Source organism: Castanea sativa, chromosome 12 (genome assembly GCF_040712315.1).
Source record: "Castanea sativa cultivar Marrone di Chiusa Pesio chromosome 12, ASM4071231v1".
In the NCBI taxonomy this organism is placed as follows: Eukaryota; Viridiplantae; Streptophyta; class Magnoliopsida; order Fagales; family Fagaceae; genus Castanea; species Castanea sativa.
Window position 1 is genome coordinate 37,387,119 of NC_134024.1, and position 72,089 is coordinate 37,459,207.

The window sequence follows — 72,089 nt, forward strand, 5'->3', positions numbered from 1 at the left end:
AAAAATAACTGTAATTTCCATCATGTGTGTTTGGGAAAGAGGATGGAAAAGTGAAAGAATTGATAGTAAATTGCTATTATACCATTATTATTATTATAAGTGGAATGATGAAAAATTGAGGTGGAAATTTTGTAATTTCCTTCTCAAGGCCATTTCCCTCACCGTTTTCATCCCAATTTGGAAAGAACTAAAAATAGATGGCCCTGGAGGAAAACTACATCCAACCCATTTCCTTTTCTTTTCCTTTTCCCTTCCCCCATTTTTCACCCCAACCAAACATTAAAACAAGGGGTTACAATATGGTAAAACTTAATCATTTAACTATTATTCTAATGCGGATTTGACCTAAGACCTCATGCATTGATATATCGTTGATTGTCCGGAAAGCTTAAGCAGTTAAAAAATTGTGAATTTAATCAATTAGCCATTATTCTAAAGCGGGTCTGAACCAAGACCACCTGTATTGATACCATGACTGATTATCTAAAAGTAAATGATGAATTTAATAATTTAGTACACCTGCATTGATATGATACCATGATATATTACTAATTCTAATTATCCCGAAAGCTTAAACTATAAGAAAATTGGGAATTTAATCATATAACCATTACTCCCTTATCCGAATTATAATCATAACGTCAAATTGTAAAAAGTGACGTGGAAATAAGCATTATCAAAAATAAAAGTAGACGATTGTCCTTTTTTTTTTTAACTCAAAAGCTTTATGAACATAAAAAAAAGTGATTGTTATATAAATGAAGGAGAGCGAAATGGAGTGTACTTTGGTGGTGTCGAGCCAGACCAAGTCGAGTGGGTTGAAGTCGAGAGGAGAGTAAGGGCAGTCGAGGATGGACCAAGCGCGGAGCTGCGTGGAAGCGAAGCCTGGGATTATGATACCGGAGAGTTTCGAGTAGTCGCCGGCGAAGTCTCCGCCGTCGACGGCTGAGCCGTGCTGGTTCACGGTGATGAGAGTGAGAAGGAGGACGATATTCAAGACTCTCATTTTGGGTTTTGCAATTGTTTTGTTTGAGAGAGAGAGAGAGAGAGAGAGAGAGAGAAAGATTGGTTTGTTATGAGTGATATGACTTTATGAGTAGTTATTACTTATGATGACTGCGAGGGAGAAGGAAATTTTGGTGCTTTCCAGTTTCCATCTTAGACTGGTCATGGGCTGCGTAATTGAAAGGTTCTGGTTAACGAGCGCGCTTAGACAATAGTTAATAAGCTATATTAGGAAAGATTTTAGCACAATTTTTATAGAAAATATAAAAGGTTATCATAAAATTTAATTGTTTTATCACTTTTTATAAAATATTTTTAAAGGTAGTTCCTAAATCACTACCTTCAGACATTTGTTAATATTTGTCGGTTATAAATAATAAAAATAAACTAGAAATGTTTTATTAATCATCATATGTTGAGTTTGTTTAGAATCTGCTTATTTTGTTGAAATTGAAAATTTTTTGCTGAAAATACTATAAATAAAGATAAAAGTTAGCTAAAATAGTACAATGAGATAAATAAATAATACAAAAAAATGCAGTAGGGTCATGAATAATAATAAAAATAAATTAAATAGTAAAATAAGCTGGCTTTTTAAGTTAGAGCAAAACACACACGTCAAGTTTGAAAAGATAGTCTTGAACATGTTTTGAGAAACTTCTTTGTTCAGTCTAATTGTGTGAAATTGAAATTTATTCGGGGACAAAGTTTGGTTTCAAATTGGTTTAGAGCTATCTTTTCAACTCTCGTGAGGATTTTTAAGATTTTTTTTTTTTATCTATTTAAAGAAACAAATACACACAAGAGATGGTTTCTCTAATTGTCCCATCATGGGTTAGAATAAACCTTTTCCTTCCCTTTGTTTGTTATAAGGGCATTTGCCAATCCAAGCATTTTATACTACATGAAAATTTGTGTACTTTCAAAAGCTTACATGACAACATTAGAAAAAAGTTAATAAAAATTCAAAATTATTCATTTTATATTATAACCAATAGAATATGATTTCTCTTTTTTTATTAAAAAAAATATAGATTTTGATCATTATGATATTTATTAATAGATGTTTTTTTTTAGAATACTAAATATTTTTAACACAACACATAGGAAGAGGAGAGAAGGTTTTAAAGGAACTTATTGTGGTATATATCCAAAAGGGCTTAACTCTTGAATATACAGCACAGGTTTTAAACCTCCTTAATTCACACTTATTTTTTAATATGGAATTAACCCACTATTTTTTCTTTTGAGAATATTAAATATTTTTAACACGCACACAAGAGAAGAGGGAAGAAGGTTTTAAAGAAACTTACAGTAGTGTATATCCAAAATAACATAACTCTTCAATATACAGAACATGCTTTAAACTTCTTTAAGTCACACTCATTTTTACTATTTTTTTTAGAATACTAAATATTTTTAACATACACACAAGAAGAGGAGAGAATATTTTAAAGAAACTTACAGTAGTGTATATTCAAAATGGCCTAACTCTTGAATACACAGCACAAATTTTAAACCTCTTTAATTCACACTTATTTTACAATGTGGGATTAACCCACTATTTTTTCTTTTGAGAATACTAAATATTTTTAACACACATATTGGAAGAGAGGAGAAAGTTTTAAAGAAATTTACAATGGTGTGTATCCAAAAGGGTCTAATTCTTAAATATATAGTATAGCCTTTAAGTCTCTTTAATTCATACTCATTTTTCAATGTGAGATTAACCCACTATTTTTTCTTTTGAGAATACTAAATATTTTTAACACACACAAGGAAGAGGGGAGAAGGTTTTATAAATTTGTTTATTTAAAGTGTATATATTTTAGTAAGATTGTACACGGTTTTATAGGAAATTCATATAGAATCTAAAGCTTAATTCACTCTATGTCTGTGTGTCTATATAAAATCTAAGTTGAATTCATCACCCAAAGCTTTTGTCGGTCTTATAAGTGTCTCATTTGATGGATTAATAAAGAAGGAAGTAGTTGTCTGAGCTAAATTTGAATTTTTCATTGCGCGATGTCCAACTCCTTTCAACTTCCCATCGTTGATAGTCTACAATTCAATGCAACACAATTCCAAGAACAATAATTAAATCAAAATGGTCAAGCAGAAAATTACCCTAAACTATGGGTTACTTGCATTTTGTACCATAAACTATGAAAACTTGTAATTTGTTTAGTGTACACGTAACACGTGTGAATGAAGTATCAGATTGAATAATAACGAGAAAAATGAGTAGTTAATATAACATAGTTGAACTCATATTTATTGGGCTTAGGACTTTTGGTTAAGTGTGTCTTTATATATTATATTAATTACTTAATTGGAGTCTCCCCAAGATATTTATCTCTCGCAACAAGTGGTATCAAAGCTCATAGTGATGTGTGGCAAATGGGGCAAGGTTATCAAGGTTTCTTTTGCAGTTGGAACAAGAACTGGGTATGTGTACTTGGAGCCATTTTGCAAATGGAGTAGGGATAGGCTCCTTTCACAAATGGAGAAGGAATGTTATCAAGGTTTCTTTTGCAGTTGGAACAAGAACTGGGTATGTGTACTTGGAGCCATTTTGCAAATGGAGTAGGGATAGGCTCCTTTCACAAATGGAGAAGGAATGCTATATTGCACCAAGCAAGTTCATAAACCCACACAAACGATCCTGAAAAAAGACAACAAAGGATATTCTCAATGGTGCTATGCGAGGTTCCCATGGATAAAAGACACAGGGGTTGACACGTGGAGTCCCATGAATGATGCACTAGTGAAGGAAAAAACTCATTAGGCAAAGGGGAGTGAGTAGGACTTGTTCATGTTCCATAGAGAAGTCTTGAAACCCACAGAGAGGTAGAGACTCACCCGTGAGAAAGGTTTTTGTTGGGTGTGCATGTGTAAGTGAAATCTCACATTGAATAATGATGAGAAAGATGAGTGGTTAATTTAATATAGTTGGACTCATACCCAATGACTTTAGATCTTTTGGGTTAAGTGTATCTTTAGATATTATATTAACTACTTAATTGGAGTCTCCCCAAGATGTTTTTCTCCCCAACATAATCACCACCCTAATTACACGACATAGCCTAATTGACAATTAAAATTAATGATCATGCTCCACCCTTTTGAATTGACAACTAGACATTGTCATAAAAGTATAAAGGGATATTAAGTGATTATACTTTTTCATGATAGCAAGGATCAAGGATCACACAATCGACAATAATCCAAACAAGGCGTATCTTAATTTATTACCAATTGGAAAATGCTCTTGAACTCCAAACATATGCCTTTCCACCAATTTTACTGATTATTAGTTCATGGTTCAAGTGATTAATTTAATGGTTTCATCAATAATATAAACAAGGCAGTAATCAAGCAATCACACCAAAACTCATGCAACTAGCACTACAAGTTGTTTATGGCATGAAAACCTAAAAATGTAAAAACCCTTCAAGGTTGCACCCAATTCACCAAATTCACTAAGAAGATATTTGCGATACAAAATAACTTAGAAAACCTTCATTATAAGTAATTGTTCTTGCATCTAAGCTCCCCGCTTCTACTAGCAATAGACTACACCAATTATTTATCTTCATAGCAATCCAATAATGCAGGTTAATTGCTAACTACAAATTCAATCTCTTGGATACTCTAGTGTTTGGATTAAACCTCCTTTCAAAGGTTTAGCAATATAGAGAGGTGGCGGTATTCAAGTTACAATGGTTTTTTTTCTCAAGGGTTACATAGTCTCTGCCTTCTTCTACTAATTTTAGGGTTTTTATTTTCGTTCATATGTGTGTCACAATAGAGGATGGGTTGGCTACAAAAATTATGTGGATAAACTCATTTTGAATTTCCTAGGCAAACTCACTCGATTGAATTTTTAGTGAGTTTTAGGTGAATTGTTATGTGTAAATGAATTTTGAATCATGACAACTTTGCTCAAAATCTCACCTAACATATTGATTCTTGCTTTAATGAAATTCCTGTCGTAGCACTTTGAACTCTTTCATTTGAATATAATCTTCAATAAAATTATGCAATTCACAATTTAAATAGAAACTCAAATACATGGAAATGTGCAATTACAACTAGAACTTTTGAATCAGAATTTTGCCAGCACTAACGCTCTGTTTGTTTCAACAATAATGTTTTCTAGAAAATGAGTTATTTTCTAAAAAGTATTTTCTATAAAACTATCTCATTTTTCAATGTTTGGTAGCAACTTTAAATGAGTTGAAAAACAACCTCCTAACTTCCCTTATTTAGCTTAATGTCAGATAGAGTTGTTTTCCAAAAAAAATTAATGGAAAACCATCTCTAAAAATAAGCCATACTTTTTATGTTGACCAAAGATAGTTTTCATTTGACTCATTTTTTTTAAGCTACCAAACACTGGAAAATAAGGAAAACTATCTTTACACAAGGTTTTCCATTGAAACAAACGGAGCGTAAATATCCTATGTTAGGCATGGTTCTGTGTGCTTGTATGATGGTATGTTGTATTGTAGTAGGCTATGGTAGTATTGGTAGTATAAGTAGTATAAGTGCATAAGTGTCTATATCAATAAGTGCAGTAAATGCATAAGTACCTATATCAGTAAGTGCAGTAAGTGCATAAGTGCCTATATCTGATGCATGTATATGACAGACTTGTAATGTATAGTGTAAATGAGGAATTGTGATGTCATGGGCTATACGAGTTAGTTAGTCAGTACAGGATAGTTAGAAGTTAGTTAGAGGATTGGGGGTCATTGATAGCTGGAAGTTGGTGTATAAAAGGAGAGGCTATTATATAATGAAAAGGCAATCAAATACAATCTTAAGCCAATTCTTTTTCCTTTCTCTTTCTTTGTTTTCCTTTCCCTCAATTCTTGGAGGCCCAGCTGACCTCGAATCTAGCTAAACTCAATAACCATTAAATCCAACCTCAACAATTGGCGTCAGAGCATCATTCCTGCACTGCGATGACTGAAACTCGAGCTGCAGCCATGAGTATGGTCAATGAGGTGCCATTGCTTCCCTTCGTACCACATCTAATCACCACAACAAAAACATCCAAGATATATAGAAAATTTCTGATCTCCACCACAATGATATCCAAGAAATACAGAAGATTCAAGGATTTCACACAAGAACTTTGAATGAGATGAATCAAAACATCAATGTCATTTTACAGAAGCTTAATTCTTTAGATGGGCATTAACATTCACCTAAGAGGAATGTACAAACAAATTCAAGTCCAAGCTCTTCAACCTTATCACTGGCTAAGCCTGTGAAATTGGATTTTCCATGATTCTTAGGTGATGACCCTGCTAGTTGGGTTTACAAGGCAAACCAATTTTTTGGGTATTATCAAACCCCAATTGCGGAAAAGCTCTTGATAGCTTCCTTCCACATGGAATTGAAGGCACTAATATGGTTTCCAGAAGCAGAGGAGGCTGGGGTATTCTTTGATCGGGAGTCTTTAGTGCAAGCTTTACACGTGAGGTTTGGATCAACTGCTTATGATGATCTAATGGAGGTATTAACAAGGCTGAGACAAACTACCACAGTGGCTTTGTATAAGGCAGAGTTTGAAGCAATATCAAATAGAATCAAGGGTCTTTCTCCATTGCACAAGTTAAGTTGTTTCCTGAGTGGTTTGAAGGATGAAATATGTCTGCCAGTGAGGATGCTTAATCCTCAATCCTTGAATGTAGCCTTTGGATTGGAAAAAATTCAAGAAGATATGTGATGAGTTGCAAAAGGAGTGCCATGTATCAACAAGATTCAGGTAAGAATTCTACCTTGGGTTTGCCTAAAACTAATGGCGTTGTAGAATCTAAGCCTAGGATACCTATTAAGAGAATAACCCCTTCGTAGATGGATGAAAGGAGGAAGAAGGGACTCTGTTACAATTGTGATGAGAAGTGGGGGCCTAGACATAAATGTAGGAGTGCTAAACTTTTTCTTTTAGAAGGAATTGAACTAATTCATGGTGAAAATTCTGGGGTAAAGATAATTGAATTAGAAGAAAAGGTGGAAGGTGAGGTAGTGCATAAAATTGATGGAAGTGTTTAGTCCAATCACAATGAAGATGTTGAGATTACTTTGTATGCTCTTACAGGTATCCCTACACCTGGAACAGTGAGGGTTAAGGGAAGAGTTAATGGTTAGGTTAGTAATCTTGATAGATACGGGTAGCACTCATAATTTTGTTGATGCATCATTGGTCAAAAGTCTGTAGTTAAGAATAGATGTCTCAAAAGTGTTGGAAGTCAAAGTAGCTAATGGTTCTATTGTGAAGACTCAAGGATTTCGTAGTGATGTGCCAATGATTGTCCAAGGAGTGGAGTTTTGCATCCATTTTCATGTTTTAGCACTAGGAGGGTGTGATGCAGTCTTATGCGCTCAGTGGCTAAGCACTTTGGGTGAAATCCAATGAAATTTTAAGCTCTTAACTATATGCTTTGAATATAGGAATCAGCAAGTCTTGTTGCAGGTTTAACTCCAGCTTCAAGGTCCTCTTTTGTGGATTGTAAGACATTCTTTAAGACTCCAATGAAGAGGGATTTGTTGTTACAAATTGCTGGTGTGGAAGTAGGTACATCAGAAGCTAGAATTCTTGCTAAAGTGGATTCCTTGCTGCAAGAGTTTAACTAAGTCTTTGAGACCCCTACTGATCTGCCTCCACTTAGGGATCATGAGCATTCAATTGTGCTTAAGGAGGGTGCTCAACCTGTATGCCAAAGACCTTATAGGTATCCTTTTTATCAAAAAAAGAAAAAGAAAAAGAAATAGAGAAGAGTTTGATGGAGTTGTTATCAGTGGGGTCAATCGGGAATAGTAGCAGTCCATTTGCTTCTTCTGTTTTGTTGGTTAGGAAAGTTGATGACTCATGGAGGATGTGTATTGATTATAGAGCATTAAACAACATCACTGTCAAGGACAAGTTCCCAATTCCCATCATTGATGAGTTGTTGATTACATGGGGTTGCTATTTTCTCCAAGCTTGACTTGAGGTCTGGGTATCACCAGATCAGAATGAAGGAGGAAGATATACCCAAGACTACCTTTAGGACACATGAGGGCCACTATGAGTTCTTGATGATGCCTTTTGGCTTAACCAATGCTCATTCTGTTAGAATGTGTGCCCTTAAATCCTATTGTATGATGCTATGTATGGCATTAATGTTGTGATTAATAACGTTGTTTTATTATTATCTAAGAATAATGATAATATGAATATTGAGACATTAATATAGATCATGGAACATTAGATTTGATCAAGCGATCAAGTCATTTGGTTTTGAACAAAATCTGGATAAACCATATGTGTACAAAAAACATCAAGGTAAATAGTAATGTTCCTAGTACTTTATGTTGATGATATTTCACTCATTGGAAATGATGTAGGGGTAATGTCATCAGTTTAGGTTTGGTTGTCAAACCAATTTGATATGACGGACTAGGGTGAAGCTAACTATATTCTAGGGATCAAGATTTGGCGAGATCGAAAGAATAGAATGTTAGGTTTGTCACAAGCTAGATATATAGATAAGGTTCTAGAACAGTTTAGCAAGCAAAACTCCAAGAAATAATTACTTCCTTTCAGACATAGAGTTTCTCTATTTGATGACTAAATGCCTAAGACTCTTGAGGAAGAAAACATGATGAGACAAGTTCCTTATGCTTTTGCAGTAGGAAGTCTCATGTATGCCATGTTTTGTACTAGGCCGGATATTTGTTATTCACTTGGCATAGTCAGCCGATATCAATTAAATCTAAGTCTTAAATATTGGCAAGTTGTAAAGTATATTCTCAAATATCTAAGGAGAACAAGAGATTATATGCTTGTTTATCATAGTGAGGATTTGTGTTGACACCTCATTTTGCAACCTGTATTTAACCTCACCTGGAGGGTAAAATGGTAATTTTACCTTGAAAATATGCATCTTGATTCTAGTCATTAGATCCTAATTTCATTTCACTAAAATAATCTTGATGTTGTAACGATCAAATCAACTGGTCATAAGCTCTAATCGGACCACCAGATTAAAAGTTATCATAAAATCAAGTTTTAATGACTGAAATGCACTATCACAAATTGAGTCCGACCATATGTGATTATGAACAATTGATTTCAATTGGTTATATATATAATCAATTTGAGATCAATGATGTGTCATAATTTGATTGGTTAAGACTACATTTTATGGTAGGGTTGTACACACCTAATTAACTAGATAATTAAACATTAATTATTCAACAAGTAATTTGTACAATTATCTTTTAATTAGAGTAAATTTGGAATCAATCAAGTCTGAAATGGGAATGATTGGAGCCATTTAATGTTAATTAGGAGCTGATTTGGGACCTATTGAAGTTAATTGTGTTGAAACTATTTTTTAACAAAAGACCTCTACTCATCATTTCATCAATATCTCTCAGACTATTTTGAATCTGTGAATGAGGTTAATTTTTTTTTTCAGAAACTAGACATCTGGGGATTCAATTTGAACACAAGAACGAGACAATTCTGATCAGAATTGAGTCAGATATAATTTTTTGAAATTGGCTCTACAGGCTGTTACAGCAACTACGGGACGTTCGAATTTTTGCTTGCTCCTCACTCCCACCAATTTTTACATTTAATGCTCCAAATTTCCTCCAAGGCTAAAATGAGGTCTAGGTTCACGATTCTTTGTCAACCCTCATTAATGGCCTTCCATTCATATTTCCTCCACCACTACTATATAAACCCCCCCTCTCCTTTATTCTAAGACACAAAAACCCCCTCTCTTCTCCTCTCTTGAGTTCTAGGAAGTGGAGTAGTCTTGCCATATTTTGGTCTTTTTGAGACTCAAGGTATTGAGTGAGACTCACTCTTCCTCTCCTAACTTTTCTTTTCCTCCACCTTTAGGACCTCTTTCAAGAGTCTCCTTATCCACCATATAGATCTTGCATGAAGGTATAATCCCTTTCCCTTATTGTTTTTTTGTGTTGCCATGATGAGAGTTTAAGATTAAAGCATGATAGCAATCATTAAAATTCCCTTGAATATGTTTGAACATTCTTAATTGTTCTTCACATGTTCTTGGTTGTTCATCACATGTTCATCACATGTTCATGCATAACACTAGTTTTAATCTTAAATTCACATAAAAAATATGAAAAACATGTTTGTTTAAAATTCTTTCAAATCCTTAAATCTAGGATATCACCATCCACACACATTCACTAGAATTTATTTTTCAAATCCAAATGCAATGCTTAATAAATTGAATTAGGGTTTATCACATTCACATACATTAAATTCAACATGCAAATTGATTGATAACATATTGGATGATATGATATGAATGTTGGCCACCATAGTCTAGAAGACCAGTTTCACCAGGCTAGGTGGGTGTCTAACACCTTCCCACCTTGTAACATACCCTCTGAACTTAGATCAAGGGTTAGTAGATCAAATGCTTATCCATGTAATTTTCAATTTTTAGATTGTAACTAGGAAACAAAGCCATGTACTTTATCTTAGATTGTATCTAGGATCAAAGCCATGTAATTTTCCTATGATCAATATAAATTCAATTGAAAATTAATAAAATGAGGAATTTTTCAATTTTGGTTTTCTTATTTTTCCAATAATTAAATAAGTGGCGACTCCATTGTAAAACCCTTGATCTAAAGGGGAAAATATAGCTAGTTGAACATCCATTTTGAGAGGCAATAACACGACTCCACCCATTCACGTGGTTTTGGCCCAACATTCTATAAAAACAAGCCGGGGGCACTATCTCTCACAATTTGATACCTATTAGTTACACAGATTCAGATTTTCAATCAGATCTTGATTTTAGAAAGTTCACTTTAGGTTATGTGTTCACCTTGGGAGGTGAAGCCATAAGTTGAAAGAGTGTTAAGTAATCTTGTATTGCCGACTCCACCATGGAAGCTGAATATGTTGCTACTTGTGAAGCGGCAAAGGAAGCTGTTTGGCTCAAGAAATTTCTTTCTGATCTTAGCGTTATGAGAATTGAGCAAGTTCCTATTACATTGTTCTGCGACAATAGTGGAGTGATTACACAATCCAAGGATCTAAGGAATTACAAGAAAGGAAAGCACATAGAAAGAAAGTACCACACCATTCGATACATTGTTGCTCGAGGAGGCGTAGTAGTAGCAAAGATTGATAGTGCAAAGAATTTAGTAGATCCCTTTACCAAAACTTTGCCCCAAAAGACTTTCGAGTCACATTTGGAGGAGATGGGAGTTAGATTAGTGCACAATAGTCTTTAGGAAAAGTGGGAGATTGTTAGGATGTGTGCCCTTAAATCTTATTGTATGATACTATGTATGACATTAAGTATAACATTAATGTTGTGATTAATAAAGTTGTTTTATTATTATCTAAGAATAATGGTAACATGAATATTGAGACATTATCATATAGTTCATGAGATGCATAGTATGTGATTTATGTGAAAAGTCACTAAAAATATAAATCACAAGTTCTTTATAAACTCAGAATTTTAGTTCGTTGTCGGTGATGAAATTGGGCATTTCATCTGCGAAGATTATAACATATCAACTAAGATGATTTGTCTTGATCAAGGAAATAAAGATTTCTAGTTGGTATGTTGATATGTTTTAAGAGTTAAGACATATTGAACTAGACTGCTATGAGATTTATTAATCTTCTAATGACTATCAAATGAATAATAAATCTCACGACTTCCATTTACATGAACTCTTAATCCTGAGAGAATAATGGACTTGATCATGAAATGTAAGTTGCTTTAATATATCAGGAGTGAGATCGAAAGTAACAATCAAAATCTAAGTATGTTGGGTAGCCACATTTAGTGTTGATGAAACATATATTCTCAAGATGGAATTCATAATCTCTTAACGGAGATATAAAATATTCCCTTGAGATAAGTTTAATGAGTTTGGTTATTTAGAGATTTAGGCTTAACCATTTTAGTAAGGAGTTACTAAAGTATATATTTATGGAATTGAATTTGATAAATATATGATAAATAACTTAAAGAATTAAATCGGGTACTCAAGGAATTAAGATGTAGTAATCTTCAAAGTGTCAGTTTACTTTCATGGCTTTGTATTACTACGAATATTGTATAAAGGGTTGCATGTACAATAAAGTCTTGGGGTATAATTTATAAATAAGGCCTAGAGTGCAACTATATTTATATAGTGGTATTAGATATAGTTAATAGTGACTATGGACTTGTCAAGAGTTGATAAAAAAGCCCAAGGCCCATTAGAGCTAGTGTCTTATTAGTCCCTTTTAGTCTCACTCCAAGCCACATACTTAAGCCCAATTGGAAAGGCCCAAAAGGCTAGCTCAATTAGATAATCAGTTAGATACAAAAGGAGAAACATACAGAATTAAGTAAGTGAGACACTATTGAAAAATGGTGTGTATGTGTGAGAGAAAGCCACTCTTTAATACTTCCTTGGAAACGAATTGAGAGACCACACTTCTTAGGCATTAGTGGAATTAGAGTGAAGATTAAAAGTGTTCCCAAGTTTTTCTAATCTTTGTTTTGAAATTCACTGCTTCAAGGTACGCTCTTTTGTTCTCTAATTTTGAAATTTACATGGTGCATGTTATTAATCGCGAATGAAGTAAATCCGTTAATTTTCCGATGTGTATATTTTGTATGAAATACAAATCATGTTTTTCCAACAATTGGTATCGGAGCTAGGTTTTAAATTTCGAATTGTATAACATGTTTTTGTGAGTTTTGGAATCAAGGATGATAGTTTCATGATGATAGAAAGTTACGCAATTGATTTTCTACATGGTTGGTTGAAATTATGTTTTGATGAAAACTGATATTGATGTTATGATGTTGTTTAAGTGTGATTCAAGTATGTTAAATTGAACTTTAAGGCTACAGCATCAATGAAATCTAGTTTTGATATCAATCTTTATATATTATGTTCATATGATGGTTGTTTGTTCATGAAAAACCATTGAAAACTGCCTTTGAAATTTTTTGGAAATTCGAAGTTCACGAGTTTCAATCGGTCGAAAATTTCTTTCGATTGATCGAGTGAAATAGGGGCCAATCTACTTGATTCGATTGTTATTTGATCGATCGAGCCAGACAGATTGTCAGGTTCGAATTTTTTAATTTTTTTGACCAATTGAGGGGCACATTCGATCGATTGAAAGAAGTAAATTTTGAATTTTTCTAAGTGTTTTCAAATGGATTAAGTGCAAGGTTATGTGTGATTGGATTACACATGATTCTAAATAAAAACATTTAATTTAAAATATTTAGTTGGAGAGAAATAGAGGGGTTGGATCTCACGGCCTCCATTGTTGGTTTATAGTAGTATGAAATATATAATTTTTCTTTACTTCGAGCTTAGCATTCCATGCGGAGAGTATTTATTTCATACTGCTACAAGATTGAACATCCTAATTTATAGTAGTTTGATCAAACACCTTGTCTTAACCTTGAGCTTTGCATTCCATACGGAGGGTGTTTTGAATCATGGTACTACAAGATAAACTTATTAAGGGAGATGAAATGTGGCTACAAATGGCTCTAGACAATGGTACACATTAGACTAAATATTATAGTATCTTCTATGTTGAGTTCTTACTATAATTATTTAGAGGGTAAAGGTATAACGACATATTATTAGTGTTTGATAAGAGTTATCATGATAGCACTAATAATGAGAATAATTCTCAATCAATTATAGTATTTAATATTCTAAATATGCTGAGGGATATTGAATATGAGATTGGGTTGTCGTTGCATATATATTATATTGTGATTTTATTAAGGTTCCATACTATATGTTTATATGCTAAATTGATAATGTTCAGTTTATTTATTATATTCATGTTTATTGTTTTCAGATTTAAATCATGGCATCATTTAGCCCACTTATTGCTATTCTTAATTAAAACAAACTGACTGGATCCAATTATGTTGACTAGAAAAGAAATTTGGACATTGCTTTTACTACTGAAGAGTACAAATATGTGCTTACTCAATCATGTCAAAAGTTTCATTCATTACATGCTCATCTTGAGGAAAAACAGCGATATGATCGTTGTCAGAAATCTAATGAGATGGCCAAGTGTTATATCGTAGCATCTATTTCAAATGTTTTATAGTATCAAATGCAGGATGTAGAGCTAGCTTTAGACATTATGCTAAGTCTGAAGAAGATGTTTAGTGAGCAAGGCAAGAAACTATGAGACAAATTTATAATACCAAAATAGTTGAGGGCATATCAGTTAGAGAGTATTGTCTTAAAATGATCTCTAATTTGAATACACTGGAAGTTTTAAGTGCTGATATTAATGGAGAATCCCAAGTGGATATGATACTCCAGTCACTACCAGAATCATTCAAGGAATTCGGATTTAATTATAATATGAACAAAAAGATTTATTTTTTGTCTGAATTGATGAATAAATTGGTAGCAACGGAAGGCATCTTCGTACTTCTAGTGTTAATGCTAACATGGCTGAAACTTCTATTTCTTAACCTAAGTCGAAAGGCAAGGGTAAGAAGAAGAAGAAGGACTTCACCAAGCAAGATGGTAAATAAATTTCCTTAGGAGTTGCCAACAAATTTCTTTAGGAGTTGCCAACAAAGAAAAGAAAACCAATGGAAAGTGTTTTCATTGTGGTGAGAAAGGACATTGGAAGAGGAATTGTCCAATTTTCAAAGCTGCTAAGAATAAGGGTATGAAAAGTTCATTTCTTCTTGAAATATATTTAGTACAAAATCCCATAGATTCTTGGTGTGTGGATTCAGGTGGTACTAATCATATCTGCAATTCTTTGTAGGAGACCAGAAAGGAGAGCTATTTCTTACTTTGGCTGATGGGAGCAGGATTTCGGTTGTAGCTATTGAAGTGTTTAATTGATACTTTGAGCCTAGAGTTTTAATATTGGAAGATTATTTGTATGTACTTAATGTTCGTAGGAATTTAATTTCTGCAACTTATTTATGTAAACATGGATATTGTGTTATTCTTAAAGACAATGTTGTAATAAAGAAAGATAAAATGTTTATCTGTTCTGGCAATATTATGGATGGTCTTTATATTTTAACTCCTGATAAGCATGAATTATATAATACTGAATTAGATAATAATTCTCATGTGAAATCATTAAAGAGAAAGTTTCTTTCTACTAGTGATGCATATCTTTGGCATTTACGTTAGAGTTATATTAATTCAAATAGGATTCAAAGACTTATCAAAGATGGACTCTCAGGGTCCATGGACTTTAATGGTTTTTCAGTTTGTGAATTTTGTTTGGAGGGTAAAAGGACCAAACGACATTTTAATGCAAAAGGTAGAAGAGCCCAAGAGTTGCTAGAATTAGCACATTCAGATGTATGTGATCCTATGTCAATCCAAGCAAGAGGTGACTATGAGCATATCATTACTTTCATTAATGATTACTCTAGATCTTGTTATGTGTATCTAATGAAACGAAAGTTTGAAATTTTTGAAAAGTTCAAAGAGTTTAGGGTTAAAGTTAAGAATCAATTAGGTAAACGCATAAAGGCCATTCAATCCGATCGAGGTGGCGAATATCTTCTTGGGGATTTCATGGATTATTTGACTGAAAATGAGATTATATCCCAGTTAACTGCATCTGGAACTCCATAACAAAATGGTGTAGCAGAAAGAAGGAATATGACTCTTTTGGATATGGTTAGATCCATGTTGAGTTATTCAACTTTACCAATTTCTTTTTGGGGATATGCCTTAAATACTGTGATGTATTTTCTGAATTTGGTACCTTCAAAGTTTGTTTCTAAAACACTGTAGAGTTGTGGACTGGGCGTAAGCCTAGTATGAGACATCTCCATATTTGAGGTTGTCCAGCACATTTGTTGAAAGGAAAGTATGACAAGTTACAGTCTAAAACAGAAGTGATATTCTTTGTTGGGTATCCAAAAGGAACGGTTGGAGGTTTATTCTATAGCCATAAAGATAACAAAGTTTTTGTTAGTACAAATGCGTAATTTTTGAAAAATGACAATATGAATAATTTTACTCTTAGAAGTAGAGTTATTTTGGCTGAAATGAATGAACTTGTAGTTGAACAACCAATAGATGAAACTAGGGATGATGTGGATGTATTTGATACACCACAAGATACTATTCATGAGATGACAAGTATATAGGTGCCTTGCCATAGTGGGAGAATTGTTCGGCCTCTTATAAGATTTATAGATTTAGGCGAAACTTATGAAGCTATCTCAGAAGAGGCTGAGTGAAAATGTTTCATCATAATTGATACCTTCTTTTTGTGTATACCCTTTCGCCACTAGTCTTGCTTTAAAGATTTCAACCTTTCCATCTATTTCTCTTGTAAACCCATTTGCAACCAACAGCTTTAATGCCATTAGGCACCTTTACAATATCCCATCCATGATTAGAATACATAGAATCCAATTCAGATTTCATAGCTTGGACCCAATGATGTGCATCTATATCATTCATTGCTTCATCATAAGTAAAAGGATCCGATGTGTGCCATTAAATCCTATTGTATGATGCTATGTATGACATTATGTATAACATTAATGTTGTGATTAATAAAGTTGTTTTATTATTATCTGAGAATAATGGTAGCATGAATATTGAGATATTATCATACAGTCCATGAGATGCATAGTATGTGATTTATGTGAAAAGTCACAAAAAATATAAATCACAAATTCTTTGTAAACTTAGAATTTAGTTTGTAGTTGGTGATGAAACTAGGCATTTCATCTACGAAGATTATAACATATCAACTAAGATGATTTGTCTTAATCATAAAAATGGAGATTTCTAGTTAGTATGTTGATATATTTTAAGAGTTAAGACATATTAAACTGGACCGCTATGAGATTTATTATTCTCCTAACATCTGTCAAATGAATAATAAATCTCACGACTTCTATTTACATGAACTCTTAATCCTGAGAGAATAATGGATTTGATCATGAAGTGTAGGTTGCTTTGATATATCAGGAGTGTGATCTAAAGTAACGATCAAAATCTCAGTATGTTGAACAACCACATTTAGTGTTGATGGAACATATATTCTGAAGATGGAACTCATAGTCTCTTAACAGAGATATAAAATATTTCATTGAGATAAGTTTAACGAGTTTGGTTATTCAGAGAGTTAGGCCTAACCACTTTAGTAAGGAGTTACTAAAGTATATATTTATGGAATTGGATTTCATAAATATATTATGAATAACTTAAAGGATTAAACCGGGTACTCAAGGAATTAAGATGTAGTAATCTTCAAAGTGACAGTTTACTTTCATGACTTTGTATTACTACGAATATTTTATGAAGGGGTTGCATGTACAATAAAGTCTTGGGATATAATGTATAAATAAGGCCTAGAGTGCAACTATATTTATATAGTGGTATTAGATATAGTTAATGGTAACTATGGACTTGTCAAGAGTTGACAAAAAAGCTCAAGGCCCATTGGAGCTAGCGTTTTATTGGTCTCTTTTGGTCCCACTTCAAGCCACATACTTAAGCTCAATTGGAAAGGCCCAAAAGGCTAGCCCAATTAGATAATTAGTTAGATACAAAGAGAAAAACATACAAAATTAAGTAAGTGAGACACTATTGAAAAATGGTGTGTATGTGTGAGAGAAAGCCACTCTTTAATACTCCTTTGAAAACTGATTGAGAGACCACACTTTTTGGGCGTTAGTGGAATTGGAGTGAACATTAAAAGTGTTCTCAAGTTCTTCTAATCTTTGTTTTGAAATTCATCACTTCAAAGTACGCTTTCATGTTCTCAAATTCGAAATTTACATGGTGCATGTTATCAATCGTGAATGAAGTGGATTCGTTAATTTTTCACTGCGTATGTTTTGTATAAGATACAAACCATGTTTTTCCAACACTTTCCACCTTCCAATCCTTGATGAATCAGGTATTCAAGCCTTTCCTTAGGAAGTTTGTGTTAGTTTTCTTTGTTGACATCTTGATTTATAGCAAATCTGTGTTTGATCATGTCATGCACTTTAGAAGTGTCTTGGAGATTTTAGCTACTAACCATTTATATGCTAAAAGATCTAAGTGTATGTTTGCTTGTACAAAAGTGGAGTATTTAGGGCATGTGATCACTGTTGAAGGGGTGCATACTGATCTAAAGAAGGTTGCTACCATGTAGCAATGACCTCTCCCTAAGGATATCGAGTCCTTAAGAGGTGTTTTGGGGCTTACTGGGTATTACAGATAGTTTGTTAAGGGATATGGTACTATTGCAACTCCCTTGACTGCTTTATTAAAGAATGACTCGTTTTGTTGGTCTAAGGAAGCTAAACTTGCTTTTCATCAGCTTAAGGAAGCTATGGTCCAACCACCTGTATTGACTTTGCCTAACTTTGACAAGCCATTTGTAGTGGAGTGTGATGCTTCTGGGAGAGGAATAGGTGTTGTTTTAATGCAGCAAGGCAAGCCTATTGCTTATCACAGCCAGGCCTTTAAGGTTAAGAATTTGGTTTTGTCAACTTATGAGAAGGAACTTCTAGCCTTAGTCATTGTTTTCAAGTGGTGGAGGGCTTACTTGGTGGGAAGACCATTCACTATCAAGATTGATCAGTAGAGTCTAAAGTATTTGTTGGAGCAGAAAATTGGGACTCCAGCTCAGCAGAAGTGGTTTGCAAAGTTGCAGGGGTATAACTTTGTGGTTGAGTATAAGAAAGGTAAGGACAATCTAGTAATTGATGCACTGTTTAGGAAGGTTGAGGTTGAAGACTTAAGTCCTGATGATGATGTTTCTGAAGGGGTTTTATGCATGGTTTCTTTCCCAACTCTAGCTTGGTTGGCTGATCTTAAGGCTAGATATGCCTTTGACCAAGATGTGCAGGGTATTTTTCAAGCTTTTCATTTGGGGAAGGATGTTCCTAAATGGTTTTCAATCCAAAATGGGCTACTCTTGTATAAGGAAAAGATTTATTTGGGTTCTTGTGATGCTTTGAAGGTTGTTGTACTTTAGCAAGTCCATGATAGTCCTTTGGGGGGTTATTCAAGTTTCCTTAATACTTTGCATAGGGTTAAGAGAGATTTTTATTGGCTTGGTTTGAGGGAGGATGTAAAGAAACATGTCAAGGAATGTGATGCTTGTCAAAGACTGAAAGCTGAGACCTGTAATGTTGCTGGGTTATTGCAGCCTTTACCCATACCTGATAAACCTTAGCTTGATGTGAGCATGGATTTTATTAAGGGCCTTCCCAAATCACAGTCAAAGGATGTGGTTTTGGTGGTAGTAGATAAACTGACCAAATTTGTTCATTTTGTTCCATTGTCCCACCCTTATACTGCTACCAAGGTAGCTCATCTCTACCTACATATGTGTTCAAGCTGCATGAGATGCTAGCCTCAATTGTAAGTGACAGGGACCCTGTGTTTACTTCACATTTTTGGCAAGAGTTGATGAGATTGCAAGGGGTGCAGCTAGCCATGTCTTCCGCCTACCACCCTCAATCAGATGGGCAGACCGAGGTGGTTAACAAGAGCTTGGAGCATTACTTGAGAGCATTTGCTACTGACAGACCTCATTCTTGGGCTGATTGGTTACCCTTGGCAGAATTTTGGTTCAATAGTAACTTCCAAACCTCAACTAAGTTGACACCTTTTGAAACTTTATTTGGTTATCCTCCTCCCAGGTTATTGGATTATATACTTGGAACAACTAAGGTTGATAGTGTTGATGTGCACTTGAGAACTAGACAGCAGCTTCTGTCATTGTTGAAGCACAACCTATTAGCAATTCAAGAGAGCAGCTCAAGAGAGGATGAAGCTCAGTGCTGACAGGCATAGATCTGAGAGAGAATTTGCTGAGGGTGATTGGGTGTACTTAAGGTTGTTGCCATAAAAACAGAAGTCTTTGAGGCAGAACAAATTGGGTAAATTGTCACCTAGGTACTATGGACCTTTTCAGATTTTGAAGAGGATTGGTAAGGTGTCTTATAAGTTGGACTTACCTCTAGACTCTAAGTTACATCCTACATTTCATGTTTCTTGTCTTAAAGCAAAATTTGGTCAGCATGTGGCATCCATTCCTACTCTTCCATGGATTTAGAGGGCATTCTTAGTCTTGAACCCCTTGTTGTGTTGCAGGAGAGGTCTCATCATTTGCTAAGAAGGACTATTACTCAAGTCTTAGTTTCAATGGCAAGGGGAGGGTCCTGAAAATGCTACTTAGGACTTGGGAGTCCTTGTATCAGCTGCAACAACAATTCCCTCACCTTGCGGGCAATGTGCTTTAATGGGGGGGGGGGGTATTGTTAGGCATGGCTCTGTGTGCTTGTATGATGGTATGTTGTATTGTAGTAGGCTATGGTAGTATTGGTAGTATAAGTAGTATAAGCGCCTATATCAGTAAGTGCATAAGTACCTATATCAATAAGTGCAGTAAGTGCATAAGTGCTTATATCTGTAAGTGCATAAGTGCCTATATCAGGTGCATGTATATGACAAACTTGTAGTGTATAGTGTAAATGGGGAATTGTGATGTCATGGGCTATACGAGTTAGTTAGTCAGTGCAGGATAGTTATAAGTTAGTTAGAGGATTGTGGGGTCATTGATAGCTAGAAGTTGGTGTATAAGAGGAGAGGCTATTGTATACTGAAAAGGCAAGCAAATACAATCTTAAGCCAATTCTTTTCCCTTTCTCTTTCTCTGTTTTCCTTTCCCTCAATTCTTGGAGGTCTAGCTGACCTCGAATCTAGCTAAACTCAATAACCATTAAATTCAATCTTAACATCCTAACACCATCAAAACAAAACAACTCATTTTGTTGTTCAGATATGTTTTTCAACATGTGAACTATCATCTTACAATATATACGACCATTATTTGCCTTTATTTAGTTTGCCAATCCATAATAAATTACAACGCATTCAAAATTTTATATTTAATTGGTGTTCATGACAATAAAAATTTTATTAAATAAAACAATGATGATAATGAAAAGTAGTAGATGCACTAAGGGCGTTAGTTTTTAGGAAATATTTTTAGAAACTTTTTATAGAAAAAGAAAAAAATTACTACTTTTTTGACAATCTCTCATATTTTCCATGAAAATAGTATCTAAACTTTTATAAAATGATCTATTAACAAATTCTCTAAAGGCACCTATTAATAGAACTCATCATATTATTAGTGCAATGTAATACAAACCAATTCCAAACGAAAGTTGGCAGTGACAATTATCATTACGTTCCACCTAACTTTAGGGTTTTGAAGTTTGCTAGTTTGATATTAACCAACTAATGTTCGCTTGTTTGATATCAATAGCCATACATTTATTCATGAAGTACAATAGCTTTTATCTCACAGGTAATCATACAGTAGTCCTTAAAGCCTCCTCTAATGCTTTACTGTCAGAGAAATTAGCTAGGTATTTGCTAATAAAGTCTTTGTATGGCAAGGACTTATAAAGCGCTGGGTGGCTTGCATCAACCGAACTTTTTGCTGGTTCTATAAGTGTTTCATTTGGTGGACTAATAAAGAAGGAAGCACTTGTTCGAGCTATATTTGAATTTGTCACCGCTCGATGTTCAGCACCTTTCAGCTTCCCATTGCTGATAATCTACAACACAATGCGACACAATTCCAAGAACAATAATTAAAAAAATCATTAAAGAAACTAGTTAATTGCACCCAAAAAAAAAATCACCCTAAATTATGAGATAATTACACTTTGTAGTTTGCACAATAAACCATGAAAACTTGCAATCAGAACCCTAATTATAATAAACTTTGTAAATTGCATCCAATAGCTTGATTGACTTGAAAGTTACATTTTTTGCCCACTTAATGAACTATATTTTTATGGTCTATGTGCCGGCACATGATTGTTAATTTTAACCATCAATCACGTTCCGGGATGTAATTTAAAAAAAGAAGAAGAAATTGTCACAATTTGGGTGATGATTGTAAGTTTTCATAGTTTGGGGTGCAAGTTTAGGTGATTTTCTACTATTATCCCTAAAAAAAATTTTGATTTATTTTTTTTAATGATTTTATAAGAGACAAGTTTTTATTTTTATTTTTTTTAAGTTACTCTTTAGTAGGCATATTGACAATTTTTTTTTACATAAAGCGAGCGTGAAATTCGTATTAGAATACTATTTGTAACAACCTATGTTCGTATTAGGCTACTATTTGTAACAATTAGAGCTTTTCGCAATCGTGTAAATAACTTAGATTGACTTACACACCCAATGTAAGAGCCAACAATTGTTTACATAACGCCTTCATAATTCATTTAGCAAAAAAAAAAAAAAAATGCCTTCATAATTCAAATCATTACTGTGAAGTATCCCGGCCAAAATGGGTAGTTGCCCCTTTCACCAAAAAGATGTAGCAAAATGCCACTGTTCTGAAACTATCTAACAAAATGCTCCTGTTTTGAAACTTGATTTTTAGAAAATCGAGTTTCAATGTAAAACTCAAGTGGATGAAAATCAAATTATTTGGAAAAATTCACATGGAACTCGAGTTCCATAATTTATTTATTTATTTTAAGTTTGATTGCCTTTTTCTAAAAATCGAGTTTTACATTGAAGCTCGATTTTTAAAAAATCAAGTTTCAAAACAGAGATATTTTACTAGATAGTTTCTAAACAGGGGCATTTTTCTACATTTTTGGGTTGAAAGGGGCAAAAGCCCATTTTTGCCGAAGTATTACACATCAAATGAACTATCAGCTAGTTTTCACTTTTCACTAGTTAAACATCTTATTGTTACAAATTAGCAAGTATCTATTCTATACTATTAATAACATGATTTTTTGTTTGGGTTTTAACATTTTGTGTACTAAAATATCCTCACACAAATTCTTAAACTTTCTAAAATACCCCTATCTTTTAGTTTAATAATTTTATATTAAAAAAAAAACTAGTTAAAAGAGTAATTTACCGTTACTAAGTTTTATGTTTCTTCCTTTATATTCTCCATTTGGCTAAGACACTATTTCTATCTCATTTTTAAACATTATTTTACGTTATCTTACCTCTTTCTTAAAAAAAAAATACACACGATTATTTATATATCACTTTTAAACATTATAACATTAAAGAAAAATAAAAAAGAGCATTATATAGGATAATTACGGGTGTGCCCATAGTACACACAAGTAAATTGTGACTTGTGTGTACTACGTGTACCCTAGAGTGTTTGTAATAATCATTAGTCACCATTCTATTATCTATATATATAACCGAAATTTATAAATCTCCCACAATTTTCTACATCATCATTTTAATTTTTAATTTTTTTAAAATTTTTTAAACTAAATAGTGAGAGAGTCCTAACAGGAGTCTCTCTCTCTCTCCTTAATCCTTAATTCTAAAGTTTTTTTTTACGTGAGTCTTTTTTTTTTTGAAACCTAAAGTGAGTCTTTTAAAAAAAAAAAAAATTCTAATGTGTGGTCTTTTTAAAACTAAATAGTAGAGAGTCTTAACATGAGTCTCTCTCTCTCTCTCTCTCTCTCTTCCTTAATCCTATTTTTTTTTTATTACGTGAGTCTTTTTTTTTTTTGGAAACCTAAAGTGAGTCATTTAAAAAAAATTTTCTAATGTATGGTTGTTTTTTAAACTAAATAGTGAGAGAGTCCTAACAAGAGTCTCTCTCTCTTTTTTCCTTAATCCTAAAGTTTTTTTTAGTGAGTTTTTTTTTTTTTGAAACCTAAAGTGAGTCATTTTAAAAAAAAAAAAAAAAAATTCTAAGGTGAGGTCTAATTAAAATAATTAAAATTATTTTTTTAATCCTAATTCTAACGTAAGTTTCTCAAAAAGTCAAAAATTTTGGTTTTATATGATATATAGATAATAATAATGATGTGGCAAGCTCTAAGGATATGAGCAATTTGTAGATCTACTATCAAGATAACATAGATTAGATTGGTGGTAGATTGGCAGTTGAGTCTTATGTGAAGTCATCACTAGAGAATAGCCCACGCCGGAATATGGTATTTGGAACTAAGGATATGAAAGAAAAAGAATTTTTCTAAATCATTATATTGAACAAAAAAGTACTTATTTTCATTCATTTCAAGTTATACATTTTTTAAAGTTAAGTCATAAATCTTTAAGCAAAATAAGTACTTTTAATTTTTATTTAACTATTTAACTACTAGTATTTATGTATACACTTATAGCTCGTGAAGATATATGTACCTGCAGCGGATAACCTAGGTTAACCACAAAAGCGTTAGGAATGGGTTCGACAACAACCCATCCCTCATCCTTGAAGACTTGAAGCCCGTATACATCATTTTGAAGAAGAATATTAATGAAAGAAGGGTCAATATGTTTGCCCAAGCCCAAGGTTAAGCTTGGGTCTGGGCATGGCGGATAGTGATTGACCACCATATTTTGATTTCCAACAAGTCCACCAAGGCTGATTCCCAGGCCTTGGGAAATGAACTCCAAAATTCTAAACCCCAACTTCCTTACTTCAGCTGTATATGGCCCAACAACTTCTCTGAAAAAGTTTCATAAATAATAATGATGTTTATTTTTGTTCTTATATATACTTACTACACGAGATAGGTTCAACATAACATGAAAGAACAAATTATACATATGCGACTATGAGGATTTACCGATATCTAGGTGGTTGTTCAGGCCAAAATTGGGTGTAATTCTCTAGAGGATTACAATTGTGTATCAATGCATCCCTCCAGAGGTGAAACTTTTCAGTTGCATAATTTTCACTGCTTGGGTAGATGTAGCAGCTCTTATTGGGGTCCTTTGAAGTTTCGATTGCCTTGACCTCACCAGATAATGCATGAAACTCCTTAAAAACACTCATGGCCTCATCCATTAAGTTGCTAGGGACTCCATGGTTGATCACCTATTAGGTGGTACAAAACATAGCATAACAAACAAACTTAAAAAATATGAAAAAAGTCTGCCAAAAATGGTTCATATTGTGATCATGTTTGATGCCAAGCATCTGGTAGGAATAAATCATTGTCTGATAAAATAATAGAAAGAAAAGATGTGGTTGGAACCTGAAAGAATCCAAACTCTTGGCTAGCTTCCAAAATTTTTTGAATTATATCTGTTTGATCATGACCCCCAAGATCAATCACTGGAATATTGTTGGCTAGAGGAACAATGAGCTTCCCTGGTCTTTTTTCCGGTGGGAGTATGTATGATTCTGGCAAGGATCGATCATTGTACCAGCTTGAAACAAGGTGCTCCATGACTTACAACTCAAATCTTTAAGGAAAAAGGAATGTCTATGGTGTGAAGAGAGCATCGACCACAAACAAGTCCTTAAAAAGCTTCCACAAGTTGAGTAAAATAACATTAAATTTCCCCTCAAGCATTCCTCCTCTGCCACAAAGCCATATAGCACCTCGACAAGTGGGAATGGACCGAATGGTACCCAGGCCTCTTGAAAAAAATTCTTAATTTATTATTTAAAAATTTTAGCTAAAAAATTGATACTCCTATCCTCCCTATATTGAAAAAATTCTTGATTTATTATTTAAAAATTTTAGTTAAAAAATTCATACTACTACCCCCTCCCTATATTGAAAATCAACTCCCAAAAAACCAAAAATTTAAAGTGGTCATCAGCCTGTGACGCCTCCAAAATTTTTTTTATGGGTAATTATTAAGAAACGTTTTTGGTAAACATCATTAAGAAACTTTAACTATACAAAATCTCCTATAAAAAAAAAAAAAAAATACAAAATCTAATAAAAAGATAGCTTCAAATATTTACAAAAAAAAAAAAAAAAAACACACACACACAAATATATAAAGTTTTACAGTTTCTTTTTGTGAGTTATCATATTTTGAAAAAAGTCACTTTATCAATTTTGCAAGTTGTATCTTTAACAAAGCACAAAACCAAGTAATCAATCTTAGAAAAATGAGTCATTGTTGCACATACCAAAAATATAATTTTGAAGTTGACTTTCAAGTGCCAAGAAATCAACCTTAGAAAAATCAGATGAATAGAAGTGTGTTTGTTGGACATTTTCTATATGTTTGAAAGAGCCTAATATATTGTTAAGGGGAACAAAGTTTAATTTTGTTGGGTCTCAAAAAATTTAGGATGGTCACAATTTTTTTTTTTCAAGGGTGAACAAATAGAATAATTTTAAAAATATTATAGATATGGGTTCAAGTTATACTTGGTGTAACTCTAACCAATGTTTCACTACCTGATAAATTCTCATTGGATTAATATTTCCAAGATTTTATAGTTGGTGTATATATTCTCTATATTCTTAACACACAGACACACATACACATACTAAATTTTGTGTCAATCAAATGTCATTTACTATTTGATCTAGAAACCCATCTTTTTTGCACAATTTTAAACACAAAAACTTAATATTTAGATACATAATCGATGACATAGTTATCGATCTTAGATGATCTTGAAATTTCGCAAGCATGTAGTGTATTGGAAGAGAATCTATTCCAATTGTGAAGTTGTTAAAATTCATATCCAATAAAAAATATTAAGTTATATGACATTACTTAATATATATATATATATATATATATATATATATATATATATATATATATATATATTCTTGTTTGACTTTTTTTTTTTTTTTTTTAACTTTACTTTTAAATGGGCTACCAACACCGTCTATGAGTTTGATGACTAGGGATGGCTCCACTTGAAGGCATGCGGGTGGTCACGGGATCACCCTGATTCAGATATATATATATATACACCCTGAAGGCATGCAGGTATTCTTGTTTGACTTTTTTTTTATTAACTTTACTTTTAAATGGGCTACCAACACCGTCTGAGTTTGATGACTAGGGGTGGCTCCACTTGAAGGCATGCGGGTGGTCACGGGATCACCCTAATTCGGATATATATATATATACACACACACACACACACACACACCCTGAAGGCATGCAGGTATTCTTGTTTGACTTTTTTTTTTTTTTTTTTTTTTTTTTTTTTTTTTTTTTTTTAACTTTACTTTTAAATGGGCTACCAACACCGTCTATGAGTTTGATGACTAGGGGTAGCTCCACTTGAAGGCATGCGGGTGGTCACGGGATCACCCTGATTCGGATATATATATATATATATATATATATATATATATATATATATATATATACACCCTGAAGGCATGTAGGTGGTCACGAGATCACCCTGATATATATATATATATATATATATACACACCCTGAAGGCATGTAGGTGGTCACGAGATCACCCTGATATATATATATATATATATATATTTTAGGTCAGGGTGGTCATGTGACCACATGCACCACATGCACGCTTTCAACTCCCATTAAAATATTGCCTAAACAATAAGATCACTCTTCTAATTACTTTATCTACATATAAATTAGATTCTCAAAATAAAAATTATATATAAAAAAGTAGCCTTTGAACATGAGTTCATGGGCATGCTTAGAGACTCTTCTATTTTTTGGATAAATGTTAATAATTTACATTTATTATAATTTGAGATTACTATATTTTCCATTCATAAAATACCTAGGGGTGTGATGAAAAAATTATTTCATCTATAAACGCATAATACTTATCACACCTTAGGTTTTTTTTTTTTTTTTTTTTTTGTGATTGAAAAATACAGTAATCCCAAATTATAATGAATGCAAAATATTAACCTTCACCAAAAAAATAGAAGAGTCTCTGAGCACGTGCATGAGCGCCTGTTTAGATGCCAGTATACTGTGAAGATATATGTACCTGTGAAAGCTCAGATTTGTATTAAAAACATAAGAGCTGTTTAGACAAGATAAAAGAGTAGGGAAGAGAGATGCAAACACAAGATAACACTCTGATGTGTTATCGAAGAAGAAATCGAAGAATTCGGTAAAAAACACTCGCGAAAACCAGCTGTCACCATTTGTCATGACTTTTTGCATTCCAATCATGTGCAAGACACATGCATCACTTCGCAGGATACTTAGTCGCGAGTTACCCGCAAAAACTTTTCTGGCTTCAAATGCTTGAGTCTTCGCACACTCTCTCTCTCTATCACACAACCCTTACAAATTAATCCCACAATAAATACAGGGTACAAAGATTGAGCAAAATTACAATAAAATTTGGCACGGAATTAAAGCCAACACAAAATAGTTGTAAATCACAATTTTACAACCTCCAACACAGAACCAAAATTATTTTTAAAACCACAAAAGCGTAAGGAATAGGTTCAACATCAATCCATTCCTCATCTTGAAGCCCATATATATCACTTTGAAGAAGAATATTCATGATGCTAGGGTCTCTATATTTGCCAAATCCCAATGTTAAACTTGGGTCTGGGCATGATGGATAGTGATTGATCTACAGTGTTTGATTTTCTCCAAGTCCACTGCCAAAATGACCGGGGCTGATTTCCAAGCCTTGGGAAATGAACTCCAAAATACTTATTAGAATTATAGTTAAGTGATTCAACTCATCATTTTCTAATAGTTTAAACTTTTAGGAAAATTGGTAATTTAACATGGTATCAAAGTAGGAGATCTTGAGTTTAATCCCTGTTTTCACTCTACCTCCCATTTAAAAAGTTAAATTCCCACTTATTGGGCCCCCACTTACTAAGGGAATGTTTATGCCCACAAGTGAGGGGGAGTGTTAGAATTATGGTTAAATGATTAAACTCACAATTTCCTAACAGTTTAAGCTTTTGGGACAATTGGTAATTTAACAATACTAAATTCCAATTTCCTTAATTTAGCTGTATATGGTTGAACAACTTCTCTAGAAAAGGTTTCATGAAACATAATTGGTTTTTTGGGCCAAAATTGGATGTATTTCTGTAGAGGATGACAATGGTGTAATAATCCATCCCCCCAAAAGTGAAACTTTTCATTTGCAAAATTATGATTGCGCTTGTATAGATGTAGCAGGTCTTTTTGGTGTCCTTTGAAGTTTCGATTGCCTTGTATTGGCAGATAATGCATGAAAACTCCTTAAAAACACTCATGGCCTCATCCATTAAGCTGCTTGGGACTCCATGGTTGATCACCTGTTAGATAGCACAAATCACAGCATAACAAATGTGTGTAGCATATAAAAAAAGTTGCCCTAAAGTTCTTCAAGTGATCATGTTTGATGCCAAGCGTCGATTAGGAATAAATTATTGTCTAATAAAATAATAGAAGAAAAGACGTGGTTAAAACCTGAAAGAATCCAAACTCTTGGCAAGATTCCAAAATGTGTTGAATTATAGATCAACCACTGGAATATTGTTGCCTAGAGGAATAGTGTGCTTCCTTGGTCTATTTTCTGGTGGGAGTATATACGATTCTGGCTAGGATCGATCATTGCACCAACTTGAAACAAGGTGCTCCTTGACTTACAACTCATGTTAAATATTAGCATTGATACACCATTTTGAATATGCTAGCATGGTTGCGGAAGTAGGAGCATAAAATATAGAATACAATAACACATGAGGGTTTCATGGTTCAGCCTAATGACCTACACCCATAAAGGAAACCTTAAAGAGCTACATCAATAATATATTAAAGTATAGTACAAATCCTATGCTATAATAAACCATAATCTGTGTATATATATAGTAGGCTAAACCCTAGACTAGAAGGATTGGGCTTTGGCCTATTACATTGGGCTAAAATACTTTAACACCCCCTCTCACACTCAATGTGGAAGCTCGAGGTAGGATAAGCTTAGAAAGATCCCTTAAAAAAAATGACTTGAAGAAGCCACAAAAATGCCTTGACCTTGAAAGTGGCTAGAAGGATTGGGCACTATGGAGACATGCACATAGAAAGATGACATCTGAAAAATACCGAACAAGGGCTGCATCAATGACCAAGAAAAGCTACTATAGCTGGAGAATGCCAACATTGAAGGCCTAAAAAAGATCGGTGAAGACAATGTCAAGATGAAGTATGGTTTGCGAGTTTTTGTGCGTAGGAAGGACCCAAAAAAGGATGAGAAATGAGCCAATTCAGTGATTTTGGAGTTTCAAATGAAGAAAAGGAGTCCAAAATTAGAATCTACACGAATAACCGAGCAAGATAGGCCATATTGAAAAATTTCACCTTTGGTTAAAAGTTAAAGTCAACAAGCAGTGGTCAACTGAGTCAGTGGCAATGATGTCATCAAAATGACGTAAGCAAATGGTTGGATGCCGACATGGTGGCTGATGTAAGCAGGCTGATGATGACGTCAGAATCATTATCCTGGCACGTGACAGCACATGAATAACTCAGGCGGCGCGTGGAATATACGGCAAGTGCATGAAAGTGTGTGACAAGGTGGATGGTTGCCGGATTTCCAAGTTTTGAAGATCGAGCGATGGAGAACTTGTCTAAATGGTGCATATGGCTATCGGATGAGATGCGCATGAGACTTGGAGAGGCAAGTGAATTGGCCACAAAACATATTGGCTGCACGTGGCATTGATTCTTGCCATCGAATTCTTGGGTTTTTCTCACGGGATGCCGAGGACGAGGCTTGTGGAGATGGTTTCAATTAAAGAAGGCTTGAAAGACACAAGTTTGAGAATGATAGACACGACTTGTTGAAAATATCGAGATCGCGGTGGTTGTTGGAGGATGTCGACGACAACTAGGCAATAGTGAGATGTGGCTCGAGGGAGGCTGTGGCAGATCTGTGGAAGGTGATGGGAGCAAGTTTGATACAAAGAGACTTTGCTAGAGGCCAAGAATGAAGTTTGGCTCTAATACCATGTTAAATATTAGCATTGATACACCATGCTGAATATGCTAGTGTGGTTGCGGAAGCAGAAGCATAAAGTATAGAACACAATAACACACAAGGGTTACGTGGTTCAGCCTAACGGCTTGTATCTACGGAGGAAACCCTAAAGGGCTACATCAATAATATATTAGAGTATAGAACAAATCTTATGTTATAATGAACCATAACATGTGTATATATAGTAGGCTAAACCCTAGACTAGAAGGATTGGGCTTGGACCTATTACATGGGCTAATATACACTAACAACTCAAATCTGTAAGGAAAAAGGAATGTCTGGTGCAATGAAGGCATCACAAGGTTTCCGTAAAGCATTCCTCCTTGGTCATATAGCCGTACAGCACCTCAACAAGTGAGAGTGGACAGAATGGTACCTTGGCCTCTTGAAAAAAATTCTCATTTTATTATTTAAAAATTTTAGCTAAAAAAATTCATACCCCTACCCTCTCCCTACATTGAAAATCATCTCAGTAAAAAATGTTTTTGGTAAACATCACGAAGAAACTTAAACTATTCAAAGTCTAATAAAAAGAGAACTTTATATATTGAGGAAAAAAAATGCAAATATATCAAATTTTACAATTTCCTTTTATGAGTTTTCATATTTTAAAAATTGTTGCATGATAATCTCATTATCAATGCTGCAAGCTGCATATTTTTTTAGGGTGGTCAATAACCTATCTTAAATTCAAGTCAGGTTGGTCACATGACTACACTGATTAACGAGTAGAGTCGCTCTTGGTCAAGGATCAAACAAGGAAAAGCAATTCAAACAAGGTGTACCTTAATTTGATACCAATTGAAGATGCGCTTGATCTCCTAATCAAGCAATCACACCACAGCTCACACAACTAACGCTGCAAGTCGTAAAGTAGTAAAAAGTCTTCAGGGCTGCACCTAATTCACCAACTCCACTAAGAATATAGTTGAAATACAAAATAACTTACAAAACCTTCAGTATGAGTAATTTTTCTTGTATCCGAACTTCCTGCTTCTACTAGCAATAAACTACACTAGTTATTTCTCTTTTCAGCAATCCAATAACACAAATTAATCACTTACTGCAAATCTGATCTCTCAAATACTCTAAGGCTACTTGAAAATTTGTGATTGCCTTCGTGTTTTCAACAACAATCCTCTACACTTAGGGTTGATCAAGAGTGTTTAATTTTGAAATTTCCTAGGCCAACTTGCTCGATCAAATGAGTTTTGAGTGAGTTTCAGGCAAACTGTTTTTTTATAAATGAATTTTGAATTATGACAACTTTTCTTGAAATCTCGCTTAACACATTGGATCTTGCTCCAATGAAATTCCTATTGTAGCACTTTGAAGTCTTTCGCCTGAATATGATCCTCAATGATGTTATGCAATTTACAATTAAAATTGAAACTCAAATACATGGAAATGTGCAATTAAAATATATACAACCATCATTTGCCTATATTTAGTTTGCTAATTCATAATATATTACAATGCATTCAAGATCTTATATTTAATAGGCGTTCATGGGCCAAAATGGGCTTTTACCCCTTTCTCGATAATTTTCTAACAAAATGTCTCATGTCTGAAATTAATTAAAGAAATGTCCATATTTTGAAACTCAATTGTCTAAAAATTAAGTTCCAAATGTAAAACTCGATTTTTGGAACATCAGATTATAGCGAACGTGAACTTAGGATTTTTTTTTTTTGGAACTCGAGTTCCACTTGAATTTTTTCAAGGAACTCGAGTTCCATAATTTAAAAAAAAAAAAACATTTTCAGTTTGCTATAACTCGATTGTCCAAAAATTTAATTTTAAATTGAAACTCGATTTTTGGAAAATTGAATTTCAAAACAGGGGCATTTTCCTAATTAGTTTAAGATATGAGGCATTTTGTTGAAAAGTTTTGGTAAAAGGGACAAATGCCCATTTTCTCCGGTGTTCATGACATTAAAATTTTTATTAAAAAACAATGATTAAAAATTAATCATATTATTAGTGCAATGTAGTATTATCCAATTCCAAACGATAGTTGACAGTGACAGTTATCATGATGATCCACTTAACTTTAGGCTTGATCGTGTAATTGACCAACCATATTAACCAAGTAATGTTTGCTAGTTTGATATCAATGGTCATAAAGTACAATAACTTTTTTCTCAAACCATTAATCAAAGAGTAGTACTTAAAGCCTCCTCTAATGCTTGAGAGCCATGGGAAGTAGCTTTGTATTTGCTAAGAAAGCCTTTGTATGGCAAGGGTTGCTTGCATCAACCAAAGCTTTTGCTGGTTCTACAAGTGTTTTATCTGATGGAATAATGATGAAGGAAGCAGCTATCCGAGCTACATTTGAATTTGTCACCACTCGATGTTCAACACTTTTCAGCTTCCCATTGCTGATAATCTACAACTCAATGCAACACAATTCCAAGAACAATAATTTAAAAAACCTTTTGTTTTAAAAAAACTAGTTAATTGCACAAACAAATACCCTAAACTATGGGATAAGTGCACTTTACAGTTTGCAAAATAAACTACGAAAACTTGAGAGAGAGAGAGAGAAGCATTCTACACAAATCCGCAAGTTTTTGGGTGATTCTACATCTTGGGTACGTGAAATCATTGTATTTTTATTTATTTATTATTAATTGAATTTTGAAAGCTCGGATTTGTGTTAAAACACAAGAGCTTGTTTAGACCCCAAATTAAAAGATTACGGCTAGATTGCTTTTACTCTAATTTATTTAAGTGCGGAAACAAGAGTAAATGAAGCGCAAACAACCGATACTACTCTAGTGTATAAACATGAACAACAAACAATAAAAGTAAAGCACAAGAGTAAGGGAAGAATGATGCAGACACAAGATAGCATGCCGATGTGTTATTGAAGAGGAAACCGAAGAACTCGGCGAAAAACCTCTCCGTCGCCCTCCAAGTGATAATCGATCCACTAGAGAATAAATTTGGAGTACACGAATAACAAAAGACCCTCCAAGTCTAGTCTATCCAATGTACTTGAGCCCTCCAAGCTCTTGCTACCAACGAACTTTCGGAGTCATGTCTTCTTTAACTTTTCGGATCCTGCAATACGCCCGATTGCATCTGCCAAGCCTCATTGGCTTCTTTTGGCAAATCCCCAAAACTCCGAAGCTCCAAAACACTCTCTACACTTTGAAAGGGTGTGGGTTGTGTTTGGGTACGAATCTTCTCTCAAGGTATGACAATGGGAGAGGGAAGGAGAAGAGACTAGGATGATTTTTCACTAAGGATTAGTAGCTTTCTCTCTAAAAGATGAGTGTGTGTGTTGTTGAAAATCTATCTAGGGTTTTTCTCTCTGAAATGGTCTCCTTACACATTTGTAGGTAATGAGGGTATATATAGTGTGGGTAAAAGGTAATAAAGTCACACTTAAAAATCCTCCAAGCAGAGAGTTTCGTAGGTGTCTTGCGGGAAGGCCTTACCCGCGAGACAGTCGCGAAATTCTCCAGGTTGACATGACTCTTCAGCTTCTAGCATGTGCTTCTGAGGTGCCCTTTTCGTGGGATACTCTTCTCGCGGGCTACTCGCAATCCAATCACGAAAATGCACTGATTCTTCATTTCAAGCTTGATTTTTCACTAACTTAATACTAAACCCATTACAATAAAATCCCATAAAAATACAAGGAAACAAATTAAAGCAAATACAACGCTTTTTGTCATGGAATAAAGCCAACATAAAACATAGTTGTAAATCACAACTTTACAAATTTAATGGTGTTCATTTAAAAGAGAAAAAATCATTAGATTTTGAAAATTGCAAGCTATTTACCAAATTCTCTCGGAATTTCAACACTAATTATTAACAATTACAAGAAGTTAAGAGCATCTGTTATCAATTCAACAAGTGTCTTAAGCCCCATGATATAGCAACACATGGAAAAGTTTCAAATATAAATAAGAGGCTCGATTCCAATAGAAGACCACCATGAATAATCGGGAGAAATTATTGAGATAATTGTAATATAGTTATTTAGGAGATAACCTCTTAGGGTCCGTTTAGTTGGAGGAGTAGAAAAGTGGAAGGATAAAAAATGGGGAGATGATAGAAAAGTGGGAGGATAGAAGAGATTTTGTTTAATCTCATTTATGTTTGGTTGGGAGGATGGAAAAGTGGAGAGATAGAAATCTTATTTTTTTGGTTGAGAAGAAAAATTAGAAGATGGAAAATAAAATCGGTATAAATTTACAATTATGTCACCATTATATACAAAAAAGTAACACATTTTTTTATTAAAAATATTGTGTATAAACACTAACTTTATTTTTAAAAAATAGTACAAGTCAAAGAAAGATGAGCACAAAAAAAAAAAAAAAAAAGAGAAGTACAAGAAAAAACCAAAACAAAACAAAGAAGTAGAAAAAAATTGAATAAAGGGGAAAAAAAGCGAAACAAAAAAAGGGATATGCAATTGGATCTAGATGAAACAAAAATCAAAAGAAAAGAAAGGAAAAAAAAAATATGAAACCCATATGCAAGTGCATATGTGCATTTTTGTCAGCTTAAAAAAAATTGAGCTTCTTCCCCTAGTTTTCTCTTCATTTTAGCGAGAAAACATTTTGGTAGGCCTGAGGAGAAAACATTCGGACTCCACCACATTTTTTTTCTCTCTTCCTTCCAACCAAACACCCTCTATAATACTTTCTCTCAAATTTTCTCTCTATTTTCTAACCTCCTTAAAATCATTTTAAACAAAAATTCTAACAAATAGAATCTCTCAAGTGTTTTACAATTACTGATACGGTGGTGTTTGTTACTGAAAGCTCGGATTTGGGTTAAAAACACAAGAGCTGTTTAGACTCCAAATTAAAAAATTACAGCTCAGTTGATTTTACTTTAACTTAATCGAAGTGTGGAAACAAGAGTAAATGAAGCGCAAACAACCGATACTACTCTAGTGCATAAACATGAACAACAAACAATAAAAGTAAAGCACAAGAGTATGGGAAGAAGGATGCAAACACAAGATAACACGCCGATGTGTTATTGAAGAGGAAACCGAAAAACTCAAAGAAAAACCTCTCCGCCTCCCTCCAAGCGGTAATCGATCCACTAGATAATAAAGTTGGAGTACATAGATAACAAAAGACCCTCCAAGCCTGTCTACCCAACGTACTTGAGCCTTCTAAACTCCTGCTACCAACGAACTTCACGGAGTCATGTCTTTTCTAGTTTTTTGAATCCCGCAATACGTCCGATTGCATCCGCCAAGTCTCACCGGTTTCTTTTGGCAAATCCCCAAAGTTTCCCAAGTTCTAAAACACTCTCTACACTCTGAAAGGGTGTGGGTTGTGTTTGAGTACAAATCTCCTCTCAAGGTATGACAATGGGAGAAGGAAGGAGGAGAGGCTAGGATGATTTCTCACTAAGGATTAGTAGCTCTCTCTCTCTAAAAGATGGGTGTGGGTGTTGTAGAAAACCTATCTAGGGTTTTTCTTTTTGAATTGGCCTCCTTACACATTTGTGAGTAATGAGAGTATATATAGTGTGGGTGAAGAGTAAGAAAGTCACACTTGAAAATCCTCTAGGCAGAGAGTTTCGCAGGTATCTCGCGAGAAGGCCTTACCCACGAGACACTTGCAAAATCCTCCAAGCTGGCACGACTCTTCAACTCCCAATATGTGCTTTTCACGTGCTCTTTTCGCGGGATACTCTTCTCGTGAGTTACTTGCGAGCCAATCGCGAAAATGCACTGATTCTTCATATCAAGCTTGATTCTTTACCAACTTAATACTATACCCAATACAATAAAATCCCACAAAATACAAGGAACAAAATTAAAGCAATTATAACACTTTTTGTCATAGAATAAAGCCAACATAAAACATAGTTGTAAATCACAACTTTACAGTTACAAGAACAAAACACGCAATATCCATAACCTAAATACTCGAACAAAATTGATGAGTGAGAGAGAGCGAGAGATCACTTGTCTATTGGTCTTAAAAAAGTCTAGAGTGCCTATAAATGAGCCGATGTCCCCTTATATAGACAACCAAAAAGTGCGTATTTAAGAGATATTACTCTTTAGCAAGGAAAAAACTTTTGGTTATAGATTAGACTGCATCCACTATTGGCCACACTTTATTTGGGTTTTAAGTTTTAACTGGCCCAATCTTTCTAACATAAAAAAATTTATGGTTGTAAGTGTTTCGCAAGTGTTAATCTCATTTGATCTTGATTTCTTCGGTGTCAGCCTAATAGCTTAGGCTTTGACCTTTTTACTGTGAACTTTCAAATTAGTTTGTTTTAAACAAGTTAGGCATCAATTAATCTATTTGCAATCTGTCTTATGGCCTGTTTGGAAGTTTAGAGAGGGAGGAGAGTAGAGGAGAGGAGAGTAGTGGGGAGAAGAGTAGAGTGAAATGATTACCCTCCACCTTGTTTGGATGTTTTTAAAATTGAGATTGAGAGGAGAGGAAATGATTAAATAGACAAATTTACCCATATTTGAAAATAAATTGCAACATTGGTCTATGATTAATTGGTTTGTAATTTTGTTAATTTACTCAATGTCTTAGCGTGTGTTTGGTTGGGGTAAAAATAGGGAGAATAGAAAAGACGAAAAGGAAAATAGGGTGGAAAATGGTTGAGGAGAGAATACAAGAGAGACAGAAAATAGGGGGGAAATTTTCCCTCTAGGCCCACCTTTTTTTATCCTCCCAAATTAGGAGGAATGAGAAGGGAAAAGTGCTGAAAGATGCACTTTACACAAATACCCTCAATTTAAGTTGCATTTTTTTTTTCTTTCTTCTCTCTTCCTTGGGTAGCAAGGTTGCCCTTTTTTCTTTGGGCAATCATGTTGCTAGTTGTCACTTTTTTTTTTCTTGGGCATTAACATTGCCTCTTTTTTTTTTTTTTTTTTTTTTAGGGCTTGGGCATGATAGTTTATTTTTATTTTTACTAGATGTGATTTTTTTTGGAACATGTTCTCTATTTTTATAAAAAAAATTTGGGTGATTGCTCTTTTTTGTGTGGTTATTTGTCACATTTTTAATTTGGCATCATTCTTTAACAAAGGTATATGAGTAAATTTATTTAAACTGATTTTTTCCATCCCTTCACTTTTCCACTCCCAACCAAACAAAAGGAGAGAAGATAAAATCTTTTCTATCTTCCAATTTTTCCATTCTCTCACAATTTTTTATTCTCCTACTTTTCCACTTCTCTAACCAAATGAGATTAACAAAACCCAATACCTGAACCAAAACTCAAATGAGATTAATTAACACTTGTCTATTGTTCAGGTATTGGGTTTTGTTTGGGTTTGAATTCAAGGTTGGGTTTCGCAAGTGCCAACCTTTGAAGACGTACTTCCAATGGCAATAATTGCAAACACAAACTCCAGAATGCATGAAGGCGAGATTGGTAAAAATTTGGGGGTAGCAAAGGCCATTAGGCTATTCTGAAGTTGACTAAGCCTAGAGTTGAGCAAATTCAGACAAAGCAACCTGGGGTTGAACAACCCAAAATTGAACAACCTAGAGTTGAGCAGAATGAAGCAACCTGGAATGGAACAACCTCAAATGGAGGTACCTTGAAATACCTAGGACACCAAACTTGCATAATAATGTTCATGAAAATAGGGTCAAAGATTTGGCTTTCATGAGAATGCCAAAAATGGCTATGATTAGAATGTCTAAGAAAATGCAAGGGCGAGTTTTGATCCACAAGGAGGAAGATAGGTATCATTACCAAGAACCCTATAGACCACCATTCAAAGACCCAATACCAAATGCTATACCCTTTTAAGGTCATGTAAGGTATGAGTATTAGCATTAAGGGTTGTAAACAGTGAAACAGATACCGTACCGTACCGATCGGTAAATACCATATCGGCCAGTGCACTGGTACAAGTACCCTTCTGTTTTATATTGAAAAATATACCAACTGTATCGGATGTGTACCGGCCGTATCGGCGAAATCCAGCCATATCGGACGTGTACTGGCCGTACTGGGCTGAAACACTCCAAGCCAATTTTTTTTGCTGTTGTAATTTTGACAAATTTTCAAGGGCAATATGGTAATTGTGCTAAACCCAATTCTAACCCTAAGTCCAAGCCACATAGCCCTCTTTCTTTCTCTCACGCTCTCTTTCAGTTGCTCTGTGTCTCTCATCTCTTGGCTTCTCTGTCTCTCACTCTGCTCTGTCTCGGCTTCTCACTCTGCTATGTCTCGGCTTCTCATTCTCTATCTTGGGTCTCGGCTTCTCACTCTCAGTTAAAATTTTGCCTTAATTTAATTTCAAAATCTTTGCCATTGTATGATATAAGTTTTGCATAAGGTTTTAGAAATTGACATTTTTATACGAGTATCTTGCAATTGTTCCATCATGTCATTCTTCAGAATTTCTTGATGCAAAACATAGAATTTATTTATTTTCTTTTTTAGTTTTGTTTTTTTTTTGTTTTTAGTTTCTATACTCTGAAATTTATTTCTGTGTTTTTTTTAAAAAATTAATTTTGGTTTACTTTCATTTGTTATAAGGGGGGTTGTTTCTTTCCTTGGTGATAGGCCAAAAACGTATTGACCTCTTGTGATGAATTAAGTTGATTAATTAGCCAAGTTATTAATTAATCAAATTAACATGCAAAATGCGTGGTAGTACAAACAAATCACTAATTAAACTAAGTATGCAGCGGAAATTAAATAACACGGTGATTTGTTTATGAATGGGGAAAACCTACACGGCAAAAACTCCACCGGGTGATTTTAAGGTCACCACTCCCGAAATTTCACTATTATCACAACAAGCGGTTACAAGTAAAGGAATCCCAAATACCTTACTAACCTACAGTTGAACCCTTACCTAAATAACTAATTGGACTTGTTTTGTAGTGACAATTTCTCCTTTTGATGCACGGCTCCCAAGTACGTGACTAACCAATTGCGCGGATCTTAATACGCGACTTCAATCACCAACTAGAGAAGATTGTTCGCTGCAAAGTTCTTCAATTCATCCACACGATGAAGATCAAGAAGATGCTTGGTTACAAAACCCTACGGTGCAAAGACACAACAACTTCTTCACAAGAGAGATGAACTAGGGCAAGAAGTTTTTCTTAAGTTACAATTAGCATGAATAAGGATTTCTTAATGCTTGTGCAGCTTGCCATACTTTGATAGCCCTTCAAATAATCCTTTTATATATCTAGAGTTAGGAGAAAAGAAGGCCCAAAGACACATCCACGGATTGGAATCAAAACAGAACTTAGAATTTGTTTTTCTTAAATCTCGACAGCTAAAGGTGTCAAGGTGTTGTCGAGCAGCTGTCGAGCCTCGGGGCCAAAACAGCTTCTTAAAGCTCGATAGATGCAGATGTCGAGGCAGCTGTCGAGCTTTAATAAAGAACACTTTTAAGCTTGTTTCTTGAACAAATTTGATGACTTCAACACTTGATCTTGAAACACAATTTCTTGAAGTATAAAACTCATCCTAATTTTACCCAATTACAAGTAAAGTGCGTTTTGATAAAGGATTAGCCAATTACATAAATAATGAATGACATATGTTCTAAACAAGTGAAACACATATGTCCTAACACTTGGAGAGACAATTTTACAGGTTCATTATGAAATGCAATTTCAGCATTATGTTTATTTAATTCTACTAAAGAAAAATGAGACCAATTTATACTTGTTGTGTATCTATAACTTTTCTCTAATGATGAATTGGCTCAGCAAAGTTGGTCATTTATGTTGTAATTTCTATGCTTCTTGGGGCAAAAGAATAGTGGATAATCTTGTAAATATAGTTTTAGAGATTGTGTGTGTGTGTGTGTGTGTGTGTGTGTAATATAAAATAACGGTAAACCTGAAACAGTACACCAGTATTGACCGGTACCCGAAATATATCGTACCACTGGCCAAACCGGTACAGCTTCCGGTACGATATTGACTTCCTTGGTTATAAAACCCCCAAATTGCTATTTTTTACCATCAAACTAACAAAAAGAAGCATTATCTCAGATGCTATTTCTAAAAAATTTTGCAACTTAGCTACAGTAAGAGCATTAGCATCCAGAATTGTAAAAATTGTTCTATTTTACCATCTAGCTAATAAATCTTATCTATTATACTATCCCTCTTTACAATACACTCAACATCTTAGTATTTATTTTTACATACAACACATTAAAATAATATATATATATATATATATATATATATATATATATATGTATATGTTGGGAAATTTAAACTCCGGTTGATAGAATTAACAAGTTTTAAACCCAAGTTGTTAATTAAATTTATTATGCATAAAACTTGTTAAAACAAACAAATATCAATATCATGTTAAAACTAAGTGCAGTGAAAAAATAAATAAGACAAGATATGATGACTTAGAAAAACCAATGAAACCAACCAGTTTCACAATAAAAAAGACTGGGGGGAAACCTTCCCGAAAAGCAATTCACTATAATAAAGAGAAGTTTTAGATTTAGTACAAAACCTTTGTCCCTAGACTCTACAATCCCTGTAGATAAACTCACAGTAGAAACCTTCTACCGCTTCAGAACCTCTAAATTCTTCAATATATAAACTCTAGCCTTTGATGCACGAATCCCAATACGTGACTAACCAATTACACAGATCCCAATACGCGACTTCAATTACCAACTAGAGAAAAAGATGTTGGTTGCAAAGTTCTTCATTTCATTAACAATAAAGATCAAGAAGCACTTGATTACAAAACTCTAAGGCGCAAAGATGCAGTAACTTCCTTTAGAGAGAATGAGGCTTTGGTTACCTTTTGCATATGTTCTCCTTGTATTCTCTTATGTGACGGCCTCTAAAATAAGCCTTATATATGTCTAGAGTAGTGAGAAAAAAAAACCCTACACAAATACAAAAGCCTGACCCAAAAATCAGATCTAAAAATTCTGATTTTTGTAACCTCAATAGATACCTCGATAGACAGCATCTGTTGAGTCTTATTAAACCTCGATAGATAGCTATTTATCGAGCAGCTGTCCAGCAGGTGTCTAGCTTTAGAAAACACATTTTCTTCACTTGTTTCTTGGTCCAATTTTCATGGCTTTAATACTAAACTTGAACAATTTGTTCTTTGAGTATTAAACACATCCTAAATCTACCCAAATACAAGTAAAGTACGTTTTGTCAAAGGATTAGCCACATAAAAGAATGACATATGTTCTTAACAAATGAACCACATATGTTCTAACAATATATATATATATATATATATATATATATATATATATATATATATATATATATATATATCTCACATCTCTCTCTTTCTCTTTGTTTCTCTTACTCTGTCTCCTTCTCAACCACCCACAACCATCGAGCAACCTAAATGCACCACAACCTTGAATTCAAACCCAAACAAAACCCAATACCTGAACCAAAACTCAAACCCAATACCCAATTGAGGATTGGTTGGCTACAAAAATAATTTGGGAAAACTAATTTTAAAATTCCTTGGCAAACTCGCTCGATTGAGTTTTAGGTGAGTTTCAGACGAACTTTTTTGTATAATTGAATTTTGAATTACAACAACTTTTCTTGAAATCTCGCTTGATATATTAAATATTGCTCCAACAAAATTCCTTCTGTAGCAACTTTGAAGTCTTTTCATCTGAATATGATCCTCAATGACGTTATGCAATTTACAATTGAAATTGAGACTCAAATACAAGGAAATGTGCAATTACGATATACATACGAACATTATTTGCCTATATTTAGTTCGCCAATTCATAATATATTACAATGCATTCAAGATCTTATATTCAATAGGTGTTCATGACACGAAAATTTTATTAATTAAAACAATGATGACAATAATCACATTATTAGTGCAATGTGGTATTATCCAATTCCAAACGACAGTTGACAGTAACAATCATCATGACTATCCACTTAACTTTAGACTCGTGTAATTGATCAATCATATTAACCAACTAATGTTAATTTGCTAGTTTGATATCAATGGTCATACATTTATTGATAAAGTACAATAGCTTTTTTCTTAAACCACCAATCAAAGAGTAGTACTTAAAACCTCTTCTAATGCTTTAGAGTCAGAGGAAGCAGCTATGTACTTGCTAAGAAAGTCTTTGTATGTTAGGGACTTATAGAACGCAGGGTTGCTTGTATCAATCAAAGCCTTTGCTGGTTCTACAAGTGTTTCACTTGATGGATTAATAAATAAGGAAGCAGTTGTTCGAGCTACATTTGAATTAGTCACCACTCGATGTTCAGCACCTTTCAGCTTCCCATTGCTGATAATCTACAACTCAATGCAACACAATTCCAAGAACAATAATTTTAATAAAAAAAAAAAAAAACCTTAAAAAAAACTAGTTAATTGCAAACAAAAAAACACCCTAAACTATGGGATAATTGCACTTTGCAGTTTGCACAATAAACTATGAAAACTTGCAGTCACTACACTAATTGTAACAAACTTTGTAAATTGCATCCAATAGCTTGTTTGACTGTTAAAATTAATAATAACGTGCACATTACATCGTTTTGAATTTTTTTTTTATGAGAAATACGTGAATTTTTATTAATAATGAGAAAATAACAAAGCATCTTGAATCACTGCAGATTCAATAAAAGATGGAGTTTCCTCAATCCAAGTTACAAAGTTATCAAGTCCTTTTGCGTGGTGTGCCAAGTGGTGAGCTGGTAAGTTTCCTTGTCGCTTGACGTGCAGCATTTGGTGTTGCCTGAAGTGCTGTAGCTTGTTATGGATACCTAAGACGATATTTTCAATACTAATGGGTACTTTTGATGTGTCTGATAGAGCTCCAATAAGAACTGAACAATCTGACTTGAAAGTGACCTCTTGTAAGCCAATATCCTTTGCAAAAGAGATGGCCACGTCCATTGCTTTGGCCTCGGCTTCAAGTGGACCCAGTGGCAGCTGAAGTTGCGTGCTCAAAGCAGCAAGCATATCATCCATGTGGTCACGTACAATGACCCCAAGACCAACCAACTTTGTGCTCTGGAAGACAACAGCATCCAAATCGACTTTGTAGCATGGAAACATAGGGAGGGTCCACCTGACTTCTTTTGCAGCATTGGGATGGGAGTACCGAAAGTTGGCATGGTGGAAATCAGATAGGATTGTTCTAGCTTTCAATATGATGTCATGACTGGACATTCTAGGAGAGCTAAGCCGAGCTTTGTTCCTATCATGCCACATGCACCATGAAATCATAATAAACAATTCAAGCATATCCTTACCTGCATGCTGAATGAAAATAAGGTGCCAAAGAAGGTCCACGTACTCTATGAATCTTACGTCTCTAGTGTCTAAAGGAAAACCCATGGTTGTCCATGTATCACGAGCCTTGGTGCACTCCCAAAACATATGTCCGCTAGTTTCCTCTCCAAGTTGGCAAGCTTCGCATGTGGCCTCCTCTATAACTCCACGGTGACAGAGATTGACTTTGGTAGGGAGTATATTGCAACAAGCTCTCCATGCAAATATTTTGAGTTTTGGTAGGACGTTGAGACTCCAAAGTGTGTGCCAAAACAAGTGTTGAGACTGGTCATTTGAAGTCCTTGCCACATGGGTAAGATTGGATAATGAGAGAGCTATCCTGTAGGCACCACGAACAGTGAAGGTGCCCCTCGGAGTGTAAGCCCATACCAATCTGTCAGCGGCTTGACCATAACTGTGTGGCATGCTGAGGATCACGTCGGCGTCGTCTTGCATGAAAATCTGCTTGACCAAGTCACTCTTCCATTCGCCTGTATATTCATCCAATAGTGAACTGACCCGTGCATCTCCAGGCAAGGTATTTGGTGGTGTTGTGGGGCGAAAAGAGGATGGTTGAGGGAGCCACCTGTCATGCCAAATCTGGGCAGAGTCACCGTTACCTATCTGCCATCTGCAACCTTCTCTAACCACACGCTGTGCAGCTATGAGGCTACTCCATGCAAAGGATGGCTTGAGGCCTAACTCAGCTTGGAGAAAATCAGAGTGTGGAAAGTATCGGGCTTTTAGGACACGGGACACCAAAGATTGGATGTTGTTTTGTAGTCGCCATCCTTGTTTGGCTAGGAGTGCCAAGTTGAAGGATTTGAGATTACGAAAGCCCAATCCACCCATTTCTTTAGGAGTACAGACTTTGTCCCAAGATAACCATGCCATTTTATTTTTTCCGTTGGATTGTCCCCACCAAAAGGCACGTATCATGCTAGTCATTTCATCACAAAGTGTATCCAGAAGCTTAAAGACACTCATAGTATAGGTTGGGATTGCTTTGGCCACCACTTTAATGAGCACTTCTTTCCCTGCTTGTGAGAACATTTTCTCTTTCCAGCCAGACAACTTGTTATCAAGTCTCTCTTTTAGTGCACGAAAGGTGTTCTTCTTTGATCTACCCACCAAAGAAGGTAGTCCCAGGTAAGTCTCATGTTGTTTTATGATCTCAGCTCCCAAGCATTGTTTTATGTCCTCCTGAATGGCCGTTGTGGTATTGTGGCTGAAGAACAAAGCAGTTTTGTCCCAGTTTATTTTTTGGTCAAAAGCAGTCTCACATGTGTCCAAGACTTGCTCAAGATGGGTGCACTCCTCCCGTGTACCTTGGCAGAAAATAATGCTGTCATCTGCAAGAAAAAGGTGTGAGATCCGTGGACCTTGTGGGCAAGCTGCTATTCCATGAAGTGAGCCAGTTGAAGTGGCTTGTTGGAGAAGAGATGAGAGTCCTTCTGCACAAAATAAAAAGAGGAAATGGGAGACGGGGTCTCCTTATCTCAAGCACCTAGATGGGACAATATGTCCACGGGGTCTGCCATTCAATTTGATTGAGTAAGTAACAGAAGTAACACATTGCATCATAAAGTTTACCCATCTACCATCAAAACCCATTTTCATCATTACATCTCTAAGAAAGCCCCATTCTACTTTGTCAAAAGCTTTACTCATATCAAGCTTCAAGGCCATCTCCCCATTTTTACCAGTTCTCTTTTGATTTAGATAATGCATGGTCTTAAAAGCAACTAGAGTATTATTAGTTATGAGGCGTTCAGACATAAAGGCACTTTGATGTTCATTGATAATTTTTGGGAGGAAACGTTTTAGTTTATTGGCAATGACCTTAAAAGCTAGTCTAGAGATGACATTGCTCAAGCTTATAGGCTTGTACTGTGTTATTTTAGTGGGATTTTTTTTTTTTTTGGAATTAAGACTAGGGCTGTCCATCCAATCCGGAGATCCGACCCACCCGAAGAATCCGACCGGATCTGACCCGAAAACCGTCCGACCCAATCAAGTCACCGGTCGGCGACGGGTCTGTTGTTCCAAAAATCGACGGCGGCGGATCGGTCTCGGTTTTCCTCTCCAGAACCCGAAAAAACCCGATCCGACCGATGTACTAGGTATTTCTAGAAAAAAATTCCAGATTCCGGCAATTATTTCCAGATTCCGGCGGTATTTTCCAGATTCCGGTGGTATTTTCCAGATTCCGACGGTATTTTCCAGATTCCGGCCTCAAATTTCCAGATCCCGACTTCAAATTTTCAGATTTTGGCACCAGATTTTCATATTTCGGTGACTTATCAAGTAGATCGAGTGATATTTTGTCCAAATCTAGTGAGATCTCACCAGATCCGGTGAGTCTCCGCCGGATTTGACGTTTTTTCGCCTGAAATCAACAATTATGGCAGGATTTTTCACCATGGACGGTTCCGACCGAATCGACCGTGCTTCTGGTGCAAAACCGACCGCACTGATCTGACTCCCTCGCCGGTCGACGGCGGGTCAGTGTTTGTTCAACCCGATTCTATCGGGTCGGTCTCGGGTTGGGCACAAACCCGACCCGGACTGACCCGTGGACACCCCTAATTAAGACAATATGAGTTTCATTAAACTTTGGGGGAATGATGCCCAAATTTAGAAAGTCAAGTACAACTTTTGTAACACAGTCACCTGATAGAGACCAAAAATGTTGATAGAAAAGTGGTGGCATACCGTCTGGACCTAGTGATTTTTTTGGGTGCATTTGCTTGAGTGCTCTATGGACCTCATCTACTTGGAAAGGTTGACATAAAAATTTGTTCATGGTGTCAGTGACCACTGGCTGAATGGCATCGATAACTACAGATGTGTCAGTGAGCCCGTTTGTTTTGAATATATTAGAAAAATAATCTAATATTATGTCCTCCACAATCTGGTCTTCTTCTTGCCACACGCCAGTATCATCCGTGAGTCTGCGGATGGTATTTCTTTGCTTGCGATTTGAGGCTTTTTGGTGGAAAAAAGCTATGTTGCGATCTCCATTAGTGATCCACATTTGCTTTGCTTGTTGGTGCCACATGGTGTTCTCGGCGTCAAGCCAAGAGTTAAGTGATTTACGGACACTTCGTATCTGCTCAAAGTTGCGTTGTAGGTTATGCTCAAGGACTTGTAGTTCCTTTTCCAACCAAGTGATTTGCCTTCTTACGTGGCCAAATTCTATTTTGTTCCAATGAGCTAGCCGTGCTTTGCAACTGTCAAGGCAGTTGGTGATAGGTACACCTACAGTTTTGTATAGGCCCTCACTCCAAGCTTCCTGGATGACTTCGGCACACCGAGGATCCCTTAGCCACATTGCTTCAAAGCGAAATGGACGTTCGGTTCGTTTGTGTGGATGATGTCTATGGGGTTGCAAGTGTATTGCTAGCATGGAATGGTCACTCGTGGACATGGGGATGTGGTGTACGGTGGCATCCTAAAAGAGAGCTTTCCATGAAGTTGTGGCAAGTGCCCGGTCAAGGCGGATGTGGATTTGGCCTTCAATAGGGTGGGTCCGAGATCAGGTGAATGGAGAGCCTATAAAGCCCAGGTCGGTGAAGCCGCATGTATGAATGACAGAGCGAAAACGATCCATCTGTCGGGTAGGGCGTAGGGAGCCCCCACTCTTTTCCGTGCGACTGACAATTTCATTATAATCACCAAGGCAAAGCCAAGGGAGGTTTATGGAATGTCTCAGAGATTCAAGCAAAGACCACGTTTCCTCATGTTTGCATGTTTCGGGGTGGCCGTAAAAACCGGTGAGCCTCCACTTTGTACCTGTACTGTCACAAACTATATGGGCATCAATAAACCAATGGGAGAAATTTTGGACGTGTACCTGAGTTCCCGGTTTCCACAAGAGGGCAAGACCGGCACTGAGGCCATCACTGGAGATTACGAGGCCTTGATTGTAAACCCAATCTTGTTTCAAGTTATTTAGCTGTTCAGTTTTGAGCTTTGTCTCCATCAGGAAGACACAAATGGGATCTTTGTGCTGCATTGCTCTCTTAAGAGCTTTAACTGTTCGGGGGTTCCCAAGCCCTCGACAGTTCCAACTTAAAAGACTCATTGTTCCTGACAGTGCTGCTTAGCAGACAACCTGGGATCAGCAGCCACTGCCGATCCCAGGTTGTCAGCCATGAGTTTCCCCAAAGCTTTTGCTCCTTCCTCTAATGTCCTGTGTTTTTTCTGAGTGAAAATGGCGCTCTAAGTATCCAGAACCTGACTTTTACGTTTTGGGCCTAGCATGGGTTCATTTGAGGTTTCCATTGCATGGGAGGTGGGAGGCCCAAGTCTACGCCAAGTAATGAAATATATTTTAATGGTCTATGTACTTGCACAAGATTGTTAATTTTAATGGTCAATCACGTTGTGGGATGTAATTTCAAAAAAAGAAAGAAGCGTTACAATTTGGGTACTGATTACATTTTTAATTATTACACAATCGGGTAAATAACTTAGATTGGCTTAATTATTACACACCCAATGTAAGACCCAAAAATTATTTACATAACGCCTTCATAATTCAAATCATTACTGTGAAGTAGCACAAATCAAATGGACTATCTGCTAGTTTCCACTTGCAGTTAAAAATTAGCAAGGATATTATACTAAGAGCTTGTGAAGATGTATGTACCTGGAGCAGATAACCTATGTTAACCACAAAAGCGTAAGGAATAGGTTCAACACCAACCCATTCCTCATCCTTGAAGACTTGAAGCCCATATACATCACTTTGAAGAAGAATATTAATGCCACCAGGGTCTCTATGTTTTCCCACTCCCAAGGTTAAACTTGGATCTGGGCACGGCGGATAGTGATTGACTAACAGTGTTTGATTTTCACTTAGTCCACTGCTAAAATGATCGGGGCTGATTCCCAAGCCTTGGGAAATGAACTCCAAAATTCTAAAGCCCAATTTCCTTACTTCAGCTGTATATGGCCCAACAACTTCTCTGAAAAAGGTTTCATGAAACATAATAATTTTCATTTTTTTCTTATGTATGTCAAATCACTACATGAAAGAACAAATTTACATGTCTATGACTATGAGAAATTACCGATATCTAGGTGGTTTTTCAGGCCAAAATTGGATGTATTTCTCTAGAGGATTACAATGATGCATCAATCCATCCCTCCAGAGGTGAAACTTCTCAGTTGCATAATTTGGACTGCTTGTGTAGATGTAGCAGCTCTTATTGGGGTCCTTTGAAGTTTCGATTGCCTTGTCCTCACCAGATAATGCATGAAACTCCTTAAAAACACTCATGGCCTCATCCATTAAGTTGCTAGGGACTCCATGGTTGATCACCTATTAGGTGGTACAAAACATAGCGCAACACAAACTTAAAAAATATGAAAAAAGTTTGCCAAAAGTGGTTCATATTGTGATCATGTTTGATGCCAAGCATCTGGTAGGAATAAATCATTGTCTGATAAAATAATAGAAAGAAAAGATGTGGTTGGAACCTGAAAGAATCCAAACTCTTGGCTAGCTTCAAAAATTTGTTGAATTAGATCTGTTTGATCATGACCCCCAAGATCAATCACTGGAATATTGTTGGCTAGAGGAACAGTGAGCTTCCCTGGTCTTTTTTCCGGTGGGAGTATATATGATTCTGGCAAGGATCGATCATTGCACCAACCTGAAACAAGGTGCTCCATGACTTGCAACACAGATCTATAAGGAAAAAGGAATTTCTGGTGTGAAGAGAGTTTCGGCCACAAACAACTTATACAAATCCTTTGAAAGCATCCAAAAGTTGTTGAAGAAAGATAACATTAAATTTTCCTCCTCTGTCGTATAGCACCTCGACAAGTGGGAATGGCACCCTGCACATGGCCTCTTAAAATACTTTTTAGTATGTATTATAATACTGAATCATTATTTGCCTTTAGTTAGTTTTGCCAATCCATAATATGTTACCTTTTAAAATTACTGAACCATATTACTTAGTAGGCACACTGGGAATTTTTTTTTTTTTTTTTTGGAGTTAAATTTGTATTATAATACTATTAACTTGTCACAAATTATATGATATTTAGGTCTATTTGGATAAAACTTATTACTAAAAATTGAAAATACTGTAGCAAAATAATTTTTAAATGTGTGAATAGTACCGTGAGACCTATTTTTAATAAAAAAGTTGCTGAAAAGTGATATTTATGGGTCCCATAAACAGTGTAGGATGCACTGTTCACGCAAAAGTCCAAATCTGCGGAACAGTACGTTAAACAGTGAAAAATGTCTCCTCTAAAACGCGTGAAGCAGGGAAAAAAAAAAAAAGACCGGTTATAATTAAAGCTTTCAGCTTAGTAATCGTGTAAATAACTTAGATTGACTTAACTATTTGGAAACTTCTTAGCTTGCATTTTGCTAGTAATGTAAACCTATAATTACTCTAACTAGATAACGTCTTGTTGCGTGAATGCCTGGTAATTTCTTTTAAAAATAGTTTCTAAGTTTTTGAGACACGTATATAATACTCATTTTCTTATAATGTATTCCATAATATTGTTGAATGCTTTGAAACTTAATTTTCTTCATTCATATTTTATAATTTTTCCTTGTCCTAGAAGTTCTTTTCAACTATTGAATGAGTTTTCTTTATTAATTTATGTATATGATATAGGAATTGCATAGTTATTAGAAATTTATAGGACTCTATACCATAATATAAATTTAATATTAAAAAAAACATCTAGATACATTTTCCAAAAAAAAAAAATCTAGATAAAACGTAGACTTTATTTCTAAAACTGAACATTTCCTCAACCACTTCATTCTCACCACCAAATCCCAAGACCCCTATCTAAATAAATCAAAAATATTTGAGTACTTGTACGGTTGATTTTATCCAATCATGTGTTTGCTTATTCCGTGCCAAATTTGTTTGTATTTTAGCAATTAAATACCTTGTATTTAGGTGGGAATTATGTTAGGGTTGTGTGTTAGAGAGTGCGAAGAAAATCAAGATGTGTGCACTCAAATGAGTCTCGCGACTGGCAAGTCGCTAAAGTGGCACACGTGTGAAGCATGCAGGGACCTGAAGGGTCACGACAACTAGAGCACTACAGGACAAAAAATACAGTCTATCCTGACAGTTATCTCGCAACTCAAACTTGTGACTAGTTCTAGTTGCGAGGCCGGGTCACTAGAATGCCTTGTTTGGATGAAATATGTCTTTTCACATTCCTCGTGTACCCTACTATAAATACCCTTACACCCACCAAATGTAGAGCGCTTCCATAAAGAATTTTAAGAGAGAAAAATAAAATTGACTCATCCACAATCTCAATCTTTTGACTCTCCAAATTCTTCTACTCTCACCCTTTCCATTGACATACCCTTGAGAGGTTCATTTGCCAAATCATTATCTCACCATACCCATATCAGTAAGGAGGTAGTTTGGTGCTTAGGAAGCAGTTCAGAGAGGACCAATTCGTTTGGTTGATGCAATGGGCTTATTGCGAGATTCGGTAAGCTAGAGAAGACAAGGTTTGACGTAACCCTGTTGGAGCAAGAAGCTTGGAGGGCTTAGGTGCATTGGGTAAATTAGGCTTAGAGGGTCTATTGCTATTCATGTATCCCAACTTCATTTTCTAGTGGATTATTTGACTGCTTGGAGGGCGGTGGAGCAGTTTTTCGCCGAATACTTCGATTTTCTCTTCGATAACACATTGCTATGTTATCTTTGTGTTTGCATCTCTCTTCCCTTACTCTTTACCTTTTAATTACTACTGTGTTTGTGATTGATTTTGGTTTAGAGTGTTTTACCAATTTAGGTTTAGCTTATATTCATCTTTCCGCACATATATTGTTAATGTATAAGCTTGTGTTGGTAATTTTGTATTTGGGGGTCTAAAAATTCATTGGTGTTTCATATGCTAATTGGACCTTTCAATTGGTATCAGAGCGGGTACACTTGTGTGGTTTCATTACTTAAGTATGATCCTAGACCCTCTTTTAGCTATGAATGAAACTATGGAAAAGGCTATGTTGAATTGTGGCTTAAATGTTTGTGATAATGATTCTGTGAGTATGTTTGAAGATTGTCCTAACAATGAACTCTTAGAGTTTTTAAAAACAAAGAAATATGCTAGAATGTTTGTTTGCATGCTGAAATATTTTGAGAATGAGAACCATATCTTACACAATAGTCTATGTGAGTCAAATTCTTTAATTGAGAAATATAAAAGAAGGAATAGAATATTGTGTGATAAGGTTGATGATCTTAAAAAGAAAATTCGATGTAGCAAGAGAATGGAAAATGAAAAAAATTATCTTCATAAAGGTCAAAAGTGTTTGTCCCATGCTTGCTTATTTGTAAACACCTCCTTGAAAGTATTTAACTCTTATGGTATCTTGATAACGGTTGTTCTCGTCACATGACAGGAGATAAATCATTGTTCAAGTCACTCAAGGAGAAGGTCGGTGATTATGTGACTTTTGGAGATGGTAGTCATGCTCAAGTCCTTGGGAAAGGAACCATTGAGATACCGGGGCTACCACCATTGAAGGAAGTCCTATACATCAAAGGGCTTAAGGCAAACCTCTTGAGTATCACTCAAATATGTGATGACGACTTCCTAGTTCAATTCTCAAAGAAGGGGTGTGTAATCATTGATTAAGAAGGGATCCAAGTGTTGAAGGGAAATAGGACTACTGATAATTGCTACGAAGTAGTTCCTACACCAAAGATCGCTTGTAGAAGTGCCCGGGTTGACATGTTGGAGCTTTGGCATCAAAGATTGGGGCATGCAAACTTCAAGCAAGTAGCTAAAGTATCTAAACTTGAAGCCATTGTGGGGCTTCCAAAATTTGGAAAGGTGGAGAAGACCATTTGTGATGCATGTCAAATGGGAAAGCAAACAAGGTCAAATCATCACAAGGTGAATGTGATTTCTACCTCACACTGTTTAGAGCTTCTTCGTGTTGATCTAATAGGGCCTACAAGAACCGAAAGCCTAGGAGGAAAAAGGTATATCATGGTCGTTGTTGATGATTTCTCAAGATATACTTGGGTGGAATTTCTTAGAGAGAAATCGAAAGCATGTGAGAAGATGAAGATTCTTTGCAAGAGACTTCAAAACGAAAAAGGGGTTCTTATAGTCAAGATAAGGAGTGATCATGGGAAGGAGTTTGGGAATGCAAGATTTGAGTCCTTTTGTGAGAAGAATGGAATCATGAAAGAATTTTCAGCTCCTAAAACTCCCCAAAAATATGGAGTGGTTGAAAGAAAGAATCGAGTGATTCAAGAAATGGCAATAGTTATGCTACTCAATAAACAAATCCCTCAAAAATTTTGGGGAGAAGCCGTAAACACCTCTTGTTACATTGGTAATAGAATATTCTTCCGAATGGGAACAAAGAAGACCGCATATGAAATTTCGAATGAGAAGAAGCCTAAAGTGAAGTACTTCCATGTCTTTGGAAGCAAGTGTTACATTCTAAATGATCGGGAAAATCTTGGCAAATTCGATGCAAAAAGTGATGAAGGCATCTTCCTTGGTTATTCTACCACAAGCCGAGCATATAGAGTCTTCAACAAGAGAACAAAGACGGTGATGGATTCCATCAATGTGGTGATTGATGATGCCATAACAAGAGTAGAAATTGATGATGATGGAGAAGGACCAAGCTCCAAAGAACTCACCATTGATGTTGAAGCCCAAGATGTTGAAGTGGAAGGACTTACACCAGAAAAGGAATCTGCTCCTGTAAATTCTAAAATGGAGACAAGGTCAATGTCTAGATCATCAAGTCCTCTCACTCCTCCTGAAGTACATCCTCCCATCTCTCGGAATGATGAAGTATCTACTTCAAAGAAGCCATCATTAAGAGTGGTTGAAAATCATCTGGAAAGTAACATCATCGGGACTCTAGATGAAGGACTTCATCTTAGAAAGGGAAACACACTTGTTGCCAATCATGTAATGTACCATTACTACCTTGCCCAATTTGAGCCGAAAAAGGTAGAAGAAGCTCTCCAAGACAAGAATTGGGTGGACTTAATGCATGAAGAGTTGAATCAATTCGTGTGAAATGATGTATGAGAACTTGTTCCAAGACCTAAAGAGGCTCACGTTATTGGCACCAAATGGATTTTCAAAAACAAGACCGATGAGGATGGTGAGATTATTCGGAATAAGTCTCAGCTGGTGGCACAAGGTTACACTCAAGTAGAAGGGATAGACTTTGATGAATCCTTCACTCCCGTAGCTAGACTTGAGTCTATTCGCATTCTCTTGTCAATTGCATGCACCATGGACTTCAAACTTTATCAAATGGATGTGAAATGTGCATTTCTCAATGGATACCTTAATGAAGAAGTGTTTGTTGAACAACCCAAAGGTTTCCAAGATCCTCACTTCCCAAATCATGTGTTAAGATTGAAGAAGGCACTTTATGGTTTGAAGCAAGCACCTAGAGCTTGGTATGATCAACTTACACAGTACCTCCTAGATAGAGGATTCAAACGAGGATATGCCGACCGGACTCTATTTGTCAAAAATGATAAGAATTATCTTCTCGTAGCTCAAGTATATGTTAATGACATAGTATTTGGAACAACCATAGATGCTCGAGCTATAGAGTTTTCTGAAGAGATGAAGAAAGAATTTGAAATGAGTATGGTGGGGGAGCTTACTTTCTTCTTGGGCCTTTAAGTCAAACAAAAGAAGGATGGCATATTTATTTCTCAAGAAAAATAAGCTAAAAACCTTGTTATGAAGTTTGTACTAGATTCCAAAAAGCATGCCTCCACCCCTATGAGTTCTTCTACCAAGCTTAGTCTTGATCCCTCCGAGGTAGAACTGAGCCCAACCTTGTATAGAAGCATCATTGGCAGCTTGCTATATCTTACGGCAAGTAGACCAAATATTGCTTTTAGTGTGGGAGTATGTGCTAGATATAAAGCCCTTCCAAAAGAATCCCACTTATCTGCTGTGAAAAGGATCATACGATATGTCAATGACACACTGGATTATGGTTTATGGTACTCAAGGGATTCTAATGCTTGCCTTGCGGGTTATATAGATGTTGATTGGGCTAGGAGTGTGGATGATCGGAAAAGTACTTCAGGTGGCTGTTTTTATCTTGGAAACAACCTTGTCTCATGGATGAGCAAGAAACAAAATTTGGTGTCACTTTCTACAGCAGAAGCAGAGTACATAACGGCTGGGAGCTGCTACACAACTTCTTTGGATGAAGAAGTTGCTTCACAATTACGGGATTCCTCAAGATACAATGTGTGTGTACTGTGATAACACTAGTGCTATAAACCTCTCGAAGAATCCGGTACAACATTCAAAGTCTAAGCACATTGAGATACGCTACCACTTCATCAGAGATTTGGTGGAGGATAAAGTAGTGTGTCTTAAGTTCATACATACTGACAATCAAAAGACTGACATCTTCACCAAACCCCTCGATGGTCCACGGTTTGAATCACTCGTAAGGCCATTGGCGTTGGTATAATTCCTTGAATCCCATGTGTGATGTGTGCTTTACTTGTCTATCTTGCCTTGTTCTCACTTGTGTTTAGCACACACTACTTTGATGGTATCATGTGTAGCATGTTTTTACTATTTTGTTTGTTGTTATTTTTAAATGCTTTGAGTATTTTTTTCTTTTTGATCAATCTTTACTTGTCTCTATGTCAAAAATCCAAAAACACATAAAAAGTAGAAAATCCAAAAAGTTTGATCGGCATTTTTGTGCTTTGTCACATGCATGTTTTGCCATGTACCTTTGTATAGATGGCTTTGTGCATTTACGAGCGTAGCTTGTTCTCTATGCACTAATATCATTATGGGAAAAATCTTGACATCTATGTGATTGTTGTAAATAGATCTTCAAACTTGTCATGAATGATTAGTCAATCGTTTTGTTGATCTTGAGACATGCATAGATTGGTGCCTACATATCTTCCCACTCTTTTGTGTTTTTGCTTAATATAGCTCAACCATTGTCAAATATCGAAAAGAGATAACAACCTGCAAAAGCCATCATACATACAAGTATTCGACTAAGAAAAAGGGAAAGCGACTTGTAATGAAAATGTACGATGCCCAAAAAGCCAAAGGCTTGTTTATCAAATTGAAATATCAAAAATTTCAGACATCGATCTCAAAATGAGATGTTCTTGTACGTAAATGATCAAATATTATGAAATGTAAGAAGCCAAATGAAAAGCTTCAATGTTATGTAATCAAGTTTTGTGGGAGGTCATATATGCATATTTTTATAATTGAGATTGGTCACTCTTCCTAGTGCTAATTGTGTATGCCTTGATTGAATTAATCATTGAAACTTCACATTAGGCTAAAGACTATCTCATTTTTGATATCCACACACATCACACTTGTCTATGTTCAACGAATACCTTATTTGTTTGTGTGATTGTACTTAATTAAATGTGTTGCACATGCTCAATTATATGTTGATCAAACACAAAAAGATTTTTAAGTATTTTTTTTGTTGTTTTTAGAAAGTATTTTGTTTCAAAAATGAAAAATTCAAAAAAATCTGTGCAACTCTGTTTTGGCGACTCACTCACTGGTTAAAGCCAATCGCTAGACCCCAACGCAAGCCTATATATATATGTGTGTGTGTGTGTGTGTATGTAAAGAAAATCCACTCAATAGTCGGAAACTACTTCTAGGATAAGGAAAATTTAAAATGATAAAATATGAATTAAGAAAATTAAGTTTCAAAACATTCAACGATATTATGGGAAACATCATTAATACTATATAACAAAATAATTATTATAAAAAGGTCTTAAAAAATAAAAGTTTTTTCAAATGAAATTACTAGGTATCCGCGCATCGCGCGGGAAATTATCTAGTTCTATTAAATGAACATGGCCTAAATGGAGTATATAGTTATTTTGTGATTCATTCTAAATTTTGAAACAGCCCATATTTAAAATAAATAAAAAACAATTTAACATACTTTTCATTGCATAGGTGTTCACTAAAGGCCTCTAATAGGTAAATTTATTTCTTATTCTTATATGATTTGTCTTCTTTTGTTTTTGTATAGACAAATCTCCAATGTTAGAGCTTAAATACTCTAAAACATTGAAAGAGAAAATCAACTAACTTATGTAGCAGGTGATTGATGGAAGGTGTGATTTGCAAATTGTCCCAGTCTCCATTTATGAATGTTGAGAAAGAAGACATTTGAGGTAAGCGACTAGTATGATTTGAGAAAAATCATATTATAATATGTCAATTTTTGTGTTGTTTTCAGGTTTTAATTTATTTGGAAAAAAAAAATAGTAGTCTGGACAAGCCAATGAAGAACAGTTAATACCATTGAAGACAATGGTCTTTGTGCAGTTTACTTTTACTATTTGTAATTATTTTGTTTAACAAATTAGTAGTGGGTTGTTATGTCTTTGTTATATGATGTTCTTAGACGCTTGAGTAATTACTTTAAGTGTTTACGAATATTTTATATTGTTTTGCATCTTCCTTCTCTTATTAGTGTATTCTTTGAGATTTTTAAGAAACAAAATTTTCAATTTTGTGCTCAAAATTATTTATTTATCTATTCATTTTTCACATGTTGGATTAGATGTAACATTAGATTATGACAACATTAACACAATACTTCTTCTTTTACAAAAAAAAAAATATCTACTTTTTTCCCCTTTGGAATTGTACCCTTGGTTTTTTTAAAAGGAAAAAGAGTTACAATCTTTTATTTTTCCCTTTCTTTTATTTATTTATTTTGAATTGTAGTTTTTTTTTAGTTTTATTACTTTTTTTAGATACGTTTCTTGGTGTTTTTGATTGTACGGTAGAAAAAATTGGGTTTGAAAAAGTTTGTTTAAAACTAAAAGAATAATTTCCAAATTATATATACTTTTTAATGATATACAAAATATTATAAATAAATTGTATTAAAATTTAATATTTCACTAAATTACCTTGGAAATCTTGAGAAAAAAATGTATTTTTTTGATTTTGGTACAATAGAAATTATATATACTAACATGTAAACACATGGATACATTTAAAATTAAACACAATTTATTAAAAATAATTAAAAAAAATAGCATGTAACACATGCATCAATACATACGTATAGATACATTTAAAATTAAACACAATTTTTATCATAACAATATAAATAATTAGTCAAATTTTTTTTTGAAAAGTAAACGTAATTAATCACATATTAAAATTCTTACCTAAATTTAATACTAATTACAATAATTTATTTTCTAATTTTTAATAAGATAGAATGTGTGATGATTTTTGTTGTGTGGTGATTTTTGTTGAGTATATGTGATTGGGTTTTTTTTTTCTTTAATTTTACACTTCATAATTTTATACTTCATTAATATTAGATTCTTAATATTTTGTATTCATTAATTCACTTGACATAAAGATTAAAAAAATTAAGTGGACACATTGTACAAACTTAAGTGGATAATTATGGTGTAGTCCTCACATAAATTTAGACACATGACACAAAATTGGATTCTAATTGAACTTTCTCTAAGTTTTGCCTATTATTATTATTATTATTATTATTATTATTATTATTATTATTACTATATTGTTAGGTTCTAAGACCTTCAGAACTAATGTATTAGAACTTCAATATGTATTATGTTGGCAAACTATGATCAAAACATAGAGTTTAGATTTAAGTTTGCTCAAAGTTGATTTTATGTAAAATTAGAATCGAGTGATTGCAGGATTTATTGGTTGAAATCTGCAAGGCTCGATTGATTGAAAATTAGACTCGATCAATCGAATCTCATGCAGGTTTAATTTTTTGTAGAAATTCCAATTCAACCTAAGCCCCGTATGATGTGTAGGGTTAAGTGTTTTACTTCACATATAAAAGAAGTCTTTAATAAGTTGTGTGCTGAATCTTTTGTAAGATATAGAGGTGTTTGCCTTCATACACGCACTTTGAACTATTAAGATCAAGATTCACATCAAGAACTTGATGGTTGTTTCAGTTGCTGCATAAATAACTTTAAAGAAGATCTTAAACCTTTGAGTAGAGTCTCAAAGTCATAAGTAGGAGAACTTGTGGTTGCTGCAAATCAAGGAAAGAAGTAGTCTGTGGATTTGGAGTAGTTAAATGATTGGGGTAGTAAGTTTTCTACACGAAGTAGTAATAGGATGTTAGTAGTCTAAGTCTTATTATACAAACTTCAATTCTTTTATAGTAGATCTGTTTTTACTTTGAGAATAGTTAGGTTAAATCCTCCCCAAGTTTTTTACCAGTTTGGTTTTCCTAGGTCATCAGATCTTTGTGTTCTTTACTTTCCGCATTATATTTTTTTTTACACATATTTGTTTAACCTAGTTTTAAGTAACAAACTTGTTAATCAAATTGGCTTAATATTAGGATAAACATATTGTGTTAAGGGGTCTAAAAAGTACACACACACACACACACACACATATATATATATTACATTTTTTGATTGTTCGTATAATAAATGAACATATGATTATGAATTACATTTTTATTTATTAAATTAGTACAAATTGAAATATAATAATAATAAGATCATATTAAAAATATTATCACACGCAACGCGTATGATCTACGACTAGTATACTATATATTAAAGCAAAAGGCTTGTCCTACAATTAAGGTTGTTTTGCCACGTAGGAAAAAAGCCATCTAAATTAAAGAATCGAAATGTTATATTGTTTCAACAACATTAAAACACCAGTTAAAACTTAATTGTAGGACAAGGCTTTAATAACCTCTCAATATAAAAATAAAACTGACTAGTTAAAACTTAAAATACATTCAAAAGGCTTGATACGGTGATAATAGAGAATTTTAGGACATATGTGATTCATGTTAGGAACATATATCATTATGTATTGGGTAATCCTTTAACAAAACACATTTTACTTGTATTTGGGTAGATCTAGGATGTGTTTAATACTTCAAGGAACAAGATTTCAAGTTCAAGTGTTAAAGTCATGCAAGTCTGTCTAAGAATCAAATGGTGAAGTGCTAGTTTCTAAAACTCGACAGCTAGTATCTATCGAGATTTAGAAAGCTGTCAAAGCATGAAGCTTGACAGCTGCTCGACAGATAGGGTATCTATCAAGAATTATGAAAATCAGATTTTCATTTCTGATTTCATGCCAATCTGTGAGTATGCATTTGAGTTTTCTTTTCTCACAACCCTAAACATATATAAGGATTATTTTAAGGGCCGTCACAATAAGCACAATTGCACAAGTGTGAAACAAAGTGTTGTTCGTGCAAATTGTGACTAGAAACCTAGTTTGCCCTAGTTCATCTGAATGAAGCTGCTGTGTTTGTACACCGTAGGGTTTTGTGACTAAGCAACTTCGTGATTTTCATCGTATGATGAACTGAAGAATTTTGCAGCTAATATCCTTTTCAAGTTGGTGATCAAGTCAGGTACTGGGATCCGCACATCTATTGGTTAGTCATGTACAGGGAGTCGTGCATTGAAATGAGAGATTGCCACTACTAAACAAGTTCAATTAAGTATTGGGGTAAGGTTTCAACTATAAATTGGAATAAAGTACTGAGATTTCTTTACTTGTAACCGCTTGTTGTGATAATAATAAATTCTCAAGATTGGTGTCCTTAAAATCACTCAGTGAGATTTTTGTCTTGGATGCTTTCCCCATTCGTAAAAAATCACCATGTCAACTTTATTTTTCGCTGAATTTATTTGTAGTTGGTGATTTGTTTATGCTGCGACGTACATTGCATGTTAATTTGATTAATTAATAAACTTGAGTAATTAGTCAATTAATTCATCACAAGAGGTCAATACATTTTTGGCCTATTAGAGAAAGAGACAAAGTTCATTTTATTTTTCTCAATTCGATTTCTTGGAATTTTTTAAAGTTTTTGTTTGACTAATGAGGATCTAAATCACAATTTTTTTTTCCTTTTGGGTTTAGGGATTCGATATCGCTTTTGAGGGTTATGAATTGGTTTGGTTTATAAAATTTAAGATTGTTATCTGCTATTGATTATATATGGCAACAAAATTCATTGAAATTGGAATTCTGTTTTGTTTAACACTGCGAGGGTTGTTGTTAACAGATTTTCTCTATATCATCACAGCTTTTTCGGTATTATGAGCCCTTTTTTTTTTTTTTACAATTGAAATTTTGGATAGTGAAATTAAAATATTTCATGGGTTTCATCAATTAGGGTTAGGATTAAGATTCGATGTCATTTTTAAGGGTTATGACTTATGACTTGGTTTGGTTTTAAAATTTGAGATTCTCATCTACTATTGATTATGCATTTTATTTGTTGCAGGTGGAATTCTATTTTGTTAAATATTGTGGCTTGAGGGTTGTTGTTTTGTATTTAGATTGTATTTGTATCATTGTAGCTTTTTTGGAATTGTGGATTCGAGATGCACTATAGCTTTTTATTTTTTCTTTTGCGATTAAAAAGTTGGATTCAATGTCCCTTTTAAGGGTTATGTATTGGTTTGGTTTTAGAATTTGAGATTCCCATGTACTATTGATTATGCATTATTATTTTACTAATATTTTTTGACTTTTTGTTTCATAAACCTGTAACCATTTTTTTCTTTTAAACTTTTTGGTTGTAATAAAATTGTCTCTAATCTCATGGTTTAATTCATTGTGATTCGTATGAATGGTAGTGTTGGTATTTGAAATTGTCATGAAAGTTTTAGTTCGGTGTGATTTATTGTGGTTCTTAGGAATAGCAGATTTGCTATTTGAAATTGTCGTGTAAGTTTTAATTGCTTAAAGTTAGATTCTTTTTTTTAGTCTTTCATAGAAGGGAAGTACACACATATAGTGATTTTAAGAAACCAAATTTTAAAAATTTTAGGGGATATTAGACACAATATGCTTAAATATTCTATGTTATTTAAGTTTGAATGTATACAATAGAAGTATGATAACTAAGTTTATATTGGATGCAAAGTCCATTAATATGTAAAATGATTCCGTGCATTATGGGTTAAACACTAGTTAAAATAGATAGTTTGTAGTTGTCAAAATTTAAATATATATTATCTTTAAAACGAATACCATCAAATATTCAAACTCAATAATTAGTAAGAAGAAATGGTTGAATAAGAAATCTGGAGTTCAATTCTCACCTATTTTTTGTGTCTTGTTTGATAATGAAGAGCAAAATTATCAGAAGAAAATGCCATAAATTAAAATTCTATAATAAATAAAATAATTTCATATACCCATGTTGGTACTGTATGTGGCTGCCTCTCTATATATAGTATTAATAGATTTTGTTTTGGTAAACTACGTACTTGGTCTTATTTTTTACACCATATTTCAATTTGATCCCTAACATTTTAATATTATGTCAATTTAGTCCATACCGTTATCTCTTAGTTGAAAAAATTCAATGTGTCAAACATAATAATAAAAAACTAATTTACCCGCCACATCAATTGCCAACTATACAACCACATCATATTAAAATATTTAAAAATAAATAAATAAATTGTAGTTGTCACGGAGACTGGGCTTGGGAAAAAAAAATTAAAATCCCCTTTGTCACGTACGCTCATCCCTTGGTCTCAGCGAAAATCCAATTGGTGGCTGGTGACTAATTTCAGTGGGGATCTTATGATTCCTTTTCTTATAAAGTGGCTTAAACTTTTTTTTTTTTTTGAGAGAGAGACTTTCAATCTATAACATCTGCTCCTGATGATAGCTTTTTATTATCAGACCAAGACACCAATCAGTTTTTGGTGTAAACAGAGATTGAAACCCCAATCTCTTATTCAACCATAAAAAATTTTACCAGTTGAACTAACTAGAACCCACAAAGTGGCATAAACTTAATACATAGAAGTGTATGACAAAATTTTGCTAAAAAAAAAATAGAGTATGGTGAAACAAAAAGGGTCCAAAATATTATTTTAATCCATAAAATATAGCTCAAAGTTCAATTTTTGGCTTTGAACTTGGAAGCCTCTTGAAAAACGTTTTGATTGGAATTGCTGCCTTGGAAAATTTTGAAAATTAGGACTTGCCTCGATACTTTGGTGTTTAATATTTTGCTACTGGTGATTCATTCTCAATCTGTCATCAATCATGTCTTTTAGATGATGATTTCATATAACACTTTTGTTTGGAGCTCAGATTGTTTATGGTTGTTCTTTTATGCTTATGTCTATTTCTGCGTGTTTATTATGGCTGTTCATTTGAAGGTGCTATCGAAAGAGCGTTGCTGGAAGGAGAATGCACCGCCTTCCTCTAGGGATTTTAGATTTAATTTGGGTCTACCCTGTTTAATAAAATCAGAAAACTTTCTTATCAAACAAAAAAAAAAATTTTGAATTTGGGTTTTTTTTTAAAAACTAATGGGGAGGTACATATGTTAAAAAAGCCATTGCTTTTTTCTTTTTTCATTAAAAGTTTCTAAAAATATTTCATAAACCAATGCTCTTAAGTCATCCATGCTATAATTTTCATTTAATTTCAATTCAGATAAAGTTTAGCTATTAAATTGGTTGTAGTCTTAAGCTACAGTCTTACTCAATATCTTTTTATTGGAAGTGAGTTTTGACAAATTTTTTTGTATCCTTAAGCTACAACCTTAAGTCCTCCATGCTTACAAAATTTCTAGAAAATTAAAGATCAATAGCTATGTTATCAATAAATTATTTAAATTGCAAGTTTTTGTAGTTTAAAATTATACGCCAAAGGCCTTGTAACTAAATTGACACTTTTCCATGCACAAAATGCTTGGGGGTCTAAGGGGAAAAGACTTCAAGCTGCAAGGTTAACAGCATATTGTAATTATCTCCAAAAAAAATCATACATAAAATATAAGCTTATAGATCATATAGTAAATAATATCCAATTGACAAAAAATTTGGCATGTGTATTGAAAGCGTAATGAACATGTAATTCAATTATTAGATTTTCAAATTATGTAGTAATATTTTTTTTATTGAGTAAGGTTGTAATCTTAGGCTATAACTTATTTTGTAGCTAAATTTTGTCATTTCAATTCAAGTTCACACCCACATTTAAGAGAGCTAGAGAGAGAGAGAGAGAGAAGTTTTTGGGTGATTTTACATCTTGGGTGCGTGAAATCATTGTATTACCACAGTACACCCTTGGTGCGGTGGTCACTTCACAAGTATAAATACTTGTGGGTTGTGGGAGGTAAGAACCAAGTTTCAAATCTCCAAGAAGGAGCTTTATATACATATACACTTAGATTAAGTTAGAGTAGAATTTCTATCTTGTATTAAAAAAAATTCTTTGTAATTATTTATTATTAATTGAATTTGATGGTGTTCATTTAAAAGAGAAGAAATTATTAAATTTTGACAATTGCAAGCTATTTTCCAAATTCTATCAATATTTCAACACTTATTATTAACTCAAGCTTTTGGTACCATAACTGTATCGTTATAGTAAAATTTAAAGCAATTACTGGAAGTTAAGAACATTTGTTTATCAGTTTAGAAAGTGTCTTAAAGCCCCATGATAAAGCAACACATGGAATCACTATCACCTTTGAGACTTCCTAGTATAGATAACATGCTCGATTCCAATAGAAGATCACAAACAATCCAAAGAACTTATTGGAATCAATGTAATTAAGTTATCAAGGAGATAATCTCGTATTCATTGGGCTTAGTGAAGTGTTAAAAAAAAAAAAAAAGAATCTATAATAATCTTGTAAGTTTTTAATTGTAACTTCATTGGGCTTAGTGAAGTGTCTGAAAATTAATAAGTCCTCTTGTAACTTTTTTATAATAATCTTTCCAATAAATAGAATCTATAAGTGTTTTAAATTACTCATAAAGTGGTGTTTGTTATGAGAACAAAACACAAAATCTACAACCTAAATACTTAAATAAAATTGATGAGAGAGAGAGAGAGATTATTGTCTTCTAAGGCGAAAATGGGCTTTTGCCCATTTCGTGCAAAAAAAAAAAATAGTGTGTTGCCTCCTTTTCCAAACTAATTAGGAAAATGCCCCTCTTTTTGAAACTCGATTTTCTCAAAATCGAGTTAAGCACTATGTGGAGTTTTAAAGAGCCTATAGTGGCGTTTTGGAACTCGAGCTCCATGAACTCGAGTTATAGGTAAAAATAAAATAAAATAAAAACTTGCATGGAACTCGAGCTTCATGAGCTCGAGTTCCAAAACGCCACTACAGGTCCTTAAAACGTCACTATAGGCTCCTTAAAACACCACTATAGAGCTCCAAATTTTTTTTTTTTTTTTTTGAAATTCGATTTTGAGAAAATCTAGTTTCAAAAGAAGGACATTTCCCTAATTAGTTTGAAAAATAAGACAAATTGCTAAATTTTTTGCACGAAATGGGCAAAAGCCCATTTTCGCCGTCTACTAGTCTCAAAAAGTTGTAACGTGCATACAAATGAGCCCATGTCCTCTTTATATAGACAAACAACCAAAAGGTATGGATTTAAAAGATATAACTCATTGGTAAGAACAAAAGTTTTGATTATAGATTAGATTGGATCCACTATTGGACACACTTTATATTAGGACATATGTGAATAATGTTAGGAACATATATCATTTAGAATTGGCTAATCTTTTAACAAAATTTATTTTACTTGTAATTGGATAAATCTAGGATATGTTTAATAATTCAAAGAAAAAGAGTTCAAGTTTAAGTGTTAAAGTCATGCAAATCTGTCCAAGAAACAAGTGAAAAAGTGTTAGATTTTAAAACTCGACAGATAGCATCTATTGAGGTTTAAAAGGGTGCTTTAGCCCGATGCTCGACAGTTGCTCAATAGACACCCTATTTATCAAAATTAATGAAAATCAGTTTTTCAAATCTAATTTCACTCCAATCCGTATGTACATGTTTAGGTTTTCTTTTCTCACAACCTTAAACATATATAAAGATTATTTTAAAGGTCGTCAAAGGTTGCGTGAGTGTAGAGCAAAGTTTTGTTCATGCAAATTGTGATCGAAAACAGAATTTGCCCTAGTTCATCTTTCTCTTGAAGAAGCTACTATGTTTGTACGCCGTTGGGTTTTGTAACCAATGAGCTTCTTGATCTTCATCATTTGGATGAACTAAAAAACTTTGCAGCCAACATATTTCTCAAGTTGGTGAGTAAGTCACGTACTGAGATCCGCGCATCTATTGATTAGTCACGTACTAGGAGCCGTGCATTAAAAATGAGAGATTGTCACTACAGAACAAGTCCAATTGTGTATTGAGGTAAGAGTTCAACTGTAGGTTAGTATAAGGTACTGGGATTCCTTTACTTGTAACCACTTATTGTAATAATAGTGGATTCTCGGGAGTGGTGACCTTAAATTCACTCGGTGGGGTTTTGCCTTGATGGTTTTCCCCATTCATAAACAAATCACATTGTCAACTTTATTTTCTTCTGCATATTAGCTTAGTTGGTGATTTGTTTGTATTACCACGCGTATTGCATGTTAATTAACTTAATTAATTCACTTCACTAATTAATTGGTTTATTTATTACAAAGAGTCAATACATTCTTAGTCTATCACTTTATTTGGGTTTTAATGGCCCAATATTTCTAACATAAAAATATATGCTTGTAACTTTGTGATTTAGCTTAAACTTATTTACTTATGTTTGATCCAAGTATTTAGTTGTTAATCTCATTTGATCTTAAGCATGTTTGCTTCAATGTTAGGTGTAATAAGTAATAACTCCAGCTTTGAGCTTTTTACTGAGAACTTTCGAATTAGTTTGTTTCGAACAAGTTTGGCATCAATTAATTTATTTGCAATCTGTCTTAGTCTTTTGATATCCAATGGAATTGGAAAGAAACTTAGAATTGAATCATTTAACTTAGAGACTTTAAATTTTAATTACTTGTTTTCATTTTTCATTTTTATTTATATTTTCTACTGTAAGTCCTCTTAATTTTTATCTCTAAAAAGGAGCTTCACATACATATACACTTAAATTATATTATATTAGAATTTCTATCTTGTATTAAAAAAAATCTTTATATTTATTTATTATTAATTGAATTTGATGGTGTTCATTTAAAAGAGAAGAAATCGTTAAATTTTGACAATTGCTAGCTATTTACCAAATTCTCTCAATATTTCAACACTTATTATTAACCCAAGCTTTTGGTACCATAACTGTATCGTTATAGTAAAATTTAAAGCAATTACTGGAAGTTAAAAACATCTGTTTATCAGTTTAGAAAGTGTCTTAAAGCCCCATGACAAAGCAACACATGGAATGACAATCACCTTTGAGACTTCCTAGTATAAATAACAGGTTCGATTCCAATAGGAGATCACAAACAATCCAAAGAACTTATTGAAATCAATGTAATTAAGACCCTGTTTGGTACCCCATTTCAAAAAAAAAACTCATGTTTTTAAACAACATTATATGTATTTCTATATACTTTTTCACCTACATGTATTTTCATACATGTTTTCAAATAACAAAACACATATTTTTAAATACATGTACCAAACACCCCAAAGTTATCAAGGAGATAATCTTGTGTTCATTGGGCCTAGCGAAGTGTAAAAAAAGAAAAGAATCTTAATAATCTTGTAACTTTTTTAATTGTAACTTCATTGGGCTTAGTGAAGTGTAGAAAATTAATAAGTCCTCATGTAACTATTTTATAACAATCATTCCAATAAATAGAATTTTTAAATTACTTTTTTTTTTTATACACAAAATAGAATTTTTACTCTAACTTAATTTAAGTGTATGTATGTGTGAAACTTTCTTCTGGAGACTCGTTTGATTTTGATGATCCCTATTACCATAATCCTGATCCAGATGCAGACATTGATGAAGAATGGTTTCAAGGAAGAGATGATTAGAAGATATTATGTACAAAAAAAGACTAAAGGACGAAGAAGACTAAAATACAAAGAACAACAAAACTACAAAACTAAATTATTTCATGAACTTAGGAAGCTACGGGAGGAGAAATGGGAATGATGGAATGTGGATAAGGACGAGACAACTACAAGACGAACATAGGAGGGTGTAAGAAGATCATGGAAGCTTATTAATGGCATATATTGCTAAAATACTATAGAAAATAACTGCAGGATATGGAATAGAACACAGAACAAGATACAACAAACTGATAGATATTATTATATTGAACAAATATTTTACAGGACTGGAAGACATAGACTGTAAAATATTTCACAAGCTGGCTGACTCTCTAATTTTTCTTACTCTAATTCACTCTCTCTTTTCTGTTCTTGCTTCATTCTGCTAAACTAATGATACAAAGGGCCTTTTTATAGGCAAACATCTTACAAGAAGACGAAATAATTTACAGTAACAAAGCGTGAAGTCTGAGTTCTTGCTTTACAGGTGTTGGAAACTGGCAGAGGACGCAAGACGGGCTGGTTTCTGCAAAATCTTCTTCTGACAACGGAAATCCTGGAACTGAAGTAAAGGACTAATGATAATTCATGCATACTTGAAAGGAGTGTGACGGCAAGGTGGAAAAGAAGGCCAAGACAAAAGGGGGTCCAAAGTGGGTCCCACAAATTTTCTCTTTTTTTTTTTTTTTTTTTTTTTCATATATCCTTTTGTACATAATATCTTCTAATCATCTCTTCCTTGAAACCATTCTTCATCAATGTCCGCATCTGGATCAGGATTATGGTAATAGGGATCATCAAAATCAAACGGACTGGGCATTTCCCAATGGTGTTGATGAGGCCATTGCTGTCTGCAAATGTCTGGGTCAGCGGGTACAATTTCTGGAAGGATTCCCTGGTTGAGAGATTCTGCCATTGAAAGTGAATAGTGACAGGATATCCATGATACATCTGTGTGTCTGTGAATAGTACCGTCGGCATTTGTTACCCAATGGACATCTAGAGGGTAGACAATTCCTTCTGCTTGAACATTATTTTTGGAATTTAGCTTTGCAACTATACATGCTGAAGTGATTCTTTGACCAAACCTGGGGTGATCTGCTTTGTGATACTTGGACCATTGACCATCATGAGCATCATTTTTCAAAAGTTCATGCCAGAATTTGTTAAAATATTTATTATCATGAAGAAAAATGTATGAGTAGAAACGTGGTTCAAAGTGAATGCACAAGTAGTACTCATTGAGTAAGTACCACATGTAAAGGTAATGAACAACATTCCATCGTGTTATCCAAAATGCAAATGGGGTTTTCCATGGTTGCTCAATATCTGGGTAAATGGCAAGGAAATGGTTCTGGTCTTGTGTGAGGTAATTATGGAGGACTTGGATGATTCTTTTGGATCTGGCTTGAAGGGTTAGAGTTTTTATTTGGTCTTTTATGTCTGAGGGAAGGGTTTCTATTATTTCCATGATGTCATTGGAGGATGAAGAGGATGAGGAAGGACCTGAGGATGAGGATGGATCTGTTATTGGATATACACATAAGGGTGGAGGAATTATTGTTGTATGGAGGACTAGAGGTTTTCTGGAAAGGTAATCAGTGATAAGGTTATCTGTACCTTTGATGTGCTTGACTTGGAAGGACCATTGTGAAAACCAATTTGACCATCTAAGTAACTGGGGATGGGGGAGCATTTTTCTTTTGAACTGGAGCATTTTTGGGAAGGAAGACATATCCATTTCTACAAGGAAATTGTGACCAAGGAGGTGAAACTGGAACTTTTCAATACCATGTTTAACTGCTAGAATTTCTTTGAAAGTGGAATGATAATGGAGTTCTGAAGGCTTGAATGCACCGCTTTTGTATCCACAAATGCTTCTTTTTCCATTAATTTCTTCAAAGAGAGCTGCTGCCCAATACTCATCACTTGCATCTGTCTGTAAAATCCTTTTTCCTGTGCCTGGAATCTGCAAAGGGGGAAGCTTTTCTGCTAATTTCTTCAACTGTTGAACTGCTTCTGTATGAGTTGAATTCCATACTGAAGGAGATTTTTTCAATAATTTGGACAAACAATCTCTGTGTCTGGAAATTTTTGGAATGAAATCTGACATGTAATTAACAATTCCAAGAAACTGCTGGATCTGCTTGGTGCTGGTGAGTATATCTGGAAACTCACTGAGAGAGACTGCTATGTGAGGCTGCAGAGTATACTTTCCATCTGAAATGTTTACTCCAAGGAAGTCAATAGAGGATACTCCTATGACCATTTTCTTTTCTGAAAGCATTATCCCTTGAGCTTTTACTAAAGTGTAGAATTCAGTAAGCAATTTTTCATGAGATTCTGCATCTTTTGAGAATAGGAGGATATCATCTACATAGATCAATGCATTTGACAACCTTGTACTCAACATCCATATCCATTCAATATTTCCCAAAAATTGGTAAAGCCTCAGAATCAGTTTCTCTCTCATTTGATTAGTACACTTGAATTATTGTCCTGATTAGTATGCTCTGTGATTAACAGTTGCCACTTATTGTGGATCCTCTGTGATAATCACATCAGAAAACGGGATTTGATAATCAAGTAGAAAACTAAGGAGTTGTACTAAAAGTGTCAAAGAATTATTTTTCCTGAGTAGTCTAGTGGACGTGAGCCTAAGAGTGGCGTTTTAGTCCTGTCAGATCTTAGGAAAATTGTTCTTCATTTTAGAAACAGTTATGGCCAGTTCCAGTTCATCATCCCCAGCAGTCACATCCTTAGTAGTCACTGATACCCTTCCCCCTTCTTGTGATCTTTCCCTTAGAAAATCTACTGCAAATAGATTAGAGTATCTATATGAAATATCCCATATTCCTGAAGATAGTAAAATACCTATTACAGACTTTCCCATTGTAAATCCCTATACTGTGTTTGATAAACCCCAAAAAACTTTCAAAAAATCCATAAAAAAATTTTTAGGTCCTTCCCAACCCTCTAGTGTCAAAGAGTATGTCCAAGCTTCAAAGTTTGACCAGTTTAATATTCCAGCCAGTGAGAAAGAAAATTTTATCACTCTTGTTCTTCCCAGAGAGTTTGTCATTCCATGGCAAAGACAAGGTTATACTCACCTTCATTTTGGTGCAGTAAGACTTGCACTCACCTTTCATGGCAGAAAATGACTCCCTATAGCTTCTAGAATTGCTCTCCTTGATTCTAGATTTATGGAATATCACAATGCAGTCATAGGTACAGTCCAAACCACACTTAATGCAGGAACAGTCTTTGTCACCTTTTTTCCCAATTTCAACATGTCTCTCAGAGATCCTCACATATGTGATGCCCTTAAAGTCCAAGTTCAGATTACAGGAGCCTCTCAAGTACCAGATACTTTTGCAGCCACACTTCACTACCAACTTGCTTACAGACTCCAGAACCATGCTTTTGATGTAGCCATACCAGAGTTTGCCCAGTCCAATGATGCTCTTTTGATCCAAGTTGATCCAGGCATGACGCCTTCGTGCACATTTGTTCCAAGACAGTTGGATAAAGAACAAATGAAAAAACTTTTTCCAGACAAATGGATTACAAAATATGAGACTCTCCATCAGGCATCTCAGCCAATTCAGTCCAGCACTCCTTTTTTCATCAGAAACCAGAATGGTGAAGTTGAAGTCAGATTTAGGACAACCACACCAGAAAATGAAGAAGTGACAGTCTTTCCAACAGCAATGATCCAGCCAGTTTCTTATGAAGGTCTTGATGGTCTTCAAATCAAAGCATTTCAAGAAAATGAAAAACCTGTCTATGAAGGAAAATCACCCACAGGCCATATATGGTGGGATGTTTGTGATTGTGAAGAATGCAGAGAAGAAGAAATATTTGAAGAAGATAAGAAAAGAAGAAAGAAGAAGTCTTCCCAGCAGATTCTCAAAGAAAGATATGAAGCAGGAGACCCAGAAGTTGACCTCCTTGGAGAACCCTCAGGAAGGTTTGATTACTATGTCCTTTACCCCAGATCCAGAAAACAAAAAATTCCATCCCTTTCCCCATGCAAAGAAAGTCATGATCAAAACCAACAAAACCAGAAACCACCTTTAATCCCATATTACCAGAAAGTCCTTCCCCAAATACAAAAGTGTCAACCCAAGCCTCCCAGTCAAACCCACACACAAAAACCCTTAC

General features: G+C 34.5%; 5 protein-coding genes and 1 pseudogene across 9 annotated transcripts in view; 2 read left to right on the forward strand and 4 right to left on the reverse strand.

Annotated features, from left to right (window-relative positions):
• Nucleotides 1-1,186, reverse strand: part of LOC142620019 (phospholipid--sterol O-acyltransferase) — a 15,918-nt gene extending 14,732 nt beyond the window's left edge. For all 3 annotated transcript variants that reach the window (XR_012841625.1, XM_075793457.1, XM_075793458.1), the window contains exon 1: nt 785-1,186. Coding sequence is in view for 2 of the 3 variants with exons in the window: in XM_075793457.1 (XP_075649572.1) it covers nt 785-1,006 (222 nt within the window). In the remaining variant the exon portion in view is untranslated. The remainder of the gene's footprint in view (nt 1-784) is intronic.
• Nucleotides 1,187-5,975: 4,789 nt separating this feature from the next.
• Nucleotides 5,976-6,745, forward strand: LOC142620613 (uncharacterized). Its single transcript, XM_075793960.1, has 2 exons — nt 5,976-6,003; nt 6,312-6,745. Exons 1-2 carry the CDS (start codon nt 5,976-5,978, stop codon nt 6,743-6,745), a joined length of 462 nt encoding a protein of 153 aa, XP_075650075.1.
• Nucleotides 6,746-18,382: 11,637 nt separating this feature from the next.
• Nucleotides 18,383-19,845, forward strand: LOC142620614 (uncharacterized). The gene is made up of 3 exons (XM_075793961.1): nt 18,383-18,601; nt 18,662-18,902; nt 19,364-19,845. The coding sequence occupies exons 1-3, from the start codon at nt 18,383-18,385 to the stop codon at nt 19,843-19,845; spliced, it is 942 nt and encodes a 313-aa protein (XP_075650076.1).
• A 1,423-nt stretch (nt 19,846-21,268) lies between these two features.
• LOC142621356 (hyoscyamine 6-dioxygenase-like) lies at nt 21,269-25,281 on the reverse strand. The gene is made up of 4 exons (XM_075794677.1): nt 25,059-25,281; nt 24,648-24,898; nt 24,220-24,526; nt 21,269-21,629 (listed from the first exon to the last, which is right to left on the reverse strand). The coding sequence occupies exons 1-4, from the start codon at nt 25,251-25,253 to the stop codon at nt 21,381-21,383; spliced, it is 1,002 nt and encodes a 333-aa protein (XP_075650792.1). The 5' UTR covers nt 25,254-25,281; the 3' UTR covers nt 21,269-21,380.
• A 2,896-nt stretch (nt 25,282-28,177) lies between these two features.
• Nucleotides 28,178-29,496, reverse strand: LOC142620615 (hyoscyamine 6-dioxygenase-like; annotated as a pseudogene).
• Nucleotides 29,497-32,795: 3,299 nt separating this feature from the next.
• Nucleotides 32,796-49,878, reverse strand: LOC142619519 (hyoscyamine 6-dioxygenase-like). Of its 3 annotated transcripts, none has more exons than XM_075792643.1 (4): nt 49,532-49,878; nt 49,123-49,373; nt 48,699-49,017; nt 32,796-33,167 (listed from the first exon to the last, which is right to left on the reverse strand). In XM_075792643.1, exons 1-4 carry the CDS (start codon nt 49,724-49,726, stop codon nt 32,961-32,963), a joined length of 972 nt encoding a protein of 323 aa, XP_075648758.1. In that variant the 5' UTR covers nt 49,727-49,878; the 3' UTR covers nt 32,796-32,960. The 3 variants fall into 3 exon arrangements, with proteins under 3 accessions (XP_075648758.1, XP_075648757.1, XP_075648759.1); XM_075792642.1 differs by lacking the exon at nt 32,796-33,167 and adding an exon at nt 42,575-43,060; XM_075792644.1 differs by lacking the exon at nt 32,796-33,167 and adding an exon at nt 45,364-45,498.
• Between the last annotated feature and the right edge of the window lie 22,211 nt (nt 49,879-72,089).

Coding starts and splice junctions, on each gene's coding strand:
- LOC142620614 (XM_075793961.1), top strand. CDS start 18,383: ATGGTCCAACCACCTGTATTGACTTTGCCTAACTTTGACAAGCCATTT. Junction 18,602..18,661: donor AGTGGTGGAGGGCTTACTTG/GTGGGAAGACCA, acceptor TTGTTGGAGCAG/AAAATTGGGACTCCAGCTCA. Junction 18,903..19,363: donor CTTTGACCAAGATGTGCAGG/GTATTTTTCAAG, acceptor ACTGCTACCAAG/GTAGCTCATCTCTACCTACA.
- LOC142620613 (XM_075793960.1), top strand. CDS start 5,976: ATGACTGAAACTCGAGCTGCAGCCATGA. Junction 6,004..6,311: donor AACTCGAGCTGCAGCCATGA/GTATGGTCAATG, acceptor CATGATTCTTAG/GTGATGACCCTGCTAGTTGG.
- LOC142621356 (XM_075794677.1), bottom strand. CDS start 25,253: ATGGAGCACCTTGTTTCAAGCTGGTACAATGATCGATCCTTGCCAGAA. Junction 24,899..25,058: donor AAGAGTTTGGATTCTTTCAG/GTTCCAACCACA, acceptor ACCACCTAATAG/GTGATCAACCATGGAGTCCC. Junction 21,630..24,219: donor ACCTAGGTTATCCGCTGCAG/GTACATATATCT, acceptor ATTGTGTTGTAG/ATTATCAGCAATGGGAAGCT.
- LOC142619519 (XM_075792642.1), bottom strand. CDS start 49,726: ATGGAGCACCTTGTTTCAGGTTGGTGCAATGATCGATCCTTGCCAGAA. Junction 49,374..49,531: donor AAGAGTTTGGATTCTTTCAG/GTTCCAACCACA, acceptor ACCACCTAATAG/GTGATCAACCATGGAGTCCC. Junction 49,018..49,122: donor GAAAAACCACCTAGATATCG/GTAATTTCTCAT, acceptor AACCTTTTTCAG/AGAAGTTGTTGGGCCATATA.